Source organism: Salvia splendens, chromosome 12 (genome assembly GCF_004379255.2).
Source record: "Salvia splendens isolate huo1 chromosome 12, SspV2, whole genome shotgun sequence".
NCBI classification, from domain to species: Eukaryota; Viridiplantae; Streptophyta; class Magnoliopsida; order Lamiales; family Lamiaceae; genus Salvia; species Salvia splendens.
Window position 1 is genome coordinate 25,788,618 of NC_056043.1, and position 56,619 is coordinate 25,845,236.

Sequence of the window (56,619 nt, forward strand, 5' to 3'; positions counted from 1 at the left end):
GAATAATGGCTACAAAATTCTACCTATTTAGAAGTCTCAAGATTAGTAGAATAATTAAACAATTCATAAACAAGAATCACACATAAATTAAACCATAAAAGTCATCAAAGTATCCAACAATTCACCCTACAACATATTCGGAGCAACAAAGGAGATCTAGCCAAACATACTAAAATGAATTACACCAAAAGAACAGTGAACCGTGAACTCCTTGGTGTTCTCCAACTCTAGATGATGGATGATCTCCGGAGTGAAGGTTGTGATCGTTCCTTCCTCTTCTCTTTTCTTTCTTCTTTCTCCTCTTTCTTCTTTTCTGCCCACACGGAACCGTGGAAGAAGCCCCTCTTTTCTCAAAACCGTCACTTCTCTCTAAAAACTAACTTCCCCAACTGCTGTACTCAAATAACTGCCTTTTCTCTCTCATTTTCCATGCATGAAAGTGACGATTGCAATTAGAAATGAACTACCCGGCCGGGCATTTTGAAACATAAAATCGCCGGACCGGGCGAAGCTTCTGGACTCCGCATGCTTTACAAATTTCACCCGACCGGGTGTTAGTTCTGGAGTCTCCACACCTTTGAAAATCAGCCCAGACGGCCGTTTCGGTGTATGCCCGGGCGGGTAAGTAACTTTGCTGAGTGCAACGGCAGATGGTGATTCATTTCGGAGCGTTGGGCGTCATTTCCGGTGGACTTCCGGCGGGTTTCTGGCAAACTGATGTCCTCCACGCTGCTACACGGCAAGTGTTTGGTGAAATGCTTCAAAGAGAATTTTGTACTTGTATTTTACATAGCACACCAAGTGTTTAATGGAATGTTTGAGTGAGCTCCAGCCAGCTTTCTACATCCTAAACATCGATGAAAACACGATTTGATGAGTCATAATTTACATAAAAATGTGTAGTCTAAGGGAAAAATATAGAAAATATGCTTCGCATCAGATGCAGGGTGGACCGGCTATGCCAGGCGGGCAGGGGGTACCCGGGATGCAGATGATGCCGGGGTGGGCACCCGGGATGCATATGATGTAACACCCCTTACCCGATTAATTTAATAATCGAATAAGTGATGTCACCTTTTGGTACAAATCCCGACTTAACAGAAAATCCTTGATTCCCTTTTTTTTATATATACAAGGATATATTATTTTCATTTACTTGGCAAAAGGACAAACTGCTATATAACGATAGGGGCCCATCAGATAACAGACGATCATCGCTTCGGTTATCCAGAAGACGAGTGATCACAGATATTGCAGCGCTGCTGTCCTATGGCATGCCAATTGTACCCACGGAACACACTCAAGCACGTGGCGTAAACACAGTCAAATATACCTATTTTCATATCAATACTTATTTTCAATAATTACTAACATAACACTTCAGTATCTTCTTTTCATACCATATCAGATCAGATAAACAGATTAAATTTCAACTCTCACAATGCCATCGCATATTCAAAATTCACATATTTCACGTCATAAATATCATACACAAATCACATAAAAGCACATAAGATTCTATATGCAATAGCGTAGACTTAATTCAGGAATTAAGACCTAATGCTAGGTCACTTTACTCCTTCGCCTTCTCCTTGCCCGTGCTATCCCTCGGGCCAGGATTACACAAAATGGAGTCAAGTCTTGTCTAAAGGTGCCGGAAAATGGAGATGGTGTCACCGGAAACCGTCGGGTGGAAGCAACGCAGAGAGGGAAGGAGCCCGACGTGTGTTTGAGCAGCGAAGCTGGCTTGAGACAGAGAGAGAAATTGAGAAGAAGAAGAAGAATCAGTTGGGGCAATCGCCGGAGGGAGATGACGGCGTCGCTGAGTGTGTGCGAGAATGGCCGTGTGGGTGTGTAAAGGTGTAGAAAATGTGAGAGGGAGATGACTCCCGTAAATTCCAGAATGGAGTATAGGTATAAAAATCTTAATCACATTTCCAAATCATTTTCTTATTCTTTATTTCCTTTCTTTATTTTCTTTTATTCTTTCTCTATTTCTAACAATAAACACCACACAAACAAATAACTCACATAATAAGAAACTATCTACACACTTCTAGAATTTAATTTCCATACCAAACCACACACACTAACTTATTTTAATTAAGATCTATAAATTAATCGATTTATAATTTTAAAGCATTTAAACTATTTCTAAATTTTATTTTAAAAAATTTGGGTCGTTACAGATGATGCCGGAGTGGTAGCCGGGGATGCAGGGGACGCCGGGGGGACAACGTCTATCTTCCTAGTTTTGATTTTTTGACTGCTTCTTCGCACACATCGACCCCATCGGAGACGCAGTTCACTGGGTGTGATACTTTCTCCTTAGAGGAGTTGGGGATAGATCTCGGGGATGCGGACACTCCCGTTCAAACGGGGGGAGTAGGGCGGGGTCAGGGCGCGCCAAAGAAGAAGAAGGGCAAGGGCAAGAGGGTGGTCGGCGAGTCGTTGCAGCCGGCTAATGACGAGAGCCGGCACGAAGGAAGTGGACGGATGAGGAGAACGTCGCGCTGTCCAAGGCGTGGGTGAGTGTTTGCAATGATCCCCTCGCCTCGAACAATCAGAGGATCGTCAACTTGTGGGCTAAAATAGCAGCAGCCTACAAGGCATTTTGCCCGGAGGGGAGGCCACGCAGCGGGGAGGAGTGCCAGAATGGGTAGGACCGAATCAGGGCTGCGGTCTTCCGATTTTTGAATTTAAATAAAAACATTTCCACAATATTAAAATGCATTAAAAATAACCGAAATAATATTACAAATTACAAAAAAATTAAAAATTACATAATTAAAATCCTAAAAATTAAAATTTTCTTCATTAAAGTCTTAAAAATTAAAAATTACATATTTTAAATCCTTAAAATTAAAAATTACATAATTAAATTCATAAAATTTAAAAAACCCACTACTCGTGGTCGAATTTCGCCCAAATGGATGATGAATGTGTGTATTTATAGATGATTTTTGGATTAAATTTTTGTAAAAAAATTCAAAAAAATGGTAATAAAATCTGTATATTTTTTGGAATCCAAAAATATTTTTTTTTAATTTATGGTATTATTTTCGATTTTTTAATAAAAAAAATACTGACGGTCAATAAAAACGCGCTACGTCGCCTTGCTCGCTGGCACGGACGTACTCTTAGCTAAGAGCAGCGCCGTGCCAGCAGCAAGAGCGCAGCGGCGGACAGCGATGCCGTGCCGCTGGCACGGACGGACGGACAATAGTGTGCTCTCCGGTGTGGATGCTCTAATACCCTTAACCAATTTAGTGGGTTTTGAGCTGGTAAGGGTCTTTATGAATAGGGTGGTTGTATATTTAATCTATATAAGGTAACATGAATTGCACTTTAGGAAACCCGATGAAACAATTTATAATTATGGTGAAACTTTTTACATGAATGGTGTCATTATCCCGCTTTGAGGTAATTTAATCTAATGGCTCAGATGACACATAGCCTGCATTTAACATCATCAAATGCTCAATGACGACATGTATCACTTACATATGCAACACACAATAATGATTAAACGTTTTGTATGCATGTTGCAATTACCTCGTTTTGAGGTAATTTAAGCCGATGACGTCGATACCGTAATAGGCAATTGCTCGTATAATCATAATAAAATTGAATGAAAATATTCTATGATTAAGTGTAAGTCATTTTGAAATTATATGAACATGTAATAATGTGACATTTTGAGTAGTAATTAGGCTATTGTGCATATTCACAACGAGTCATTTTTTATGTGGTGTTCAATGGATTATTGGTCCAGATTTTCTACTTCTCTCTGTGGCTGAATTTGCTCGTGTAATGAGCTGCTTCTTCACTGGGAATTCTACCGCTAATTTCTTTGAAACCAGTCATCATTCATCATCTTCATGGCCTCATTCACACAGCCTCAATTCCTCTCCTCCCTCACTCCAATCAACAAGAACAATTTCACTCCCTCTCTGCAATACAAGAGCTTCCCAACATCTAAAACCTCAAAAATTCAATCCTCAAATGCAGAATCTTCGCAAAATTCTGAACAAGATCCTGTTAAACTTGCATTGGCCAAAGCTAAATCGTACAAAAACTCTGTAAAATCCGGCGTTCCAGCTCCGAAGATCGTCCAAGCGCCTGAAATCGGTGAAGAGAAGGACAATTTCAAACAAATCGAGGATGGTAATGTGGAAATGGATGTTCCTTTGGCTGTAGATAACGCAAAACAGTACCAACAAAGCAAAAATCTCGTAGAGAATGAAAAGGTTGCTTCGGATGCAGAGAGCGGTGGAGATTCCGTAGGGGGAAAGGAGATTCCTCTATCGGTTAAACTCGCATTGGAGAAGGCAAAGGAATATAAGAAGAAAACAGGGGATGATAATGGCGGAGTTGCAGACAGCCAAAACTTAGTCTCAGGTACTTCTTTTGTTGCTGGATTGTTGAATTAGGGTTTATAATCAACCCCTAATTGGGGTTTATTGATCTCAACTAGAAGTTAATTAAATAAGTTGCATTGATAGGGAAAATCGGGTTTCTAGGCTAGTTTGCCTTTAAGATTACGTAAATGTACTCATTTTGTTATCTATTCCATAAATGGGAAAAACGCCATTCATATTGGCGTTTTTGTAAGTGAAAACGCCACCTTCATTGGCGTTTTTCAAGTGAAGACGCCACCTACATTGGCGTTTTACAATTTAGCATCGTATGCCGCTGTATTGTATTGGAATACAGTATTTGTTAAAAACGCCAATGACATTGGCGTGTTTAACAATTAAACACGCCATCTGCGTAAGCGTGTATAGATAAAACGCCAACTTGAATGGCATGTTTAGTTAAACGCCAACGGGACTGGCGTCTCTATACAGAATATCTGTTTTCCGTTGGCAAAAATTTGAAGGACGAGCGCAAGTATAAAACGCCAACTGGGTTGGCGTTTTTAATTAAACACACCAACTGCATTAAATGTGTTCACTTTTATTGGCATATTAGTTTATATTAAAAGTCCAATCAATTTTAAAACTCAATCGTCAAAGTAGATGCTTTGAAAAGTGTGTTGTATTAAACTCTATGATGGTTATGATGACACACGCAAGCTTTCTCGCACTTCAGTGATATATTAGAGTGTCCACTGTAAGGCGAACACGCCCAATAGCCCCGCCCTAGTTTTTATCCATAGCCCCAATTTTGTTGTCCATAGCCCCAAAATTTTGTATCCGCCACTATAGTGGACACCTCCAATAGCCCCCAAATTTTATAATCAACTTTCATTTTATAAATGTTTCAAGTAATTATGAACAAATTTATCGGCCTATACGTAATTAGAAGAAGACGACTATACGAATTAAAAATAAAAATAAAATTAAAATTAAGAATAAAATTAAAATTAAAATTAAAATTAAAATTACACACTAAATTCAAATTAAAATTAAAATTACACACTACATTTAATCTAGTACAAATCACTAACATGTTTACACAGCGCCACCACCTCCCCTACGTGCCCACACTTCTTCAATCAAATCGGCCTGCAGTGTGTTATGTGATGTGGTCCTGCGCATATCAGCGAAGCGTTGTATCAAAGATTCATTGCTCCGTGGTACGCCCATCTGGATCGGCGCGGAGGCAACACCGTGACTTGTACTTGCGCCCTCTGTGGACACCCTTAAGGATGGTTATGATGACAACTGGTAGAATAATTATAGTATCCAAATGAGGCTGATTAAAATTTACAGTTTTTTTATTCAAAGAAAAATGTGTTACATTATCTTATAAAATAGTCTTTGTTATGCATGAGTTTTAATATGATAAAATTGGTAAAAGAAAAGAGAGATTAGAAGCAAAAAGTATTGTTAGTGGAAAATAAATTTATTTCATTAGATAGAGAAAGTGTTATAAATAGATAGAAATTAATTGGTAAATATCCATAAATGGTAAAATGAAAATTTATGATACTATTTGATAAGTAATCTTATATTCGACTCATTCATTTCATTTGTATATAATTATAAAATTAATATATAAAATTATGATCCTACTAGGAATATTTTCATTCATATTATTTCACAACTTAAAATCTATATAGATCCCAATTAGAACAATTGATTGTGGGATAGAGATCACCAGCAGAAGTTGTAGAACCACTCCACGGTCTCACCATCAGCTGCACCCATTAAATGTAATTCAAAAGAAAATTAGAGGGATCGTAAATATCTATAATTTGATTTAAAATTAGTTAATACTAATACCCATTTATTTTATTGAAAACTAATTGGTTTACACTCTCTATATAAAAATAGAGTTTAATACAACACACTTTTCAAAGCATCTCCTTTGACGATTGAGTTTTAAAATTGATTGGACTTTTAATATAAACTAATATGCCAATAAAAGTGAACACTGCTCGTGTTTAATTAAAAACGCCAACCCAGTTGGCGTTTTATACTTGCATAACTAAAACACGCCATACTAGTTGGCGTTTTATCTATACACGCCTACGCGGATGGCGTGTTTAATTGTTAAACACGCCAATGTCATTAGCGTTTTTTAAATTGAACACGCCGACTCCGTTGGCGTTTTTTAAATTAAACACGCCAACACAGTTGACGTTTTTTCTTGTAAAACGCCAATTAAGTTGGCGTTTTTTACGTTGCTGTATTTGGCGAAAATACAGCTACAATACGACGAGATTATAAAACGCCAATGTTGTTGGCGTATTTACTTATAGAAACGCCAATGCGGTTGGCGTTTTTCCCATTTATGGAATAGATAACAAAATGGGTACATTTACGTAATCTTAAAGGCAAACTAGCCTAGATACCCGATTTTCCCTGCATTGATATGTGCATCTTAGATATAGATGTAGTTTGGGCTTTTACTTGATTGATATAATTGGCTGCCATTATTTGGTTTGAAATCGAGGACAAAACAAGCATCTATTCTATTGTATTTGATCAAAAGCAATCATTTGGTTTAGGCGTCAATATTTGATCTTCATCTGATTATAGGGCTTAAGAGAGGGGATGGGAGAAGTGGTGGAGATAAGAATTCTGGTAAGAAGGATGAGCTCAAGGTTTCAAGTACTGATTTTATGGGACTGGGGTTTGCGGATAAGAAGAGTGGTAGAGGCTTGCCGGCTGGTTTAATTCCGTTGTCGGACCCTTTTCCGGGTGGGAAGTTGCCCGAGGTAGAGATTATTGTTGGAGACACGAGCAAGTTTGGTGATAAATCAGTACCCCAAGTCGAAGAAAACGATGTGGATCTCTATAAGCCAAAGGTTTCCACTTGGGGAGTCTTTCCAAGACCAAACAACATTTCAAAAACAGTATGTATGATGCCTCTTCAGCTTCTTACATTGGTGACTCGAGTTTAGTGATTATGATAATGAAGTAATATGACTTATAGAACTAGCCTCAAAATTAGGTTGAATACTTTACTAAACAGTCAGAGATTTAGAAAAAACTTGTTTAGTGGCTTTATCTAATTTATCCTAATTGGTGATACTTAACTTTCTGTAAAACTTATGAGTACTGATAGTCATTAGTGAATATTTTCCATCAATAAACTATTTAATCTATTTTTAGGTTACATATTTAGGAACAGTTTACTTTTGGTAATTGAATTAGATAGATCAAAATATAGGTTAATCCTTTGTTTACAATCTTAATCTCAAGGTCTGGTAATTTTTATAGTTTGAGCTAATTTTGCTTGATTCGTGTTCATTCTAAAGGTTGGGTTAGAGACATCTTAGTAATGAGAGTAAAAAATACTCGATCATACTATATCTTATCAAGCATGAAAGCAAACGCCCGTAATATATATAGTCCAATATCTTTTCAGTTTGGTGGTGGGAGAACTTTACGGCCCGGGGACGCACTTGAAACTGCAGAGGAAAGGGCTGCCAAAGACGAACGTACAATGCAGTTGCTAGCTGCTTACAAGAGACAATATGGTCTAAACATTGATCCGGAATTAAAATCTGAATGTGAGAAGGTATGATTTAACATGGGAATAACTTTTCCATCTTGGAACAGTTATTGGCTCAACTAGTTTTTATAGTATTATTAAGTTCTTAATTATAGTTTATGACCTTCACATTATTCTGTGTCTGATTTATGATCTCAACTTCAATTTATGTTTGAAATAATCTGAACTCTGCAAAGTTCTGTAATCATAGCCAGATGAAATTCTGGCATTAGATATCTGGCTAGGCTCACCCGTAAAATGTGTTTCTCACATCGTAGTTTTATTCTTTAGACATCAGCTCAAGAAACATCTTTTTAGGAGTGAACCTATTTAGATCTCAGATGTAGGAATTTTCAGAGGCAAGCCATAAATCATAATTAAAATAAATTTGCATCCTTCAGGCTATTTATTCTTTCACAATTTCGGACTGTATAGCAACTAGCAAGGTTACAAAATCCTGCATATATTAATAGCATAAATTTTGGCATGATTATTATACCATAGTGGTGAAATGTGATTATAGTTATAACACTCCTTAGTTATAGAGTGTGATCATACATAGGCATTGAAGGATGGTGACTCATTGATGGATCTCGGCAAGCTGAAGGAGGCGTCGCCCTTTTATGAAAGAGTCATGGAGAAGCTGCCGTTCAAGGTGACTGTTTTTTGTTAATTGATTGTGTTCCCTCCCACAAAAAAAACCACCCAATGTAAAGAAAAAAGGTGTTGGATAAGCACACTTACATCTTGCAGAGCGAACTTCATGGATTAGCAGCTCTGCAATGGTCTATATGTCAGGACTCACTCAACAGGTCGAATTTTTACTCCTTTCCACAAATACTATGTTAAAGAAATTCTTCGAGCCCAATTTACATCACTTCATTTAGTTTCACTTGAACTTCATTTTCCTAAGTGAATGCAGGGTATATCCGCATTCCATTATCAGAAAACTCTTCTTCCTTTTTTTGTGCTTAAATTGATGTTTAGCACTGACACCTTGTGTGTGAAATATTGCACGACAGATCCAATGAGGCCCGTCTCATGTATGAGAAGCTTCAGTCTCACCCCAGTCCTAAAATAAGCAAGAAGGCTCGGCAGTTCGCCTTTGGCTTCGAGGTAAATAATTTGTAAAATTTAAGAAGTTTGGAGTAGACAATCTTGCTAAAATGCAAGTCATGATTTGTAACTATAAGCATAATACCACCACTTCGTTTAGCTTGATTTATTATAGTATAGATGCATATGATATACTCCATAACCTCAGTTTACATTTGCATTTTGCAGGCAATGGAAATGATGAAGGTTAGCAGCATGGCTCGTCCTTCGCATAGCTCGGGTTATCAAAGTTATTTCAACGCATTTATACAGCAGAAGACAAATTATCCATTAAAAGAGGCTGAAGTGGATGAAGGTGGATTCAATCAAGCCATCCCCTACTTTATTTTTCTGGCTTCTCCCATTTTAATGGTGCTACTGATTGCTGCATATAAATGAGTTTTTGTTGTTGGGAGAGGGTGGGGGTGTTTCCACATTACAATGTAAATAGGAAAAAAGCTAAGTAAAAAGCTTGTTAGATAAACTTTGAAACAGTTGCGCAATATGATAAAATCTTGGAGGAATTACACTTTGCCTGTAACAACATCAGTTTTTCACTATGTGAAAAGATCTTTCAATATACTCCTACTTCCTATGGAAGCAAAATTAAGGAGTTATTTTCAAATGGCCTTCAATCAGAGGAGATTCGTGAAGAATCGACTGAAGCTGTACCTTGTAATTCTCAAGAACACCTGCATCCGAGCTTTGATTGGTTTCACTGGAACGGGGTTCAGCTGTTTCCTGCTTCAGTGATTTCCTTTTCTGTTCTTCATAGAACAGTTTTAAAGATTCTGCTGATGAGATGCACTGCACAGACTCGTGCAACTGTTGGATTCTTTTTCGAGTTTCCTCTGTTTCAACCAACTTTTCCTTCAAGGCACTGGGCAAGGAAGCCATAGCACTTCAAAGATAAAATCATAGGCATCAGATGTTCATCTTTTCTTTCTGTAAATGAAAGTCAGGTGCAAGAATTTCAAAAGCTGAGCATAAAATTACCTACTAATCCCTCTCACAAGACCCCAATTGTATCCAGTAAGCACAGAATCCTTGAAACCGATATTGAACCCTTCTTGTAAGGCAGTCTCCTTGCCAGCAATGAGACCATCACGGTAGCCTAACTACAAAAGATAAATAATGAAGAGATGATTTGGGAACTTCAGGCGAAAGGAGACAATGCCAAATTGCCAATGCCGTGAGCACCAAATGGTAAAGGGAGATGAGGTATATTATTATAAGAATACCGTGTGGAATTGATCATGCCTCCTATTCCACTCCCTGTCCATATCGAGTGCTTTACTCGATTTTTCAACAGAATCTTCACAAGAGTCATCATCATACCACAAGTCATCTGCATTGCTTTCTGAGACCAAACAAAGAAAAGCAATAAGAACATAAAAATAAAGCCAAACCATCAAGAAAGCAAATGTCAAGTGATGCAATGAAATAACTTACTGTCTTCCTCAATAGTTAGAATTTGTTTATTCTTATGAAGAGTTTTATCGATTTGTGCCCCAAAGGGTATCTTAGCTATTAAAATAAGGGCTGAAGAATGAAAACTATCAATTTTATACTTACACGTAAAAAGATTAAAGAGTTTGCTAGATAGAGGGCAATTAACAATATGAGGCTTAATGGCTAGATATACATGGATGCAGATTCTCAGTCAGTGCTTTGTCAATGTGAATCAAGCAAAGTTGCAAGCTGCATATAAGTACTTTGCCGGATCTATTGTCATTCTTTCAAACAAAACGAGAGTTTTTATTAAAAAGAGGATTAAGATAAGCTCCTATTTTAAAAAACAAAGAGTAGAGTAACAAAGGCAATAATAGTACTCATACCATGGAAATTATCATTCACTTGGACTGTATTAATTCTTCTATCTGAATCAACACTTGATGATTCCAGGATATTTGAATAGAGATCATTAGCAATACTCCCATGTGTCTGTATATGAAATGAAAAAATTTACATGTTACGAGCTATGCCACGTGCATATTTCAGAAAAATAAATCAATTGAAAGTTTTGATCGCAAAAGAAAGGGATGCATAAGCTAGTGATACAAATGTACTGCATTTATATAGCCTCTGTTCATCCCAAACACAATTCAACAAAGCATTGTTTGACTGTCACCGCAAATGGAAACTATTTGTTGCTTCAAAATGCAAGAAATTACTCACTTAAAAAGGCAGGGAGAAGTGTAGTTTCTTCCAATCCCACTTCCAAAGACATATTTATATTTATGCATGGAAGTGGATAAAAAAAGTTGGAAATTCAATGTCAAAATGAAAACTAATTGCTGAATACAAGAAATCTAACATTTGCCAAAGTAATCATCCTGTAATTGGACAAAAAATAAAACTACTTACTCAACCACTTGCCTAATCTATCAAATCCCACGAAGCTCCCACACAATCAATACATCGAAGAATTTCAATTTTCAAAGGTCTGTAACAACACGCGATTGGTTTTGGTGATTTCTATCGCACCATGAAAACGCAAACTGCGAGCTTGAGAGCTTCATAATCAAACACTAATAACCTTATAGTACCAATTTTGTTTCAAAACTACTATGGTATTAACAGCGCTAAAAACAACCAACATAAAGGGCGAGTATAAACTCAATAACCTTCCCACGAATCTATGCAAAATTTTCAATAAAATGAATCAAATTATGCTTGTAAACGATCCTATCCGACCAGTAAATTTATGATCGAACTTGAGAACTGAAATTCATAGAGACTGAATTACCTCCATGGTAGCTTCGGAATGATGATGGAAACGCTCGCGTTGTGTCGGGTGCTAGCGGTCCGGCGAGAAGGAGAGCCGGTGAGACAGGGCGGTGAGCGGCGAGGCAGGCAGTGAGGGTTTCGACTCGCCGGTGAGGAAGAGAGAGAGAAAGAGATAGGCACCAATTTAATTAGGAATTTGGTGGGTTGGATTCTACTCCAAATTTGGGCTTTGAATTAAATTGTTTTTCAATTTAGTAAATTTTAGTACTCCATTAGTTTCAGTTTGGCCTTCTTGATTTGGAATATAATACTGTACGAAGTGATCGTAAATCTATCATTTAATTGCTAACTATAATTAATTTAAGACCGTATGATTTTATAAAATTTTTAATCTATTATTTGCCATGTGTAATTTCGTTTTTTATTTTTTAATATTAAAAATATAATAGCAACTATCAAATTTAAGATTTAGAAACATAATATCAATACAGTGTATGAAATACGTCAACACAAAGACATGACAACGTCAATACAATTTCATATTGACATCGTACAAGCATTGTATTGACATATTATATGATGTGTATTGATATAAAACTTTTAACAAAATTTATGAATATTTACAAAAAAATTATCAAATTTTGACATCGAAACATATGCATGTTGGATTTTGTTGGAATCCTTATAAAATTATCTTTAATTTGATATATGTCATGCGAAAAAATAATTTAAATCGAGATAGTTATATGCATTTAAAGTTTTTGGATATTTTTCAAAAATTAGTTATAACTAATTTATTGTTAATTGACATTAATACCCTAATTGATATTTTTTTCATGATATTGATACCCAGAGCATCCACAGTGGAGAGCACACTGTGGTCCGTCCGTCTGGCACGGCACTGCTGCGCTCTTGTCGCTGGCACGACGCTGCTCTTAGCTAAGAGCACGTCCGTGCCAGTGAACAGGGCGACATAGCGCGTTTCTATTGGCCGTTGGCATTTTCTTTTTTCTTTTTTCTTTTTTTTAAAAATTGAAAATAATACCAAAAATTAAAAAATATATATTTTTGGATTCCAAAAAATATACAGATTTTATTACCATTTTTTTTGAATTTTTTTTTTGAATTTTTTTTAAAAAAAATTTAATCCCAAAATCATCTATAAATACACACATTCATCATCCATTTGGGGGAAATTCGGCCACGAGTAATGGTGTTTTTAAATTTTATGAATTTAATTATGTAATTTTTAATTTTTAGGATTTTAATTATGTACTTTTTAATTTTTTTGTAATTTGTAATATTATTTCGGTTATTTTTAATGCATTTTAATATTGTGGAAATGTTTTTATTTAAATTGAATAATAGAACGATGGGACTCTTGGGCATGTCCTTCCGGAAGAGCACAAATGTGAGTGTTGTGCTCTTGCCTAAGAGCAGTGAGTAAAAGTGGGTCCGTGCCCACATCTGTGCTCGTTGGCAAGAGCACGGATGTGGATGCTCTCAAGGGTTGAATGATGAATGATCTTGGCCTTTAATTTGAAAATCTAATGGCTATCATTTAGTTATAGTTAACAATTTAAATGTGAGTTAGCAATATAACACACCCCGTACTTCTAATTGGTTAGATTATGTAGAATAATACTAGTAGTATGATATAGTAGTAATTATTAAAAGAGTAAAGACCAAATCTAGTCCCAAACATATGGTCGTTTTACGAATTTGGTCCTGAACATTATCTTTTTGATTATTTGGTCCCTCACAAATGAACTCGGACAAGGATCAGTCCTAAGTCAACGGCGCCGTCTAAAACAGACGGTCAACGGCATTTACGCAGGTTTTGACCAAATTAACCATTTTAATTAATTCGGAAAAATGAATTTTTTTTTGTAAAAAACACATAAAATAACCAACGACGAACACTTTCTTCTTCGTTTTTCCTCCCTCTCTTCAAAGACAAACAGAGGGTCCGGCGTCCGGCGACGACTGCAGTTCGTGAACAGTTATGAAGCGTTCTTTGTACAATAGAGGGTCCGGCGAGAGTAGCGGTGGTCGCGACCTCCGATTCCGGTACAAATTTTGCAATTGCAAGAAACTTGCTTTCACTCTGAATCGTGAGAAGCAATGTCAAACCGAGTAAAGGGAAGCTGTACTTTGTGAGAGAAAATATTGTCAATTTTTTAGGTGGTGCGAGCCAATCGACTCAATCGAGGACGACGACGATGTCGTGACCTCTTCACCGTCGTCGGGTGAGACCGAAACTGATCGTTTAGACTTGATTTTGACAGCAATCGAAGAGAACAATCAGGCCATAAAGAAATTACGCAGTGTTTATATGTATGAATTAGGGTTTTTGTTGTAATGCTTGTTTGTATTTTCCAGTTGAGGCGGTGGGGGTTGCAGCGGGTTTTGAGGCGGCCCGGGGGGGTGCATCGGGCCTTCGTCGGAGCGGGACTTCTTTGGGAAAAAGAACAAGAATAACTTCGTTTTTATGAAGGAGTCGTCATTTTCTAGTGGCTGAGTCAGGAACTTTTGATTTTGAAAAAGTTTTATTTTGTAGTATTTGTTTTAATATATTATGTTTCTTCCAATTTTTGCTAATCGATATTATGAACTTAATTTGGTATAACTAATTACAATTAGTAATTTAATTTGGTTAAATTCGAATTACAATGCAATCACCGTTTAACGGTGCCGTTGATTTAGGACTGATTCTGGTCCGAGTTCATTTGTGAGGGACCGGATAATCAAAAAGATAATGCTCAGGACCAAATTCGTAAAACGTCCATATGTTTTGGACCACATTTGGCCTATACTCTTATTAAAATTAAATTCTTTTTTATTTAAGTAAATATTTATTTATTATATTTCTTTTATTATTCTATAGCAATATATAAAAATTATTTTAGATTTATATTTGTAAATAAATTTAATTATTTATATTTAATATTCAAGTTATACTATAACTTATTAGTAATATATTCATATTTAAATAACTTAAGGTAGTATACATAGCTAGAATTGAGTTGATTTTGATTTCTTTTACGATAGAATATTTTTGTTCAAGACTTTTACTCTTAGGCCATGTTTGGTTGGCAGGAAAGTAAAGTTGACAAGGAAAATGATTCCTGGGAAAATGAATCTCGGGAATATGATTCCTAATAACTTTACTTTCCCGTGTTTGGAAAATATCAAGATTTTAAAGTTAATATTTGATTTAAACACTAAACTAAAAATATACTTATCATTTTTATTTATAAAAAATAATAATACATATTATTTAATAAATTATTTATTATAAATGATAATAATTATATTATTATATTTATTATTATGATGGATAGTTTAAATATGGATTATACATCATAATATATAATAATAATATAGTAAATAAGATTATTATTATTATATTTACTAAAGTTTTAATTGAATAAATTTTTTAATTTACTACAATTTTATTGTTAATTACTAATTTATAAAGTAATAATTATTATATAATTATAATTATTTTTAATTATTTAATAAATTATTATTATTATGATAATAAAAATTAAATATAAATATTAATAATATAGTTATAATTATGATAATTTGAATTATAGTTATTTATTATCCTGAAATTAGGCATGGTTTATACTTTTAAATTATTTTTAAAACATTGTAATAATAATAATAATAATAATAATAATAATAATAATAATAAAACTATACTATATTGCATTAAATATGTAAGAATCCTAAAACTGGGAACAAGAATACCTAAGAAATGTTAGGATTCAGAATCTTGGAAAGTTGTACTAACTTTCCTTGTTTCAGGATTTTGATTACTTTCCCAGTTTAATTAAAAACCGAAACAAACACAGGAATTTAAAATTTAAGGAATCAGAATACTTTCCCAGACAGAATCCTGGCAACCAAACATGGCCTTATTTCTTTTTGTTATACTATTTCTCAATATATTGAAATGTCTATTTATATTGTCATGTGTTAAATTTAAATCTGGCAATTTGATTTATTGATAATTTCAAATTAGTATAAAAAATTACTTGAGTCGTGCATCAAAAGGGGTTAACACTAGTGAGAGAAAAAGAAAAGAAAGTCATTTATGCTTATAAGAGCATCTCCAGTGGGCGGACATCCCACTGGGACATCCCAAAAACACCTCCTGCCACGTCACTAGGACTTCCCATCCCACTGCCACGTCACTAGGACATCCCCTCCTATGTCCGCCCTTCCCATCGCCCTTCCCACTAGGACATCCCGCAATAAAAAAAATCATATATTTACAAATAAAACAATTTACATTTACGGAAATAAAATTTGACGTCAACCCCTCCGAGTCCAAACCTCATACATTATTCGAAAAAATTACGGGAAAATTAACAACTTCATCGGAAAAATTAACAACTTCATCGGAAAAACATACATGATTCGAAAAAAAAAATTACATACTAATAAAAAAAAACTTCATACATTATCACGTCAACCCCTCCGAGTCCAAACCTCTTCGATGATATCCTGCTGAAGTCGAACATGGGCATCTGTTTGCCGCATGTCGGCAAATGCACGCAGCCGCGCGACCTCTCCATGAGGTACCCCCATATTCACATTTGCGGTGGCCACGCCGTGACTTGGACCTGCACCCGTATCATCTTCGTTGGTCCACTGAGTCAGTTCCGCAGCTTCATTTTCGACAATCATGTTGTGCATTATGATACATGCGTACATGATATCGCCGATGTTGGGAATATACCACTGCCGTGCAGGACCCTTCACAACCGCCCACCGACTCTGGAGCACACCAAATGCCCGTTCCACATCCTTGCGCGCTGCTTCCTGACGGCTCGCAAAGTATGTCTTCTTTTGTCCGAGCGGATGCTTGATTGACTTCACAAAGACGGGCCAGTTTGGGTATATCCCATCCGCCAAATAGTGCCCCATATTATGCTGGTTGCCGTTGGCGACGAAACTGATGGCGGGACCAATGCCATTGCACTGAGCGTTGAACAGGGGCGACGACTGGAGAACGTTGATGTCGTTGTTGGACCCGGCGACTCCAAAATAAGCATGCCATATCCACAGCCGGTAGTCAGCTACAGCTTCAAGGATCATCGTGGGATGCTTGGCTTTGAAGCCGGTAGTGTACATCCCCTTCCAGGCGGCGGGGCAGTTCTTCCACTCCCAATGCATACAATCTATGCTGCCCAACATCCCAGGGAACCCGTGCACCGACCCATGCATATCTATCAGCATCTGGCAGTCTTCGGGGCTCGGACTCCGAAGATACCGCTCCCCGAATATCGCTCTCACGCCCGCGCAAAAATTCTGCAGACACTCGACGGTTGTCGACTCGCCAATGTGGAGGTACTCGTCAAACATGTCGGCCGCGCCTCCATACGCCAGTTGTCTGATTGCGACAGTGCACTTCTGCAAGGGCGTGAGTCCGGGTTTGCCAGCTGCATCCTCTCTGATCCTAAAATACAAGTATCTTCTCTCTAAAGCACCCACGATGTGCAGAAACAACAGACGATGCATCCTAAAGCGTCGCCGGAATAAGGCTTCCCCAAAACGCGGTTGCGGAGCGAAGTAGTCCGCATACAACCGAATATGTGCAGCAATGTGGTCACGGGGTACTTGGGTTCAACGATGGATCGGCCGAGGTACCGCCGTCTGCTGCCGCAACCTCTGTTGTAGCAGCCTCTCTATCGCACCTTCAACAACGACCTCCAACTCATTCTCGCTATCACTTTCACTAGACATTCTAGATATACTTGAAATTAGAGATGTAGAGAGAGTAACTTGTTAACACAAGTGGTGCGAATGAAATAAAATTCAACGAGCCGTATATATAGAGTTTTTTTAAAAAAAAAAATTAAAAACGGAACGTCCGACCGGACTTCCGACTGGACGCCACAATGGCGGACGTCCGCCCGCCCGTCGCGCCGACGTCCGAGGACACCCGACGTCCTCACGGGACGTCCGTATCCGACCCTAAACGCCACAATGGCGGACGTCCCGGTCGCCAGTCGCGACGTCCGACCGGATGTCCGACCGGACGTCCGCCATTGGAGATGCTCTAAAGTTCTAGGGCAAAAACGAAAATTAAGGATATTAAACAAAAATTTAGACGTTGTGGTGATATTTATTCTACTTTAGGGACCTAAAATGTGCAAAGTGCATTCTTTTACTAAAAGACTATTCTCTACATTATTCTATATTATTCTCTCACGTACTTTACTCTATATCCACTTTAACTATTTATATCATTTTTTTAGAATGAGTGCAAAAAAAGAAGTGTAACATCTTTTATGGAATACACATGGAGTACTATGTTTTTGTCAATATTTAATAATTAAGTAAAAAATTAATGGTCAATCATGTCGGAATGTCCAAATGGTCCTATACATTTGCACAAAAGAACTATTTGATCCTACACATGTTATATTTGTTAGCTTTTGGTCCTAGACAATATGCGTTTGTCCATATTTAACTAGTCAATCAGGTCAAAATGCGGTTGACTGTTATTTTTTACGGAACTGTTAAACAAGTACCAAAGCATATTGTTTATGAAAAAAAACTAACATAATTAATGTGTATGACCAACGAAATTTTTTGGGGCAAACGTACAAGACCAATTTTAGACCTAGTCTTATAATTAATGTATATATGTGCTAAGATAGTTATTGCATTTGTGTTTTGACAAAAGTCAATGTTGTTATTATCTCATAGAGGTACTTAAGACAAATTTTTTACTTATACGTAAACTCTGGTCATTTGTAGTTTAATTCCGATATACTCCCTCCGTCCTAGATAATTTGGGACACTTTGACCGTGCACAGGTTTTAAGAAATATAATGAAAAGTGAGTTGAAAAATTTAGTGAAATGTGGGTCCTACTTTTATATATTAGTTTTATAATAAAATGTGAGTAGGAATGAGTTAGTGAAATATGAGGTCCACTACCAAAAATGGTGAAAGTGAAATGAGACAAATTATGTGGGACGAACTAAAATGAAAAACTGGGACAAATTATCTAGGACGGAGGGAGTAATAAATATGTGACTTGAATTAGTAAGTAAAATAAAATGATACTTGTTACTGAATTGCCACCCAGCCGGGTAACTGAATGGCTTAGTCTTATCCGGTTGGGCAACACTCTCTAGAGTGATCGCCTCAAAATAACCCGGGCGGGTAAGTTTAGGTCCTCCACGACTAGGTATAGTCACTAGATCTTTCGGAAAGCTATTCTTTTTCCCTTTCTATCCCTTTTTATATATAGCTCCACATATACTCAACAAACTCGTCATTTAACCAATTGGCATGGAATTGACAAAAAGCAAGATTCAAGCTATACAATTTGACAATAAGCACAACAATCAACTAGTTAAAAAGTACGGTATAAAACAACGAGTTTATCAACTCTCCCAAAATTCAAATCTTGTTTATCCCTAAACAAGGTGAAGAAAAAACTCAAAAGTAAACTCATATTTTGAGTTTTCGATTGTCTTCTATACTGTTTATGTAGCATAAGCTACAAGCAATAAAGCAAGAATGATTAGATCAAATCAAAGAAAGATTAAATTAAATCAAAGTAATATGCATCCTTATCATAAGTTTTTTCAAAATCTAACATATAAGATACTCCCTCCGTCTCACAAGAATATGAACTCTTTCATTTTTAGTCCGTCCCACAAGAATATGTCATTTTCAATTTTGTAAACTCTTTTCTCTCTAATGTGGTGGGACCCATTTCCACTAACAATACCTTAATTACTTTTTCTTTCTACCTCTCTCATATTTTACCAATTTTGTATTAAAACTCGTGCCGAACTCAAAGTGTATATTCTTTGGGGACGGAGGGAGTATGAAAGTAATCATTGGATTGGAAATGTTTTTATTTTGGGATAGCACATGCTCTTTGAAAAACAGATAAATATCGGTTAAGTGATGAAATTGTATCAATTTAGCAAAATAAAATTTTAAAAATTAAGCTTATTTTTAATCATCAGCAATTCCTCTAATATCATTACACAAGTTTATTTCACATTCCATTCAACCTCATAAAAGTTTCAAAACAAATGTACACATTTTAATAAAAATACACAAAAATAAAGCAAACAAAAATCAAACAAAGAGACATGACTCAAAGAGCCTCCGAAACACGACCAAAACATAAACATAAACACAAAACAAAACACGACCGAATCCAATATTCTCTTTTTATTAGTATGAATTGAATATAAGCTAACATAGTACAGTTATCTAAATCGGTTACTTTTTAAAAATCATCGATTCAGGTATACATTTTCTAATTTTATTGGTGTCTTTTTCATATTTTTTTTACTTTAAATTCGTGTTTATAATCAATTAAAATAAACAAAAACACAAAACAAAACACGACCAAATCCAATGTTCTCTTTTTATGAGTATGAATTGAATATAATCTAACATATACAATTATGTAAATCGGTTACTTTTAAAAAATCATAGATTCAGGTATACATTTTCCAATTTTATTGGTGTCCTTTTTCATTTTTTTACACTAAAATTCGTGTTTATAAGCAATATTCCTTGTTTAATTTATAATCAAATCCTCGATTCCAACGTAACTCATCTTTTGAAATTTGATTAAGGGTATTTTCGTAAAAATAGGGTTTTTTCTCACTATTTAAGCAGCAGTGGCAGAAGTGCACACCACCTCCAACTTCAAATTCAAACACCCACAGAAACTTGGCTTCGGTTTCTCTCTCCAAATTTCAAATTTACATTTCTAAGCGGGAAGTGAAGCGACGAAGAACACCTGCCTCTAATGGCGGAAGGCAAGAAGAAGCCGGCGATGAGTCTCAATCAGCTCCACAATAGATTTCTATCCGCCTCTCAAGCTAGACCCAAACAAAAACCTGGTAAGTCTTCTCCCAATCATACGCATCTACCGATAAATTAATTACTCCTGCGCTCACGCTTACCCTCCTGCTTCCGTTCGTGGTTTCATTTTGAAAATTGCAGTTGATCATAGTAGTGCCTTACCAACGGGGAAGCCCGCCCACGCACTTGATGATGCCCCGCGGTTTGATTTTGGTTCTCCTTCTCCTCCTCCTACCCAAGGTTTTTACCTAGAATCTAGTTTTTTTTTCTACTACTATTATTTTTGTGTATGATTAATGAATTTTTTATTTATGTGTGGATGATGACTTTATCGGGTTGTTTCCCCCCTATTAAATTGTGCAGGAGAGGTGGATGTCAAAGAGCCTGTCTCGAGGCTTAATAATTCATCTCACCGGCTATTTTTAGGCTTTGATGATTTCGTTTCGCCATCTCCCACCCATGGTATTACTCTGAATAAAAGTACTAATTTTTGATGCCGTTTTCTACAAAAAACTACCCCTATGAATTTTCAAAAGTATTTTATCAAGTGCTCTGGGTAACTTCAATAGATCTTCTGAATTGGTCTAAATTAAAGAACTATAAATAAGGATGATGGGATACGAGTGTTATACTATTATTTATGGTTTCCCCTTCCCATGATGTATGGTGCATACTGTTTATGGTTTATTCGTCCAGATATATTGATACTTTCTGAATATTCTGAACATTGTTAAAGCCTCCAAACCACCTGAAAGTTGCAAGATGACTGAAGAAGAGGAAAATTCTTTTAAGAAGAATTCTGCTACCTTTGACTCAGGTGAACATAATACTGATCTTCCAAGGAAAATAATTTGCATTTTTCTAAGAGTTTGATGAGTCATTTTGTGATTTTCCCTTTGTCTGTTGCATAATTTTCTGTCATTCTAACACGATTCTGTCAATGTATCATGCAGTTGGCGAGGATCTCAACATTATTGAGCTGGAGAGTAGTAAAATACCGGCAGAAGCTAATACTGAGGAGGGAAAATCTTTGCTATCTAGTGTTACTGATAATTCCGATGTTCCACGTATTATTAATCTTCTTGAACCAATCATATTGATTATCTTAGTAAGCATTTTCTGCAATTTATTTCACTCACTTGATTTGTGGATTCAACAGGAGAAGAGAAGCAAAAGAAGGTTAGAATGGAAGGCAGACGGCGCCTCTGCAAAATCTCTGAGAACAATGAAGACACCACTGTTGCTGGGGAAAATGCTATTAGTGCTCAAGAACCAGATGTTGATGATATTTGGGATTTCGACTCACCATTGCCAGTGAAGAAAACATGCGAGAGTAGTGGAAATGAAATCATGGATATACTGAATGACTTGAGCTCCAAACTTGAGATCCTTTCCATTGAGAAGAAAAGGATTCCCAAGAAAGTAGATACCATGGATGATTTTCAGGGCTCATTGAAAAGTAAATTACATGATGTAACCATCAAAGAGGGGTTCCATGATTATAAGGCTGATGTTTCTTCACATGTACCACACTCTTATTCCCAAGATGAAACAGCTGGGACAAAAGGTGCTGGTAATTTCACCAATAAATATCAGAAGAACAAAACTAGTGGCGCTGATGCAGTGGTTGAGAGCTATGTTGGTAAGCCCAGCAGAAACATGGATAAGTATGAAAAGCTAATGAATATTGAACCAGCAAGGGAACATGTAAAGACAGGGTCAACTAAAGAATTCCAAGATTATAGTTACAAAAATGAAGATGAAGATTATGTGGCTTTGAGTAAACGACCCCCCTATAAAATGGATAAGTATGAAAGGCCAATAAATATTGAACCAGCGAGGGTACATGCAAAGTCAGGGTCAACTAAAGAATTCCAAGATTATAGTTACAAAAATGAAGATGAAGATTATGTGGCTTTGAGTAAACGACCCCCCCATAAAAAACCGGATGGTCAAACAAAGTTTATTGAGGTGTCTGATGAAGAATCTGATGAGGTGACTACATTTGACAATCATGTAGACGAATTCACTCTGAGTGGTCTGAGGGGCACATACAAGCTTCCACATAAAATAGCAAATATGCTGTATCCTCATCAGAGAGAAGGACTAAAGTGGCTTTGGTCTCTTCATTGCAAGGGTAAGGGTGGTATTTTGGGTGATGATATGGGCCTAGGAAAGACAATGCAGGTAGATGAAAGTACTTATTGTAATAGTCATTTTCCTTTTTACATTTAGCCACAGTGTATGATTTACCAGTTACATATCTTTTCAGATTTGCAGTTATTTGTGTGGACTATTCCATTCAAATTTGATCCGGAGAGTCTTGATTGTTGCACCTAAGACCTTGTTAACCCATTGGAAAAATGAACTATCAACAGTTGGACTTTCAGAGAAGACAAGAGAGTATACTATTCTAGCAACTTTTTAAATATTGATGTTGATTAATTAACTAACTTTTCTCACTCTTAGTATATTTGTTATATGAACACTCACAGGTATTTTGCAACTTGCCAAAAGACTAGGCACTATGAGCTCCAATATGTACTTCAGGTTATCTTTCTTGTGAATTCTATATACTGCATACGGTTGCATGAATGGATTATTTATTACTTTTGGATTAACAATTTTATGTATTGTTAACCACAGGACAAAGGTATTCTTCTCACAACATATGATATAGTGCGGAACAACACAAAATCCTTATGTGGAGATCACCGTTACAATGTGGATGGTGAAGAAGATGAATTGACATGGGATTATATGATACTTGATGAGGTATGCATTCTATGTTGTTATTTATATATACTATATACTATTTGAATAGAATATATTTTGAGAAGGATCTACTTGCTTGGATTTATTGTCATCAATGTTCCCAAAATATAAAATCTGTAGGGCCACCTGATAAAAAATCCGAGTACCCAGAGGGCGAAAAGTTTGCTTCAAATACCTTGTCGTCATCGTATCATTATCAGTGGAACACCACTCCAGAACAATCTCAAGGTAGCATGGTTTAATTTCACGTCTTCATATAATTGAAATGTAATGTTTATTTTCTTTTCATACGAGAAGCATCGGAAAACTATTTACTTATGAAAACACTATCTTTGTAGGAACTCTGGGCTTTATTTAATTTCTCCTGTCCAGAGCTGCTAGGTGACAAAAAAGAGTAATTTCCTTACCACCCCCAATTCCATTATTTTGTTGCATATATGTGGCATTTGTTAATCTCTTCTACCATTACTCTTTTTTATTTTTAGGTTCAAGGATAAATATGAGTACTTCATCAGTCGGGGAAATGAGAAAAATGCTTCTGATAGGGAAAAGCACATTGGTTCATCTGTTGCAAGGGTGATTTAAATATTGGTGGATTAAAAATGACTTGTTTGTGTAACTGTGTTTGTATATCGAACTGTAATTGTTAAAACTTCATGAGACCTTTGCTTGTGCTGTTCTTGAGCCTTCTTCTTATTGCACATGAGTACTAATTCCCTTTAGATTTTCATTAGCTAGAGCCCAGAATATGCCAATGCGTTGGTGTAAGAATTTGCTAGAATGCTTGAATATTATATACATATATCTGTGTGTATATATATACTTCCTCCGTCCCTTGAAAATAGAAACTATTTCCATTTTGGGACGACCAAGCTTTCTCTACTTTCTATTTTAGTCTGTGGACCCCACAATCCACTAACACTACTTCCACTACTTTTTCTCTTCATCTCTTCATCCATTTCATCCATTTTTCTCTTCCTTTCTCTTACTGTACCAATTCTTTTCTCTTACTTTACCAATTGTGCATTAAAACTCGTGATGTCTTAAAAGTTTCTATTTTTCAAGGACGGAGGTACTATATATATAGGGTTGTTATATATGCAAAACGAGATACGCATTCAGGAAAGTAAATAACAATTTATTCTATAAAGGGATTTAATGAAACTAGATATGCTCAGTGTATCACCAATTTCAACAGTAGTTTCTAATTTGAATCATTCGATATGTAAAACATTTGTTTGTTATCTGTAGGAGCTAAGTTTACAGTTGAACCTAATTAGATTTTAGATGTATTGTTGTTTACTTGAAATAATTTCATTGTCATTTGTCTCATCTCTTGGCATCTTTTGATGATAGAAACTGAGAGATTGCATTCAGCCATATTTCTTGAGAAGAATGAAAAGTGAAGTTTTTCGTGATGATGCCTCACTTTCCAACAAGAATGAACTCATTGTATGGTTACGGTTGACACAATGCCAGGTAATATTCATAGTTGTAATAAAAAATGGTTGTTTACTTTGGGAAAAGTTCACTAAAGAGTCCATATTCTTTATCTTCGTGAATTCAGCGCCGACTGTATGAAGCTTTCTTAAACAGTGAGATTGTTGTCTCTGCTTGTGACGGCTCACCTCTTGCTGCACTTACGGTAATATCCATCATGTGTTTTCATTAGGCTTTGACATAGTATTAAATATGTGCTTCATCTTGCCATGCTATAACCTTGTGTTAACTAACTAATTGTTCTTGATTTCTAACGCATTGATACTGATACATCTTTTAATAAACTAAAATCCTTTCATGTTGCAAGAACACACATTATATCGTTTGAACATCCTTTATAAGTATTTCACAATTTTCCTTCCAAAGCGTAAAATTTAACTGCCATTCACTGCATATGAAATGTAAGTGCAAACTCCCATGATCTTTCTTTATGTTGGCATTGTCTTGTGTGCACTGTCAACACCCTGCTGCACTGAATAGCCCTTGCTCTGATATTTACCATGAATCTGTCATTCATTTTTAATGGAGTCCATTGAAAGTTTCATGCATTTCAGAGTTGTTAAGTTTGATAACACATTGGCTTAAAAGCTAGCAATCTAGTGAAATAGGTTAGAAAATGAATGCAGACGAGCAATTATCCCGGGAAGATGCTTGGACTAGCTTATTGACAAAAAGAGCAGATTATGTTTTGACAAGCTTTGTTTTTTCATTGAATCAGATCTTGAAAAAAATATGTGATCATCCACTTATATTGACAAAAAGAGCTGCTGAAGACCTTCTCGAAGGGATGGATGATTCCATGGCTGAGCAGGAAGATCATAAAGTCGCTGAAAAACTGGCAATGCACATAGCAGATGTTGCAGATAGATTTGACATTGTTGAGAATCACAATATCTCTTGCAAAATATCATTCATATTGTCTTTACTGGTAGGCTCATGATTTGCACCACGATTCAGTAATTTCATATTGGTTGATATTTCTCGCCTGATATTTAATGTTTGGTTACAGGGAGACTTGATTCCAAAGGGACATAATGTGCTTATATTTTCTCAATCAAAGAAGATGCTTAATCTAATTCAGGTTATTCTATGTTTAGATGTTTGATATTCAATTCACGATATTGTTGAACTCAGGAATTGCTTTTGTAGCTTGCACACACTATTTCTTACCATGATTTAATCTGCTTCTTATTTGGGGTCTCTAAGTTTAGAAGGCAAAAGAAGCTGAATTAGGATACCTACTCCCTGTTTGCAACCATTTATCCTTAGTAGACTGTAGACATGAAAGATATCATTTTTTCTTTGCATGATAATACTCCCTTAGTGTGGAACTCATGTAGGACATTGTGAAATACTTTTATGATTGTTCCTGTTGGAAACTGTTGGCTGAGAATTTGTTATGTCACAATATTAAATTTAAGTAATGGAATTAAGGGGTCATAGATTCTCATGCGAGGAATGGTGCTTTAGGTGGAGATCACGAGATAGTTAGAGGAGTGAGAAATTTAGAGACTTTGACTCTGATATGCATACTTGACTTTCGAAATGAAATACCTACAGCTAGAAACTGTAACCCATGAAGTTAGATATCTTGCCAATAAAGAATATTTATAGGACATATGAACTTAGTTAAAGTTGTACTCTCATACATATACATATGAGAAGGTTGTCACTGTCAGGATTGGTTAATACACACAACTTTAAGTAATGTTGATCTTTAGATCTTCTCATTGGGTAAATGATACTTACATGAAACATGATCAGGGCCTTCTTACTGGTTGTTGATCTTGACACTTGGGTAACTGCTAGCCACTTTCTGCCCAGTAGATATGTAAGATGCTAATTTTAATCAGTCTTGTCGATGTCACAAGTTACTCTGATCAAAGTGTGAAATTCCATTTTGTACCAAATAGTTTCTTCAAAAGGAATTTGGGTTTCAAACTCTAACATAGAAATACGATTGAATCGTTTCTCATTTTACAGAATAATGAAAATTGTCAGCAAGCCTTCTTCATAGGAAGGTCATTCAGTTAGTAGTACTTCTTGTGGTTTTCAGTTTTATGCTGACTCTCTCACACTCCTACAATTGCCATCAGAGACATGCAAACGAGCATCTCCCTTGATTTTGTTGGAAAACATGTTTTCTATAATTCTATTCTTATATTACTCTTGTTACTCAGGAGTCACTGACATCTAGTCATTACAAGTACATGAGAATAGATGGTGATACCAAAATCCTGGACAGAGCTAAAGTTGTAAAGGTATGCTTTTCTATAATGAATTTGTTTGAATACTCATATAAACTGCTATTTCCAATATGAATATCTGTTTTTCATTTTGTAAAGGATTTTCAAGAGGGCCGTGGAGCTCCAATTTTTCTCTTGACTTCCCAAGTTGGTGGTTTGGGCCTTACACTCACTAATGCGGATCGTGTAATTGTGGTTGATCCAGCATGGAACCCAAGGTGCAGTATTATTATTATTGAATGATCTGGGCTTAGAGTAATTGATAAAAAAAATGCTATTTCCTTATTCTTCATTACATGTGAATAAATGGCTGATTAAACTGTAACAAGCATTGCATCTGTTCAGAATAGTTCTTCCCTAGTGATTAACTTCACTCAACTTTTACAGCACTGACAATCAGAGTGTAGACCGTGCATACCGAATTGGGCAGAAGAAGGATGTCATAGTGTACAGATTAATGACATGTGGAACTGTGGAAGAGAAAATTTATAGAAAGCAGGTTTGTGATGCTTTTTTTTTCTCAAGTTAGATTCTTCCTTATGTTGGGGACTTTCTGTCTATAATATCTCAAACTTCAAATTGATGTACTGATGGAGGTCAAGATTTGATTTAACGTCCACTCGTTCAGTAGTATTAGAAATTTAGAATACCATGGTCAATTTTAATACTTTCAAATTTTCCATGTTAGATAAAGGTTTCACGGAATGTACTCTGTTTTAGATTTCAATAATTATGTAATAAAACTGCTCCTTGTACTTTATCTTGATAATGCTCAATGCACATTTTAAAAGACATGAAACCATCTTCTGCTATGTGATGTGCGTCCATGTAGTCCAAACAGATTCCCATGCTTGAAATAACTTGTTTATAAGTGACAGAAGAATAGAGGTTTATGCCATTATGTCTCAATTTTTCATGGTCAAGTTTGAGCCCTTACGTTCAGTTATATGCTTTTTTTAATATGTGAACCAGGTATTTAAAGGAGGCTTGTTTAGAAGTGCAACAGAACAAAAAGAGCAGATCCGCTATTTCAGCCAACAGGTATTTGTTTATGCATTTGTTTCACAAGAAAAAATGTCTAACATCTGTTCCGACCATGCTCTAGTGTCCCCTAAGAAGCAAGTTGTCATCCTTTGAATTAATTTATCTCAAGGGAACGAAATACTAGTAAATTTGATCTACATATTATGCTGCTGCCCGCAATCTTTTCAAGAGTGAATGCTAAAATTAGTACCTGGTGCAAACAACAAGTGACATGCTATTTTTGTATAGTTCTAATATATTTGCAAATTTACATTTCCGCAGTCAAATTATATTATCTTTTTTCTGTGCCTGTGGCATTCATTTAAAACCCTTTGTTTTGTTGTGTTCGAATTTCCAGGACTTGCGGGATCTTTTCACTGTGCCAAAACTAGGATTTGATGTTTCTCCCACCCAACAACAGTTGCTTGAAGAACATGATCGGGAACATACTATGTAATTATTTGTTTCTATGTGATCATCTTTCATACGAATAACTAATCGGTTCAGGTTCTAATGTTTATGCTTTATCCAGGGAAGAATCTCTTAGAGGCCATGTAGAGTTCCTTGAAACTCTCAACATAGCTGGAGTTAGCCAGCACAGTTTGCTCTTTTCCAAGGCAGCCCCTTCGAATGAGGTTGAGATACTTGATGTCGAGGAACCGAAAAGGTCAGTCCCTGTTGGATTTCTTAAAAGTGCACATTACAATTGAATTTTTGGTAAACCTAGTGCTCACTTTGACTAAACATCAAGAATATCCTTGTTGTTGGGACTGGTGCCTTCTTGAAGCATGATATGGATTTCCATTATTTTGAACACAGGTCTAGGGGGACTACGTACATGGGGAATGCATCGACACGATCACCACTTGAACAAAATGTCGATGGGTAACTCTTGAGAAATATATTAGCTCCTTTATCTTTATTAGTACAAAAATTCATTGGTCGTAAAATGAATATATATGTCACTTTTGTTATGCAGAGCACAGTATGCATTTAATCCCAAGGATGTAAACAGAATGCGGAGAAACTCAGTTCCTGATGTTAGCGAACCATCTGAAGCAGAAATCAAAGAGAGAATAGGTCGCTTGTCTCACATATTCTCGAATACGGTACACACTCTTGTGATTTATTATTTACATTCTACTAACCTGAAGTGGCTAATTTTGTCTTCAAAACTTGGGCATGCATATTTCTTGTATCCAAAATGGCTTCTATCCTTCTATAGTTAATTTACTTGTATATTCATCTAGAATTTTTATCTTATCATATAGAGGTTGTCAAATTATATAAAAATGGCAACTAACTTGGTGGTGGGAAAAATATGCATGTTTGCATATCTAATAGTAGCATATTTTCAAGACAGAAGTAAATCAATCTTGTTAATTATTTTGACTTATCATCATCCAGGCTGCAGTCTCGAGACTACCTGATAAAGGAGAGAAAATATACAAGCAAATAGCTGCATTGGAAGTTCAGCTGAATAACCTGCGGATGTCGAAACGGGGCAAGGATAATGTAATTGAACTATCGTAAGTGTTCTATTCGTAAATCGTAATGTAAATTTTGGTGCCATGTATTGTTAACATTTAAGTATGTTTCCCATGGCACCTCATTTCAACTAGAAAACAAAAACGACCATGGCACTTAACGGCCCAACTTTTTGGACTTGTAATGCTCTGTTCTTGAAATTTTTGAAGTTGCTATTTTCTAGCAACTGTATTTCCAATTTTTTACTCAGAGATTTTGTCTTAATTTGCGGATTATGATTTATTTTTACACTTAACATACTTTTTAAAACTTACTACTCCATATATTGTAAACTAACGTATAATAAGTGGGCTTCTGAGTCAAGGGGCATAAATTTTAAGCTTTGGTTTTGTTACCGGTCACTCTATATCTTACTGTCTAACTTATTGAGGTTTTGATTATTATCATCAGGTTTGGACTTGTAGCATTATGAATCTGAATTCTGTGTTATCTTTGTTTACGTTTTTTTCAATTAGGTGCTTAATTTTTCTCTGCACTACGCGGGTGTCTATTTTAATCTAAATAGAAAATAACCATATGGTATTGGTAGCACTTCCTTTTCGTGGTCCGAACTTAGTGTTTCATTTGCTATGAATAACAAAAGTACATTATTTGTACGTTGATGTCACAAAAAATGTTGATTTTTTAGGTTGGAGAAAAACAAAAACAAAAACATGCGATTAATTTAATCACTGAGAGCGATGGGTATGAAGGGGATAGCGGTAGGAACACCAAACCAAAGGCACATTAGAGCATCCTTAAGTCTTAACCCCGGCCCGGATTCAGGCCTCAAGTCCCTCTACGTCATTATTCCCTTAAATTTCTGCACTAGACCACAACCCCTTTAACCCTGCAGGCCTCATTCTGACCACAACTATTAAATTTCACTATTCATAATTTACAACCTATTTTACGCGTGAAATAAAAAACGTTGAACAATTAAAACACGAAAAATTCATTGTTCAGTCGAAAATAAAAAAAATTACAAACCCTAGAAATAAAAATTACAAGTTCTAGAAAAATTCTTTAGAGGATATAAATGAGATATTGGTGGAAGAATGTTGAAGAAATGAGATATAAATAAGTCAAAAAATCAGAAAAAAAGTGTAGGGGGTTCGGGTCCGGCCCGAAGGCCCTCCAACGCTGGGCCGGGACGCAACGGGGCACGGCCCTGGAGGCTCCAACGCCGCGCCAGGCCGTGAATCGTCTTACTCCATCGCGCAGGCTGCGGGCAGGGACCGAGGTGCGGTTCAGCCCGCTCGCGTTAGGGATGCTATTATGAGCAATGCTGCATCGGTCATTAAAACATGATACTACTAGAATTTGTCTACAGATCACTACTTGTTATGAAAATTCGACATACGATACCTCCAGGATATAGTTTCATTTTAAAATAAATCAACATAATATTTTTTTAAAAAAAACACTGAACAGTTGCTCTCTCAACACCGTGGATAATTGAGGCATGTTCTCATATTAGATTGTTTTCCTTTTCCTCCAGTTTTCTACTTTCACATTGATTTTGCAGTTTAGTTATTTACTCGTACGAAATGTAAGCAACTTAGTTGGCTCTAGTAAATGGTTTAAGTTTTGAAGGTAAACTCTTTCGTTACCGACAAATTTTGATTGTACATTGAAGAAGAAAAATGAAGATTGTGGGACTGGGACTCTACCCTCCAAAAAGGAAAATCTTTTTTTCAGAATAGTAGTTGGGATGTGTACATTTGTGTGTGTGCATACACCACACCACCTACCCATCTAATCAGTGCAACTCTTAAAAGTCAAAAGTGATCCGACAAAGACAAACATATTGAACAATCTTAACACCGAATCAGATTCCACAAACCCCAACCAAAATATGGTCCACAAAAGGACGATCTTACCACCAGAGAAATAGCATTCGCCCTAATTAATTCCCAACTAAAGAGTAAGTATCAATAACAAATCCTAAAATTTAAAAAGTAGTAGACAATTATTTCTCGCCTAAGCACGATTTACTTGGTAAGTAGTAGCTGTGGGAATTCAATGCATTTGTGCCCATAAACTGCAATGGTTTGGCAATCTTTTGCGCTGCCAATTATGAAATGTAGACCAACACTCTATTTGGCTAGAAAAAATTAGGCAAGGAGGAGGTTAAAAAGCATCGGGGATCCTCTCGTCCAATACCTCGCCATACACAACAAATGAAGCCTCTCTATAACTATGTACACACTCGGCTCAACCCATTATGCCCTACCTTTTCAATCAAAGCTTGATGAACGGCTCCATCTACCCCCTAAATAATCCTCCACCGATATGTTCAGCTCGGTGCTGCTAGTAGAGGCGCAATCATCTTCTAAATTAAGTAGTGCGAGGTTAATGAAGGACTGGATCACTGTAGCTGATTGTTCGTTATAGATTATATTCAAGTCCTCACAAGTCTTGGTTTCCTGCCTAGCCCACTCGATCACTGCTGGATCACCTTGAAGGAGTTTGAGGACCTGTTTTGACAATGTAAAGAATCATAATGGGATATAACCATTTTTTAAGCATAAAGACTTAAGTTGCTAGTACTTACGAGGCTAATTTCAGGACGAGATTGTGGTGCGTGTCTGGTACACAAGGTTGCAGCTAAGACCATAAGATCAAATTGTTCTTGGTCATAAGCATCAACTAACTCTGGGTCTTGGAGTTCTGAGGTTTTCCCCTCCTTTAAAATGTCTTTTGCCTGTAAAGCCGTTTTTATGTACAGCCACATCAGTCTTGCTTGTCTTTTCTTGATTATACAGAAAATAAGAAAATGAAGAGGACTAAAAGAAATGGGTCGATATCTGACCATATTCTAAACTGATTTGAACTAAAAGAAAGTTAATCACATCCAGACTTCAGGGAAGATGGAATACTTACCCACATTACCAAGCTTTGTTTGCCCTTAGGAGATCCATCATTAATCGGCTTTCTTCCGGTTAATAGCTCCAGAAGCACAACTCCAAAAGCATAGACATCAAGTTTCTCGTCTAGCTTCCCATTCAAAAAATATTCTGGAGCCAAGTATCTGCAAAATAAACAAACTATTACGAATCTGCATCCTCTTTTGTCAATACTATGTTGAGAAAGTACAAAATCTAACCCAAATGTGCCAGCTACATCTGAGGTACGCATATGATGTAAACAACTTGAAGCCCATGTTGCAAGGCCAAAATCCGACAGCTGCAAGGGAAATGGTAGCAGAATGAATAGAACACCAGAAATCAGATCAAGGCAATGATGATAGTTGAATTTTCTAAAACCTGTGGTTCAAAATCATCCGAAAGAAGAATATTGGAAGACTTCACGTCTCTATGAATTATTGGTTCAGCTGAACTATGTAGGTAGTCCAGTGCCTCCGCAACTCCCAAGGCAACCTTATACCTCGTGTCCCAATCAAAGAAGTTTTTGGACTTTTCAGAACCTAATTTTGAGAGCAGTAATCAAGAGGCAAAATCAAGAGACAAACAAGTGCAAGTTGATCCAATTATGCTGTATGATGCACACAACAAGAAGGAATAAACAAATACGCATACCGTGGAGATTGTCTTCCAGGCTCCCTCTAGAAAGGAGATTATAAACCAGTAGCAATTTGTCCTCCTCAAAACAGACGCCAACCAGAGAAATTATGTTCTTGTGATGCAAAGATGAAATGATTTCAATTTCTGAAACAAATTGTTTCAGCACATCTTCCATTGGTTTTAGTATCTTGACAGCTATTTCCTGGCCTCCTGGCAGACAGCCTCGATAAACCCTGCTGCTTCCACCCTTTCCAATCAAATTTTCTGAAAAGATAACAGACATCAATAATTACACATGAGAAGAAAGAGTGAACTAGGAAATGGTGAACCAATAAAACAGAACGAACCAGGTATGAAGTTATCCGTAGCTAACAAGAGCTCCTGGTAGCTAAACAGTTGGCATGTAGCTGAGTACTTCTCTGTAAGAGCATTAAGTCCTACCGAGAAGGTTTTAGATGAATAAAGATTAGATTCATTATCAACTGAGTACAGTACAATAGCTCCCTCATCTGAGTCCAAATTTGTAAGACATTCAGATGTATCAGATGTACTAGTCTGTTTCTGATCAGGATAAATAGCTGCATCAGATTGTCGTGTCGGTAATCTCAATATCCATCGTATAACGGATGACTTCTTACTAGATGGAGATTCGGGTAGTTTCAGCCCGTTAAAAAATGACTTTCGTAATACTGCCCAACCTGTCTTTGATTCAGGCATTTCTCGGGTTTTTACAGGTACCAGCGCCATGGAAACATTCTCCCTTTCATCGCTAGATGATGTTAAAAGTCTCTGGGGCGGAAGACTCAGAGGGCGTTTGGACAATTTCTTCTTCCTTGATCTTGGTCGCTGGACATCAGCACCTCCAAGCAACAAGAGGCAGGAAGCATTTGATTCTGTTGCAAAAACAATCTTGCCATTGTTGACACATATAACCGATGCATTCTTTTGAAGATTCTTGGCACAATACTTGGCAACTGAGGTCCTTGATCTAACTTTGTGATCAACTCCTGAAGTGCCAACAATTAAACTCGTTGCTCCACATGATTTTGCTTCTCGGAGAATGATTTTGTGAGTTGGAGAGCCTTTACAGACCTTGAGCTTTAAATCCACCTGCCAAAATTTGCTGATTTCATCATGACTGACAGATGAATTCGTAGCTCGCACTCACCAAAACAAATTATACAGGAATAACGAAAGCGAAATCTAAGTCCTAAACATCTAGATACAGTTTGAACTTAAAATTTGTAAAACACAAACAAGACACTCCAGTAATTTATATGAATAAATTCCTAAAAAAAAGAAGCAACAAAGGAAAAATCCGGTAGCGAGTCAACTTTATTTGATGTTGCCTAAAACAGAGAGTGTCAAAGGTACTATTACATTACTAACAATAAATATACAATCAAACTGGAAGCGAAAAATGCAAACAAAAGAACTTGTAGCAATAACTGTATACGCCTCAGATAATAAATTTACAAAAATGCACATCTAGATACTAGTAGAAACAGTAGAAGAGTAAGTTTAGGAAGAATCAGAAGAGAATTGCAGAATCACCTGCTTTAGGTTGCAGAAACCTTCATAAGCAGCCAGCATGGAATCAAAAGTCTTCACCAGCGAAAGCAAATCCGATTTCTCTTCTCCGCCCAAAATTAAACCGTAACAAAATCAGAAACGAAAATATCCAACACAGAAACGCAATTGTCCACAAAAGCCTCAAATCACAAAGGTTAAACAAATTACAATTCACAATTCCTGAGATTTTAGAAACACAGCACTAGAAAGTGAAATACCGCTGCTCAAAACACAGGGCGAAGATGCAATTCTGTAAAATTACTCACCGACGTTGGGATTGAGGACGTGCAGAGCAATGACGCGATCGCCAGTCTGCGCCACCTTCACAAGCGCCCAAGTCAGAAGCTCTTTACTCCGAGAGTCCACCTTCACACCAACCACCACCACAGCGCAGCCGTCTTCTCCGGCGGCCGCGGTGCTCTCGCCGCCACTGCATTCCACAACTTCAGAACTCTCGGCCGCCAGCCTCATTGTCGCGCAAAAAGGCAGATCAAGCCAGCCAGAGACGAGGCCGTTCTCGCTAACAGAAATGGGAGACCCAAGCTCTGAACTCAGGAATCTCTCCTCTCTCTCTCTCTCTCTCCAAGAGACAGGTAGTGGTTTTATTATCCCTTTTCAATTACCTTTTTGGAATTCTTTTTTCTTTTCGATAAATAAATGCAACGAAGAAACAGGTAATTGTTTTTTTTAAATTAAAAAGATTTAAAGATGGTAATTACTCGGGTTACTTACTTCATCATTTCAATTGTATTTATTGGATTTACGAATTTCGACCATCGGAAAATAGAAAATGGGAAATGTCACTCACTCAAAATGAAAATAAATACAATCAGTTAATGGAGTATATAAATTTTTTAGAACGTTATAAAATCTAACAGAATTTAGAGTAGATTGATAATGCTTAATCTCTATGTGTATCGTATTATATATTTATGAAATTAGTTTTCTCATATTTCCAAAGTAATACTATCAAATTCTAGTAAGTTGCAATTTGAATAGTACTATATGTTTTGGGTTCAGTAAATTACAAATTTTAATATTTTGCAATCAAAGGTCAACGAAATTTTGTTGTAAGATATAGGAGTAGTATCAAATGGCATTTGTTGTAGTAAACAAATTTTCAAACTGTATTAATCACCCAAATGAATTGTCTTAATTTAAAACTGTTACTATAGTGACAAATCTTATAACAATTAAAAGCACTTAGGTACGGAATTGACATTCCAATGAAATTTGCGACATTTTAATAATTAGTCTCTATTTTAATTTTTTGGGTATTTTTTGTTTACTACTATGTGCCACAATCATAGTTGTTTACCACTATACTACAAATATGTTTGACAGTATGATTAATCATTTTATATTATTATCTCTCTGTCGAAAAAAGTAACAACGATCGACATCTACATAATCTAAATACCATTATAATTTATAATATCATTATATAGATAGTGGATTTGGTTGATAGAAGTATGATTTCAGTTTTAGAGCCAACGGTGGGGCGCCCTAAGGCCCGCCCTATGCACTGCCACGTCAGCATTTTATCCTCCTCCCCTTCCACCTGCAGTGGGCGCCCTAAGGCGCGCCCTAAGCATTTTACTATTGTTATATTAATTAATTTAAATGTTTTCAAATATATAAATGCAAACTTAAAAAAAACACAACGATTAACTAAGAACGACAAAAATTCATTGATTATAAAAAAAAATTCATTGATTATAAAAAAAAGTTACACGGGTTAGAAATAAAAAAAATTGACTATCCTACAAAAGCCCCAACTTCCGACTCAACTCATCGATCAACCTCTGGAGGAATTCGGCTCTGGCCGGATCCGTACACTTTAAAAGTTAATCGAAAAGTTACAAATGAAAAGTGAAGCTGGGGTATATATATAACAAAATTTTCGAATTAAAAAAAAAACTAAAACGCGTTGCATCATCCGCGTCGCCCACAGTGGGCGGACGATGGCGATGATGCCCTATCATCCGTGCTTCGTCCGCGGACTAAGCGTCGGGCGCGGACGGCGTATTGTCCGTCGTCCGCTGAATCGGGGGCGCTATCGTCCGCCCCACTGTGGATGGCCTTAGCATACAACATAAGAGCATCCACAACCGTGCTCTTGCCAGCGGCACGGTTGTGGGCCCGACCCCACTTTTTCTGCCTGCTCTCTGGCAAGAGCACAACACTCACAGCTGTGCTCTTCCGCAAGGACGAGCACAATTAATTTAAAATTCAATTACATAAAAACATTTCCATAATACTAAAATTCATTAAAAAAACCACAATAAATATTACAAATTACAAATAAAATAAAAAAGACATAATTAAAATCCTAATGGATATGAAAGAATGAAGGTGAGAATTGTGTAGTTTGATGTGAATTTTTGGGAGTGAAATTGGGGGGTATTTATAGATGAAAGTGTGTATTTTTGGGGTAAAAAAATGAAAAAAAAATTTAAAAGTGGAAAAAAATGGTTATAAACGGATATATTTTTTTTGGGAAGTGAATTTTTTTTATTTTTTATCGATTTTTTTAATTAAAAACCGATTTTTTAATTAAATTTTTTTTTAAACACAACGGCTATGCCGTTGACGAATCCCAGTGCGCCACGTCAGCTGCTCGCTGGCACGGCGCGAGCGCAGCGGCGGCGGGTAGCGTCCGTGCTAGAGGCGCGGACGGCCGTGGCGACGGATGCCACCGTTGTGGATGCTCTAACCACCAAATAAATAGACATGCATTGCTTTTCTGTTTAATTTATTATAAACAACCCAGACATCGTTTTCCAATATAACCGCAAATTTAAAAATGTATACGCAACAAAATATATATTCCTTATTTTAGGATAGGAAAAACAATTAGGTATAACTAGGCAATATATAATGAACTAAATTACGTGTGAGCTATTCAGATATCGAATAAGCATCAAAGGTTAGTTCGAACTAGTTTAGCATTATTCATTACCTAAACAAATCAAATTTTAGTTTGTCAATACTCTCCTCGTTAAGCATATAAACCTCAAATTATTTGGTAACATAAACTCGTGTATTATAAATTTCGGCTTGAAAATTAACAAACAAAACTTAAAAAATCCACATTTAAAAAAAATATTTTAAATATGAAATATATACTGTATTATATTGACAATTGTCAATGGCAATGCAAAAGGTAGCAATTTAATTATGGGTAGTGTGGAGAAGATGGTGACAATGATTCTCAATCGAGGAAAAAGGTTTGAGTGCATAGTTTTATTTTTTATTTGAAGTAATTTTTACTCTTCCACTAATTTTGTATAGTTATTTTTTGCTTTTATTATGTAACTTTATTCACTTATTCGATGAACATGGGAGTGGATCAAGTAACGAGGTTCCATAAAGTAGAATGATTAGCACAGAATAAAAGCAAAGCATCTAGCTCTACTAAAACCTCTTTCCTGATAATTCGTGTACCAATTATGACAGTTTTCCACGTTGTTCACTGCTCCCTCCGTCCCGTTCCTAGTTTGTCCTATTTTTCTATTTTCGTCTATTTCACAAAATTTATCACATTTCAATTTTTACTATTTTTTTATATTAAATTCCTTATTCCACTAATTCCTTTTTATTCACATTTAATTTACTAGTATAAAATTAATGGTAGTATATAAAAGTAGATTCATATTCCATTATTTTTTTCAACTTACTTTTCATTATAATTCTTAAAACTGGGACCCGATCAAAGTATAACAAAATTTATGGGATCGAGGGAGTATTTTTTATAGATAGCATAAGTTTTAATACTATTAAGGAATATATTATTATTACGACCTGACGCTAAAAATGATAAATTTGCCACAGTAGTACATGGTAGTGATAAAATGCAAACTCATATATTGTATGAATTCCAAACTATGATCTGGACCGTTAAAAAATATCAACAGATGACAAAATAGTAACAACATAAAATGTCAACACAATATCAACACAACATCAACCATTGACACTGTGTTGACATTTTCTGTTGCTACTATTTTGTCATCTATTGATATCTTCTAACGGTCCAAATCATAGTTTGGAGTTTGCATTTGATTACGTTCCTAGTAGTACATTTATGGAAAATAATGAGACAATTTATAAAATATTGTCAATTTATTAAAAACTAAATAGTACTATAATAAATCAACATGTTTGATCAAATTCTGATTGGTCTCGTATTTTTAAAAAATGAACCATTTAAAATTCGCAAGTATTCCATATCAGGGGTGACAAATCGTGCGTGTTGTGTCGTTATCGTGTTGACACGATAATGACACGACACGATAACAACAAACACGAATACGATCCGTTAAGAAAACTCCAAACACGAACACGAACACGACCCGCTGCCCTCAGACACGAACACGACACGACACGAACTCATTAACGACACGAACCACTTTGGGTCAACACGATACGATAGCAACACATATATGACACGACACAATAACGACATTATATTAATATTATTTCTTAACGTGTAACACATACACGCCACTATACTACTAAGTGCTCCATTAGATTAAACCTAATTTAAATTTTAAAATAAAGAAAATAATAATAATATTATACTATATTAATATTATTTCTTAACGTGTAACACGAATACGACACAAAATTTTTGTGTCGTTATCGTGTCGACACGATAAGGACACGAACCCAATAAGCTTTGACACATACCCCTTAATTTCGTGCGGGTTCGTGTCGTGTTATCATGCTGTGCCTAAAATTGTTATCCCTATAACGTATTTTGGTAGACCATATGTACAAATTTGAATGACATAGTGTACGCGTGTACAGATTTAAATGACCTAATTCATTTAAATCGTGAAATATGGTCTAATTCTGGCATGTCACGCAAGATTTCAAAATAAAATATTAAATTATGGAGTTTCAATTTTTCGTAATTGACTCATCCGTGTGCAAAAATGATGTCTTTGTGACTGATCAAAATGACATTAGTTTATTAAAATGACGGCGCTGGATCCGACTTATGAGTTTCAAGTATATATCCTTGATGAACGGGTCGGTTGCGGCCTCGTATTTGCTGTAGACGTCCTGCAGTTGCTGCATCAACTGCACATCTAGGTTCTCCCTCAAGACCTCGCGGGAACCAGGGACTCTGTGCGCGCGGTGCTGGGGCGGGCTGCGCGATCCAGACGCAGCCGACGATTGGCAGGAGGAAATTCCAGCCTCTCTAGCGCGTCGGATAGAGGCCTGTTGTCCCGGAGGGCATGCGCGCCTAGAGTGTATAACGGAGGGCTCTTCCGCTTGCTCGTAGTTCAGGTTGAATGATTGCGAGCCGCTGCAGCTGCTGTAGTCCCCGGCTATGTTGTGTCTAGTACGCTTTGGCCTAGGAGCTCCAGCCTGCTCTTGCGCACAGATGGCCTTGAATTTCGGACAGTGCTCGAGAACTTGATACTCCTCCCACATTGTGAACTTCGGCCAGCCCTCCGTGTTGTATTGGCCCATAAACAGTGCCTTCACATAGGCTTCGCTCCGGCCACTCTCAGCATTGAGCAGGCTGTTCTGGTATATGCCCGCGAACCGCTTGGTGGCCGGCAGAATCCTAGATCACTTTTTACGGAGCTGTTCTCCGTCACGCGGTCTGGTATCTTGAGGTTTGAACTCGTTGTATGCCAACATGACGCGCTTCCAAAAGCTCCCATCGGTCTGATCGGTGCCCACTATGGGGTCCGATGTGACGACATCCCACGCTCTCGCCACAACAATGGACTTCGCTTTGGTGTAGTGCGTGCCCCGTTTGTGTCCGGCTTCCGGCGCCGCTGCATCGCTGCCATCGCCGCTTCCGACGCCGCTGCCCGAGCCGCCACCACGGCCGCCGCGTCTTCCGCCACCGCCACTGCTTCCACCTGCCCCTTCGGTCCCACCGAGTCTCGTCGGAACGGGCGTATCCGGTACGCCGGAACTGAACAGACCCATCATCATATCCATGGCGTCTTGATCTGCATCGGTGAAAGGAGATTGACTGGATTGGAAAGGGGTCCCCGGACGGGGATGGTTAAGCGCGTCGAGGTTGGGTCTGTAATCTCCAAACGCCGAGCGACTCAGATTCCGCTGAAAAGGTTGGGGCGTGAGAGAAGACCTCCACGGCTGAGATTGAGGAGGAGTTGGACTCGATCCCCATGGAGGGGGAGATTGACTTCAACTCCACGGCTGGGACGGAGAGCCGCCATATCCCGACGGCTGGGAAGGATTGCCTCCATATCCCGACAGCTGAGAAGGATAGCCGCCATATCCCGACGGCTGAGAAGGATAGCCGCCATATCCCGACGGCTGGGAATGATTGTAGCCATATCTCGATTCGTCCGAGCTGGGTGAGTCGTCGTGTCCACCGTGCATTTTTAGAGAGTGAAAGTGTAGATAGTGAATGAATGGAGAGTGCATTTTTATAGGTATAATTTTCGAAAAAGAAAAAAAATTAAATTTGGAAGGGGGTGGTCGGTGCGCCGATCGCCTGTGCACTATAGGTCGGCGCGCCTATAGGCGTGGCGAAAGGGCACCGGCGCGTCCTCGCACAAAAAACGCCGGAGGACCTTCCGCCCCGGAAATTTCGTCCGCCTCGGGGCGGACGTCCTCCACACTATAGCAAGGCGCAGCTAAGGCGGGAAGGGGCCGGTCGGTACGCCTCCCCTATAGTGGACACTCTGAGCTCCACTGTCAAAAATGATAAAAAGTGAAATGAGACAAACTTTGGGGGACGAATGGAAATGGAAAAATGGGACAAACTTTCATTTATTTTATTTTAGATAAAATTGTTATTCTTTCCATCCGATCTCCATCTTCTCTTCTCTTCTCTAACTTACCTCTAACATGATTTTCTTATTGACAGAGAAGAAAGAGAAGTGAAGGTGATAGAGATGTATGAGAGAGAAGTAAACAAACCAAAGAACGAAAACAAAAAAAAAGACTTATTTTAAAAATGTGATGTTATCAGATGACTTCAATTTGTTCATATAGATATTTTCAGTACGCATCGATAACTACTTTGCCCAAATTAAACAAGTTGGGATGGTTGCAAATTTTTTTATGCTTAGTAATTTTTTCAAAAAAAATGTGAGGTCGATCAAAATTTGATCAAATAATATTTTTTATTAAATTAGGCGATGTATATTTTTTATGGTAGATGTGTAGTCATTTAACTTTTGTTGTTGTTTTTTGGAAATAATCTCATTTATATTCTCAAAATCTCCTTTTCCTCACAATATCCATAAGTGATAAGTCCATAACAAACTATAAACTCAAATCCTAGTGTGTTGCCTACAACTTAATAAAATAATAACAAGATAAAAAAATCCTAAATTAATAAAATTACCGTGAAAAAAATAAAGATGAATTAAAATGATGAGTTCTGGATTTCGAATTTGCTAAAATCATACCATAGCTAATTAAACACGAAACATTTGCTTGGTTTGACCTTATATTAGTTTATACTATATTTCATTTCTTTAATATCGAAATCTATAATTTTCTTATTAACTTGTGTCATACTTATATTTGTAGTTATTGAATTTGAATATTTGCAAAGTAAATACTCAAGGACTTAATGTGAAACATGAAGAGTACATGGTCCAGAGCCTTTGTCCTAGCGGCAAGGAGCTTAGACATTATTGCATGAGGTGCCGAGTTCGAGCCATCTTGACATCAGTTGTAATTTCCTCCTATCTATATTATAAGAGTATGTGACGACAGTGGGCCCACAGCTCTCCACGTTGTATAGCGGCCGTTAAAACAGAACGATACTTTTTTTATAAAAATTATAATCACATCTTATATTTTGTATATTATTTCAATTAATGTGAATTTCGCTATCCATTAATATTATTTCAATTATTTTTTTTATTTCCTTTTATATTTTATCAACTTTAAATTAAAACATATGTGGTTTCTAAAAATTATAGTATAAGGATATACAATTGCCAATTAAATTATTCATGCAACAAATATTTTAAAAATAAAAAAACGAAATTCACAAATAGTGAAAGTGATGGAATGAATAAAAGGATTATGGATATTGAAGGATGAATAAGAAAAAAAAAGGTATGAGTTCGCCTAAGGGAGTATTATATTAGGGCACCCACAATGGGGCGCTCGATGACACGCCCTATCTTTGCCTTCTTCCTCGGGCGCGGACGATGCCTCCATTGTGGGTGCTTGCCATAGGGCGCGCCCTATGCCCACGCCCTAAGCTTCGGGCGCGGAAGAAGCGCGGACGATTTAGAATGCCGCGTTACCTTTTTCTCAGCATTGTCCGGATTTTGTCGTCACGTGATGAATACATGACGTATCAGGAATATGGCGTCGGCAGACCCGGCCTTACACCGTTGCAAAAGTGCACGGCTGCACTCCGTCAGTTGGCCTACGGCACCACGGCGGACATTTTCGACGAGTACCTCCACGACGGGGAAACAACATGCCGGGAGTGCCTGAAGAGATTTTGTAGGGGAGTTGTGGAGGCCTACGGCTACACATATTTGCGCAGGCCGACTGCCGTTGGTTGCCATGGCCTGATGAAGATGCACGAGACGGCGCACGACTTTCCTGGGATGCTAGGGAGCATCGACTGTATGCACTGGGAGTGGAAGAATTGTCCGACGGCGTGGAGAGGCCAATTCACTAGTGGATACAAGGGCAGCCACCCGACGATGATCTTCGAAACCGTCGCTGACCATCGGCTCTGGATTTGACATGCTTACTTCGGCGTTGCCGGGTCGAACAACGACATTAACGTCCTCAACTCATCCACCCTCTTCACCGAGCAATACAATGGCAACGGCCCAGCCATCGAGTTCACTGCCAACAGGCGCCAATACCACATGGGGTACTACTTGGCCGATGACATATACCCACGGTGACCTATTTTTGTAAAGATGATCGGTTGCCCAATTGGTGAGAAGAGGGTTTTATTTGCGCAAAAGCAGGAGGCGGCGCAGAAGGATGTCGAGCAGACATTTGGTGTGCTCCAAGCATGGTGGGCAATTGTGAAAGGGCCGGCTCGTCTCTGGTTCAAAGAAGTCATCGCCGATGTCATATATGCGTGCATAATCATGCACAACATGATAGTCGAGCATGAAGGTGGGACCATCACCGACTGGAACGATGATGAAGGTGCATCTAGCTCGTCCAGCACGGCGACCGAGCCCCCCGCTAGAGGATTACCGACGGGCTTCAATGAGGTTCTATCTAGACAGACCTCAATACGCAACCAACAAGACCATGCCTAGCTCATGAACGACATGATTGAAGAAGTGTGGGCCCGTAACCGTCGTAGCTGAGTTTGCGTATTTTTTTAATTCGTATTGTAATGTATTAATTTTTATAAATGAAATGAAGTTTTTTCCCAATTTTTGTAGTTATTTAAATATTTAAATAAAAGAAAATACATAGGGCGCGCCTTAAGGGGCCACACTACAGGTGGGAGGGTAGGAGGATAAAAATGATGACGTGACGGTGCATAGGGCGCGCCTAAGGGCGGCCTATTGCTAATGCTCTTACTCGAATGCTATATTTATGCTAGTGTGTGGGAAAATATCATGCTAACTATTTAGTAGTATTTGAAAATTTCGAACTTTCAAACAAATATGTAGCTTCATCAGATAATTGCGTCGTAATAACAACTGAGTTATGAAACATGTCTATAATTTAAGTTTGGTGAAAATTGATGAATTTTACCCTTATCCATATGTGCAGGAGACTGGATTTCAATTACTCCATGATTGACCTCACAGTTTTGTCATGTTATGAATAAATATTCCAACATAAACAAAACCAAACAAAAGAAAGGCAATAAATATTCCAACATAAACAAAACCAAACAAAAGAAAGGCCTCCAAGGAATGTCATTTTTCTCAAATAAAACGTACGCATCTACCTACTCGATTGGTATGACCATAATATAAATATATGACTATATAGTCCTTTAATAAATGCTCATTTAATGTAGTTTTACATTTATGTGGTCGATTCTATCATCAGTATTTTTTAATAATGAAAGTATAATAAAATAGGAAAGAGTTTCATTATAATAAAATAGGAACGAGAAAAAAGTAGGAGAGATAGAGTAAAGTAGATGATGAAATAAAGTAAGAGTAATGAGATATTTTGTTTTTTTTATCAAAAAGGGAAATACTCAACTTTGTTGGGACGTCTTAGAACGGAATACCAATCATGTGGTCATTCAATTTCTTGAATAAATTATGAATAATTTTTTTTATGAATGTAGTTACATCCCTTTCAAAATATTATGAATAATTTTTTTTTATTATTATTTAAAATGCTCGAGCCAAGAGAAGCGGGCTGCAGAGTTACAAGCAGAAACAACACAACACCAAAACAACAAGAAAGGGACAAAAAACACTCCACCCCTAAAGCTTGAAAAAAACCACGAGAATGAAAGGAGCAATAAAAACCACTGTCAAGAAGGCCATAATAAGCTTACCACCTAGCCTCAGGTTGTCAAGAACCTGACAACCTGCCCACTTCCTGAAGAGATTATGTCGTTTAACTTACTAGATGTAATGCCCACTTATAATTTTACAGTTGACATATTAGATACAGTTCCACCAACAAACTATTCACGTGAAAATTGCGAACAGATCCAAACTTTATAGTTTTTCCGGCTAATTTTAAAATCACAAAACAAACTAGAATTTGAGTAAAATTCATGATTTTTTTTATTATTTGCAAAGTAAGTTTAAGGGGAAGATACTATATTTTGAAGCTATATATGATTCTAGGTGCAATGTTTGTGAGAAGCCAAAATGAAAAAGCTCGAGTCCCATGTAGTATTATTTACACCTTCAATATAGTGGTGGAGCCACATGTACGAATTGTGTTCTACTTAAATATATTATTATATCAAAGTTAATTCAACACATTCCTAAATATCCCTATATTAGCACCGACGATCTTACAATATACTATATATATATCAACACCCTACACTTGTGATACTCGAGGAGGTCAAGTTCAATCGCACTAAATCAGAGGATATAAAAAAGAAACACATGCATACACAATCAATCAAATTAGTGACATCCCAAATATAATTTATTTTGTTTAATCGGAGCCAACACATTATCAAATAAGGGAAAAAAGCAAATCCGATCCTCTCAACAAATAAGAAAAAGGGAGAGTATGCAAATAAGAGGTGAGATGAAAACATACATTGATTGGTAGCCCATGTTACTTAGATCTGTGTAACTAAATTAATCTTTGTCACTAATTAAAGAATCGTAACCCATGTGTGGGATGTCGTTAGATCATGTGTGCCATGTCGTTTTGTAGCTTCTTCTCCTCCTCAATTTCTTTAATTGCCACCATGTGCACCCTTATAAATAAATTGTGTATGTTTAATTACTTGATTTATTTTATTTAGTTTAGGAATGCGGCTTTCAACAAAAGTCAATTCACACACATATATATATTTATATATTCTCATTTGACGTAACGGACTCCTCAAAACCAGTATATATAGGTGGCGTTCGGTTGTCATGACTAATATCATGAGACTATTCATCTAGGATTAAGTTGTGGGATTATTTTAGTTAGATGGGGAGGCTATGACTAATTATCATGAGACTATCCATCTAGAATTAAGTTGAAGGGTTCAATCTTATGAACCAAACATGATACATATTTAATCATGAGATTTAATCTTGCCAACCGAACACCCTTATATATACATATTGGTTGGGGACAAAAATAGAGTAGTTTTTTCACGCTTCCTTAGCGTTGCCCAACTCAATTTGAATGAGATGCTATCAAAATCCAATTTAATGTGATGTTTGAATTGTCCAAACGTATTGATTATTGTATATTCAAATAATTTGAAAGTGAACCAATAAAATATTTATTTGCTATTTACAAAGATAAATATAACAATTTTATTTTTATTGTGCCATTTATTGTAGTTTGGGTCCATTAGTCCAAATATTTTTAGAATTTGTGAATCCATATTTAGTTTAGAAAGTGGGCAAACCATGATCATGGTCATGCCACTTCCTGTGGCCCATATTTCATTGTCTACAAATTATAAGTAAAACATGTGTCATCTTTTCTCTCGTGCTACCCTAAAAATTGAAGTGGTCCACGAAATCATATTTTTTTTTAAAATGTTAGTATTACACATGCAATGAAAATATGAGTTTTTTTTCTTCTTTTGTTTTATTTAATCGATTTAGTTGAGGGCAGATTCAAGTCCATTAATAGATTTATTTTATTTTATCTATGGGTAAAATATTTATTAGAATATGAGTTTGCATATAAAAGTGGTAATGTGGAGGTTATGTTATCATAGTTAAGATGATGGCATCTCTACCTGCTATTTGCATGTAATTAAATGGATTTCCACTTAATTCAACTACTCTGCAAGTTAAAAAAATCATAGAGTAATTAGAAATTATAATCCAAGTAGAACTCATGAACCTCCTCAGCTATATAATTATATGCAGCTACTGTTTGGAGAGACAATTTATTACTCCATAGTCCATACTATCAAAGTTATGTCATTTCTTTCTTTCTTTGTTCCAAATATTATTATTGAAAACATTATATCCAAGAAAAAAACCATCACACATTCACACTCACACCCAATTAATATCATTATTCGACGTTTCGATTTTTTAAGCAAAGCAAAACAAAATGTCAGAAGCCAATTTCTCAAACATAATGAGCTATATATCCTCACAATTTTCTTATGTATAACCAACAGAGTTTCAAATTTGATAAATTAACAACGGAACCAAAAGAAGAGAAAAATTAGCAAAGGGGAGAAATGAGGAAATTAGTTAATGGAATATGAAATAATCACGTTACATGCATTTGGAAAATGCAATATATTCAAATCAATTTGGCATCATAGCAGTTTAGATTCAGAAAAAAATCAGCATAAATCACTTGTTTCACATAAACTTGCATGCCTTGGGATGTACCGTGCATTCCGATTATTAATTCCTAACCAAAATTGAGATTGACTAATTTTTGTTTATTAATTAGGCTAACAATTTAATAATAACGTAAATTGTTAGCCTAATTAATAATCTAGACTCACCTACATTTTTGCGTTTAACAAATACTCTTTTCAATAGGCCAATCCAATTGAGATTAGAATTATATGGAGTACCTCCAAATTATCTAATGAAAATGTTTTTTTTTGTGTGTGTATTGGTGTATAGAAATTTAGGCCATAAAAAAACTGGGCTTGGAAGAAACTAAATCTCTTAGGAGTTAGGAGGAAAGTAAATGGTATAGAGCAAAAATTGGGCTTTTAAGAATTGAGTTTGAAAAAAAATGAAATTAGAGTTTGGACTCTCGTGAACTGGATAATTAACACACCTAAGCCGTGCCTATGAACTATAATAATTAATTAATTAGTATATTAAAATCTATAACCTCTAAAGAGGAGTTAAAATCGACTTTAAATCCTTAGACCAGCTGTCCACCCGTGCCATTTGACAGGAGGGAAATGCTCCATCTCTCTTCGCCCTTCTATTCTACTTGCTTATCATTGTGGCTTGCTCAGGTTAAATCATCAAAGTGATCCAGCCAGCTTATATATGCCTGCTACCTGCAAAATGCGGGTGAGTGGATCTAGAGAAAGCTCAGGCTGATCAACCCGACTTGGATTCAACTTGAGATGAATAGAAAAGCTAAAAAAAGACGTGTCCTCTTAAAACCTTAACCCACAATACTATTTAAATAGTATATGGAAGTAAGGATCGATCCGACAAATATGAGGAGTTTGAGATTTGTTTGCATGACACGACTTGGGGATGGCTGGGGCCACGCTTCTAGGGGGTTGTTAAGTTAACTAGTTGACTTGAGAAAACTAAATTAACTGAACTGATCAACCTCGCAGGACGAAACTAAAACTACTTGATCAACTTAACTAAACTTTCCATAAATTGACAAACATAATAAACAGGGACTGTCAGTCCCCTGCAAAAAACAGTGTAAAGTAAAAACTTTCTAACAACTCCATCTTCTTCACGAAATCAACATGGAAAATAGAGCAAAGAAAAGATTTGAAAAGCTACGGAAGATGAAACATCAGAACAACGCATAAAAATTAAATCTACTCCTAAAATCTAAGCTGCGACTACGTAAACAAGAAAACTAACCCTTAATCATGCAGAAACGAAACATGAACTGCTAGATCTAAACATCCTAAGAACTCTCAAACATAAACATCAGATCTGGCCAAATCAAAACAGAACAAGACATTTTTGAGCTATGACATGCGACATAAAAAGGAAACCAAAAGCAGATCAGACACATCATGCATGAAACAGAACACATCAGCTGGAAATGAAAACATAACTTCAAATTTACTAAATCAAAACATCAAGACTCATTAACATCAAAACTAAACTGAAAATAAACTACGAAAGCAGTAGATTGTTTCATCACCCCTTCTCGGAGTGGAATAACAGAACCGAAAGATAAAAGTGCAGTAAACTACCACCAAACAACCAACAAAACTAAATTAGAACAAGACCAAGTGTGTGTGTGCAACGAAATCAAGGAGATTAAGTGAAAAGAGCTCCGATTTCAACCCTAGAAGAGAGCTCAATTCCTAAAGATATTCTAACTAAGAAAGCTTATGAGAACCCCCTTTCACCACTAGCTGGGACTCCATTTTCTTGTGTCGGGCTTCCTTTTTAATTAATTAAAATTTATTGCTTTGAATTAGTGATTAGTAATTAAAAAATCAAATTAATTAATTAAATAATTGCTTTGAATTGATGATTAGTGACAGACGAGAATAAATCAATTCTCGGTTAATTATGGCAATCCCATTAATTTCATTAATTAAAAAGAAATAAAATTATTCTAATGATTTGATAAATTAATGCCTAAATCATTGAATTTACAGCAATTGCGAAACCCAAAAATTCATTTGAAATTGTCGAAGATGGAACACAAAAAATCCATAAAAAATGGAACAGAGAATTTAACGAAAATTGATTAGACTTGCAACAAATTGAACTTGGGGATGGAAATCTGGCAGCAAGGAAGTTTTCTTCTGAGTTTGCCCAGCCAAGCAACGACCACCATCCAGCTCGTTCGAACAGATTGAAACTCAATTTCGATTTTGCAAAAATCATCACATCAAAACCAAGAGAGGCGACACACGACAAATTTAGTCGTAGGGGTACGGGTGAGATGGATTGCCGTTAGATTGAGGAGCAACCGAATGGGTTGCGACAAAATAGAAATGGGCCGACGGGTCCGTTCTTGGAAAGCTTAGTCGGAGAGCTCAAGATGTACGACCCCTGATCGCCCAGAAATTCAATCTCCGAGAAAAAGTAGCCGCGGTAGTATCCTCTTTAGAGTACAACGAAGGAGACCCATTCGAGAGATGAACGTTGCGTTTTTTTTTCTAGTTGCTTCTGCTTTGTCTTGTCGAAGCAGTAGAAGTGATAAAATAACTACACAGAGGTAAAAGCAGTGTCATCTCAAGGGGGTTTCAGGACTGCAGACGTGAACCGGAAATGAATAAAAGTTTATACTAAATATTACGCCTACACATCTTATGTAATCAATTCTCTTATTTAGTCCGAAATATCAAATATGATTTGACAAAAGTCTTGGTAAGGTCTGCAAGTCAGTGTAGGTGTGCGCAGAGTAGGTCTGCAGGTTGTGGGTACTTTGACTTAAATGACCTTCAAGGAATTTGGGTATTTTAGTCCGAAAATTGGCTACAAAAACAAGATATGTGATTATGTTTAAGGTTAGGGTCTTGTGGCGATATTTTTTTTTGTTAGGGACCTGCAGTGTCACAAACAGAAAAGTTAGGGACTTTTGAGGTAGTTAACTCTTTTTAAAAATAGAGTATGCAACATAAAACTTACGCCATATAGATAGATTTTAAAAAAAAAGATCCATGATACATACTTCCTCCGTCCCACAAGAATATGCACTATTTCCTTTCTAGTATGTCCCACAAGAATATACACCTTCTAATTTTGGAAAGTCTCTTCTCTCTAATAAGGTGAGACTCATTTTTCACTAACAATACTTTACTTACTTTTTCTCTCTACATCTCTCTTACTTTACCGATTTTACATTAAATTCCGTGTCATCCCCAAAGTGCATATTCTTTGGGGATGGAGGGAGTATTACATATAAATGCTTTGTGGAAATATTAATAATTTTACCTACAAATCCTACTATTAGGAGTAATATTTTGAGCATATTATTTGGAGATGCAGGGAGTATTAAATATAAATGCTTTGTGGAAATATTAATAATTTTACCTACAAATCCTACTGTTAGGAGTAATATTTTGAGCCTTATACGATCGAATCTTTCATTTAAGCTTCATAGTTCCGAAATAAAATGTTAGGCCCAATAAATTTGATCGTTATAAGATTAAGTTAATTAGATCGTAGGGAAATTAAATTTCACCTTAAACGTTGACAACCCTAAAGAAAAAAGAATAAATTGACGGCGTTAATTGTGATTTGTGTCTAAATATAAGAATTATTTTCATCAATTTCTACTTTTGCACATGAACAAAAAAAAAAACTAATAAAAAGCTACAAAATTTAAGTTTTTTTGTTTTCCACATTATTTCCGATTACCTCCAAACTAATATTGAAATTTGTAACAATGGATGGTCAAGCATGCAGATCAAAACCCTAAAGCGAAGCTTGTGTTAACCGAAGACAAGATGAGAAAGAAGAGAGTATATTTTGTGAAGAACTTTAACTGGAAATTTTATTATTGTAACTACAGAAGATGCTAAACAAAACTAAGAATTACAAGCATTTATACTAGCTACACAATAAAGAAAGAATCAAGAAATTCTCTCAAGAATCGGTTGAAAAACCGCAGCTAACAAACGAGCTCCAAACGGCTAGTAGCCGTTAGTCTCAACTAACTTTCAAACTTCCACTTCTTGATCTTGTATTGTATGCTCCACTTGATCTTATCATGCATCCTCATTGCTTTGGAAAGCCTTATATTCATAACAATCTCCACCTAGGCTCCAAAACAATGATCACGACTTCATCGGATGCAAACCAACCAAACTGCAACAATACACAAATTTGTCTCGGTTCAAGGGTTTGGTGAGCATGTCTGCCGGATTGTGGGCAGTGTCGATCTTCAGCACCCTTACTCTTCCACTCTCCACCTCGTCCCTTATGAAGTGTAGCCTCACATCGATATGTTTACTACGTTCATGGAACTGAGGGTGTTTCGCAAGGCATAGAGCTCCATTGTTATCGCAATACACTAAAACTCCTTCTTGCTCTATTCCAAACTCTGAAACAAGTCCCAATAGCCACTTACTCTCCTTTACCGCAGATGTAAGTGACATATACTTAGCTTCCGTGGTGCTCAAAGCCACCACACTTTGTAAAGCAGATTTCCAGCAAATGGCAGTGCTAAATAAGGTGAAAACATAACCGGTTTGTGACTTCCTTGTATCGACGTTTGCAGCATAATCAGAGTCACAATACCAAACCAACGGCTCCTCACTGACCTCACCTCCTCCAGAAAACAATAAGGCAAGCTGATCTGCTCCCCTAAGATATCTGAGAGACCATTTCAATGCACTCCAGTGCTGTCTGCCAAACTCTTGCATATATCTGCTGGTCACACTTATAGCATGTGCTATGTCCGGCCTGGTACAAATCATGAGATACATCAAGCTCCCAACTACACTGGAATAAGGAATCAATTCCATCTCCTTCATTTCTTCCTCAGTTTTTGCTTTCTGATCACTGCTCAGTTTGATGTTTATAGGCATAGGCGTTGTTGTGCCTCTCATGTTCTCTAGTCTGAATTTCTTCAATGCTTTGTGAATGTAATCTGTCTGAAATAGCCAAAGCCTCTTACTGGCCTTATCTCTGGCAATATCCATCCCCAAAATCCTTCTAGCATTGCCAAGATCTTTCATTTCGAAGTCTGCACTGAGCTGATCCTTAACCTTTCTTATTTCCCTCATGTCTTCTCCAGCCAATAGCATATCATCCACGTATAGAAGCAGATAGATGGGACCCTTGCCTTCCTGCTTCTTCACAAAGACACAACTATCATAAATGGACCTTGTGAAGCCAAGTTTTGACAGACTTTCACCAAACTTCAAGTACCATTGTCTACTTGATTGCTTGAGCCCATATATGCTCTTCTTGAGCATACACACCTTACTCTCTGATCCGGGAACTTCAAATCCTTGGGGCTGGTCCATGTATATGGTTTCCTCAAGCTCCCCATTCAAGAATGCCGTCTTGACATCCATTTGCTCCAACTCCCATCCCTTCACAGCAGCCACTGCCAAAAGCACCCGTATGGAATTGTGCTTGACAACTGGGGAGTATACTTCATTAAAGTCAACCCCCTCAACCTGATTGAACCCCTTGGCAACCAGCCTCGCTTTGAATCTGATTTTGGAAGGATCTGCAGACTCCATTTTCTTCTTGAACACCCATTTGCATCCAATAATTTTTCTGAACTCTGCCTTCTCCACCAAGATCCATGTCTTGTTGCTCATCAGGGATTCAATCTCCTCCTTCATGGCTTGGATCCACTGATCCTTCTCTGGCCCATTTACAGCCTCAGTGTATGAGCCGGGCTCTGATGCTTCCATTTCCTCAGCAATATGCAAAGCATAGTACAACATCTCATAGTCCTTGAATCTGGCAGGTGCCTTCACTGACCTTCTTGGCCTATCTCTAGCCAACTGATACTTTTGTGTGGACTCTTGTTGAGTAACTCCATCACCAATATCATTGCCATGGCTCTCCTGAGACCCTCCACCTGCTTCATCAATCTCTTCACTGACATCTTGAGATGAAACACCCTTTGACTGTACCACAGAAGGCCAAAAGCTGCTGGAACTTCCAGTCTTCTGATCATCACTTGCTCTACTGAGAAATAGCATATTATCTTCCAAGAATCTAACATCACGGCTAATGACAATCCTCTGCTTCCCAGCCTCAGTACACCACAGTCGATATCCCTTAACACCTTTTTCATATCCAAGCATAACACACTGTAAAGCCCTTGCTTCCAACTTCCCTTGCTTAACATGTGCAAAGGCCTTACAGCCAAATGGCTTTAGCATTGAATAATCTGGAGTAGAACCATACCATTTTTCATCTGGGATAGAGCTTCCTATAGCCGAGGAAGGACATTTGTTGATCAAGAAAGCAGCAGTGGTGACAGCCTCTGCCCAAAATCTTTTGTGAATTCCAGAGGAAGATAGGAGACATCTAACTCTCTCAAGCAAAGTACGGTTCATCCTTTCCGCAACCCCATTTTGTTGAGGGTTAGCTGGAACTGTCTTGTGCCTCCTAACTCCATTTTCACTGCAGTAAGCATCGAACTCCTTGGACAGATACTCTAGTCCATTATCAGTTCTAAGCACTTTAGGTAGAGATCCATTTTCATTCTCCATTAGCTTGCACCAATTCTTGAATGTGATAAAGGCTTGAGGCTTTTCTTTTAGTATGAATACCCATACCTTTCTTGAGAAATCGTCTATGATGGACATGTAGTACTTTCCTCCACCAAGACTTGTAACTGGAGATGGCCCCCAGAGATCAGAATGGATGTAATCCAATGGAGCTGTTGAGGAGTGGTTGCCCGTTGGAAATGACAACTTCTTGGCCTTTCCCAGCAGGCAATCTTGACACTGATCCAGCTTCTCCATGCTATTTACAACAATATACTTACTCTGGATCTGAGCCTTCAATGTTCCCTCAGCTGGATGTCCCAGCTTGATGTGCCAAGATCTCAAATCTGAGTTTGCAGCTACATGGGCTTCACCAACTATGACACTAGCCTGCAGATAGTACAAGCTTCCACCCCTTTGTGCCACCATTTTAACATCTTGGCCCTTGCATACCCTCATCACTCCATTTTCTGAGACAAAAGAATAGCCTTTCCTTTCAAGAGTGCCCAAAGAAATAAGATTTCTTCTCACTTCCGGAATATATCTTACTTCTGTCAGAACTTTCAATGATCTATCTTTCAGCTTGAGCTTAATACTTCCAACTCCCATGATAGTGCAAGCTTTATCATTTCCCAAGAGAACTGAACCAGTGGACTTCACCAAATCTTGGAACCAATCGATGTGTGGACAAATATGAAATGAACACCCGGAGTCCATTATCCAAGAACCCCTCTCAATTCTATCCACCACATTCATTACCTCTGGGAGATTCTCTACATCATCACTGATCTGGTTTGAGTGTGCCTTTCTCTCCTCAGCCTGCTTCTTCTTCCACCCATGGCAGTCCTTCTTCAGGTGACCGGGCTTTTTACACTAAAAACATGAACGGGACTCCTTCATTCCAGGGTTTTGACCCTTATATTCATCACCCTTCTGCTTCTTGAATTTTTGCGCTGAACTTTCTGATATTGAGAGACTCAGCAGCGTTTTCAGAGGGTTTGCTGCCTCCCTTTTGCAACTCCTTAGCCATTAGCGCCGCATGAACCTCACTATGCGTGATCACCTTGTCCCTTCCATATAGGATCGCATCCCTTAGTTGATCGTAGGAGTCAGGAAGAGCATTCAACACCAAGATTGCTTTATCCTCATCAGCAATCTTGCAATCCACAGCTTCTAGATCATCTACAGACTTTGCAAAATCCTCAAGTTGTTCCACAATCGACTTATCCTCTGTGAAGCTGTATGAATATAACCTTCTCTTCATATATAGCCTATTAGCCAGAGATTTGGCTAGATAGACATCATCTAGCCGCTTTAAGATACCCGCAGCTATTTTCTCTCCTTGCACTTCACGCAAGACTTTGTCTCCAAGACAAAGAATAACTGCGCTATGCGCCTTGAGCTGCATCTCCTCGATCTTGGCCCGAGCTTTATCATCTAGCGCAGCATCTTTCCCCTTCCCATCTGATTCATCCGAAGCCAGAACCGAGGACAAGCCTTGCTGCACTAAAACCGCCCTCATCTTCAACTTCCACAAGCCATAATCGTTCCTTCCCGTGAACTTTTCGACGTCGAGTCTTGATGCCATCTTTACACCGCTTGATCGATCCAGAGCCTTCCCACAGACGACGCCAGTTGTAACAATGGATGGTCAAGCATGCAGATCAAAACCCTAAAGCGAAGCTTGTGTTAACCGAAGACAAGATGAGAAAGAAGAGAGTATATTTTGTGAAGAACTTTAACTGGAAATTTTATTATTGTAACTACAGAAGATGCTAAACAAAACTAAGAATTACAAGCATTTATACTAGCTATACAACAAAGAAAGAATCAAGAAATTATCTCAAGAATCGGTTGAAAAACCGTAGCTAACAAACGAGCTCCAAACGGCTAGTAGCCGTTAGTCTCAACTAACTTTCAAACTTCCACTCCTTGATCTTATATTGTATGCTCCACTTGATCTTATCATGCATCCTCATTGCTTTGGAAAGCCTTATATTCATAACAAAATTGATACATGAAATACTTCTGAGACTTAAATAGTCGAATACTAAATGATATAGTAGTATGCAACTTCAAGTTTCAACTGGCCAAGATGAAATGAATTCGTCGAAAATTAATTGCAAATAAAAATAGATCTAAAACATTAGTATTACGACTTTGATAATGATAATCGTTACTTCCTCTATAGAATTAGAAATTTACATAGTCACAAATAACTTAATCACAAAAAAAGTGTGCCTTTATTTTACCTTAAAGAAAAAGACTCCAAAATCAAGAAACACGCGTGAAGAAGGGGGAGGTTATAGTTAGTTACTAGATTTTTTACATACCCAATGTTTGGTAACATTGGTCCACCAAAGTGAATTAAATAC

At 37.1% G+C, this 56,619-nt stretch overlaps 4 protein-coding genes across 6 annotated transcripts; 2 read left to right on the plus strand and 2 right to left on the minus strand.

Annotated features, from left to right (window-relative positions):
- The first annotated feature begins 3,732 nt into the window (after positions 1 to 3,732).
- LOC121759210 lies at positions 3,733 to 9,566 on the plus strand. Of its 3 annotated transcripts, XM_042154715.1 has the most exons (8): positions 3,734 to 4,167; positions 4,267 to 4,401; positions 6,990 to 7,306; positions 7,822 to 7,974; positions 8,510 to 8,602; positions 8,701 to 8,759; positions 8,970 to 9,063; positions 9,232 to 9,566. In XM_042154715.1, the coding sequence occupies exons 1-8, from the start codon at positions 3,882 to 3,884 to the stop codon at positions 9,439 to 9,441; spliced, it is 1,347 nt and encodes a 448-aa protein (XP_042010649.1). In that variant the 5' UTR covers positions 3,734 to 3,881; the 3' UTR covers positions 9,442 to 9,566. The 3 variants fall into 3 exon arrangements, with proteins under 3 accessions (XP_042010648.1, XP_042010649.1, XP_042010647.1); XM_042154714.1 differs by having other exon boundaries at positions 3,733 to 4,401; positions 8,519 to 8,602; XM_042154713.1 differs by having other exon boundaries at positions 3,735 to 4,401.
- LOC121759211 lies at positions 9,503 to 11,988 on the minus strand. Its single transcript, XM_042154716.1, has 5 exons — positions 11,792 to 11,988; positions 10,881 to 10,986; positions 10,284 to 10,402; positions 10,039 to 10,160; positions 9,503 to 9,943 (listed from the first exon to the last, which is right to left on the minus strand). The coding sequence occupies exons 1-5, from the start codon at positions 11,795 to 11,797 to the stop codon at positions 9,649 to 9,651; spliced, it is 648 nt and encodes a 215-aa protein (XP_042010650.1). The 5' UTR covers positions 11,798 to 11,988; the 3' UTR covers positions 9,503 to 9,648.
- Positions 11,989 to 20,482: 8,494 nt separating this feature from the next.
- Positions 20,483 to 29,932, plus strand: LOC121759520 (protein CHROMATIN REMODELING 24-like). Its single transcript, XM_042155134.1, has 25 exons — positions 20,483 to 20,674; positions 20,778 to 20,876; positions 21,000 to 21,098; positions 21,373 to 21,453; positions 21,590 to 21,703; positions 21,796 to 22,823; positions 22,909 to 23,039; positions 23,132 to 23,186; positions 23,283 to 23,411; positions 23,532 to 23,639; positions 23,750 to 23,805; positions 23,897 to 23,987; positions 24,768 to 24,890; positions 24,979 to 25,056; positions 25,630 to 25,839; positions 25,921 to 25,992; positions 27,092 to 27,172; positions 27,257 to 27,375; positions 27,545 to 27,656; positions 28,130 to 28,198; positions 28,539 to 28,633; positions 28,713 to 28,847; positions 29,000 to 29,065; positions 29,160 to 29,289; positions 29,588 to 29,932. The coding sequence occupies exons 1-25, from the start codon at positions 20,581 to 20,583 to the stop codon at positions 29,711 to 29,713; spliced, it is 3,501 nt and encodes a 1,166-aa protein (XP_042011068.1). The 5' UTR covers positions 20,483 to 20,580; the 3' UTR covers positions 29,714 to 29,932.
- A 1,563-nt stretch (positions 29,933 to 31,495) lies between these two features.
- LOC121756988 (probable receptor-like serine/threonine-protein kinase At5g57670) lies at positions 31,496 to 35,398 on the minus strand. The gene is made up of 9 exons (XM_042152435.1): positions 35,073 to 35,398; positions 34,789 to 34,868; positions 33,582 to 34,344; positions 33,250 to 33,498; positions 32,977 to 33,137; positions 32,817 to 32,896; positions 32,594 to 32,741; positions 32,265 to 32,414; positions 31,496 to 32,187 (listed from the first exon to the last, which is right to left on the minus strand). The coding sequence occupies exons 1-9, from the start codon at positions 35,275 to 35,277 to the stop codon at positions 31,948 to 31,950; spliced, it is 2,076 nt and encodes a 691-aa protein (XP_042008369.1). The 5' UTR covers positions 35,278 to 35,398; the 3' UTR covers positions 31,496 to 31,947.
- Positions 35,399 to 56,619: the final 21,221 nt, after the last annotated feature.

Bases quoted from the DNA above. Each gene is read 5' to 3' on its own strand.
- LOC121759210 (XM_042154713.1), top strand. From the start codon at position 3,882: ATGGCCTCATTCACACAGCCTCAATTCCTCTCCTCCCTCACTCCAATC. The intron at 8,603-8,700 runs GTGACTGTTTTT...TACATCTTGCAG, and splicing joins TGGAGAAGCTGCCGTTCAAG to AGCGAACTTCATGGATTAGC. The intron at 8,760-8,969 runs GTCGAATTTTTA...ATTGCACGACAG, and splicing joins TGTCAGGACTCACTCAACAG to ATCCAATGAGGCCCGTCTCA.
- LOC121759211 (XM_042154716.1), bottom strand. The intron at 10,161-10,283 runs GTATTCTTATAA...TATCTTTTGTAG, and splicing joins GGCATGATCAATTCCACACG to TTAGGCTACCGTGATGGTCT. The intron at 9,944-10,038 runs GTAATTTTATGC...TTATCTTTGAAG, and splicing joins CTTGTGAGAGGGATTAGTAG to TGCTATGGCTTCCTTGCCCA.
- LOC121759520 (XM_042155134.1), top strand. From the start codon at position 20,581: ATGGCGGAAGGCAAGAAGAAGCCGGCGATGAGTCTCAATCAGCTCCAC. The intron at 23,988-24,767 runs GTGATTTAAATA...TTTTGATGATAG, and splicing joins TTGGTTCATCTGTTGCAAGG to AAACTGAGAGATTGCATTCA. The intron at 29,290-29,587 runs GTACACACTCTT...ATCATCATCCAG, and splicing joins CTCACATATTCTCGAATACG to GCTGCAGTCTCGAGACTACC.
- LOC121756988 (XM_042152435.1), bottom strand. From the start codon at position 35,277: ATGAGGCTGGCGGCCGAGAGTTCTGAAGTTGTGGAATGCAGTGGCGGC. The intron at 34,869-35,072 runs GTGAGTAATTTT...TGGGCGGAGAAG, and splicing joins CGTCCTCAATCCCAACGTCG to AGAAATCGGATTTGCTTTCG. The intron at 33,499-33,581 runs GTTCGTTCTGTT...TTATCTTTTCAG, and splicing joins TACGGATAACTTCATACCTG to AAAATTTGATTGGAAAGGGT.